The sequence below is a fragment of the Oncorhynchus mykiss genome, chromosome 15 (assembly GCF_057628025.1).
Source record: "Oncorhynchus mykiss isolate SJ-2025 chromosome 15, ASM5762802v1, whole genome shotgun sequence".
NCBI lineage: Eukaryota > Metazoa > Chordata > Actinopteri > Salmoniformes > Salmonidae > Oncorhynchus > Oncorhynchus mykiss.
Genome location: NC_143036.1, coordinates 65,078,036 through 65,137,099, shown reverse-complemented (window position 1 = coordinate 65,137,099; position 59,064 = coordinate 65,078,036). Strand labels below are relative to the sequence as shown.

Sequence of the window (59,064 nt, the reverse complement as noted above, 5' to 3'; positions counted from 1 at the left end):
GACAGGTGAACATTACTCATCACCAGGTGCTTACAGCACAGGGTAGAACACTGTCTGGCCACTCACAGTAGACCGTATGTTTTGGATGTTGCGTCATCAATGTGTCACGGAAATATAACACTTTCTGCTTGTTCGCTAGTAGGAATACATTATTTGTGGTGTGATTCTCTAGTCTTAGTGGTTGCATGGTAATAACTGTTTTTGATCTGAAGTCATTATGAAGTATTTGTTTGTTGTGATGGGATTCCTCTCCTTCTGCAGTCAGTATGAGAGTCAATTGTGACTATGAATGTCTGCACTGCCTGGAGATCCACTCTCCACATGACAGGGAGGGTGGGTGGGGGGGGGATCTCTTCCTGTGAATATTTCATCTGCAGTGGGATAACAGACTGCTGTGCCAGGCTTCTCCTTCGCTGACCTTTACATATAACCAGCCACCAAGGTGAAGACTGCAGGGAAAGGGGTGGTAGTGCATGGCCTCCAAGAGTGCTGTATGGAATAATGGTGCAATATGTCTTATTTGGTGTTGGTGTGACAAGATAGGAGGATGACATGGGTGTGATGCAGTATGAACAGCGATTCACTGCATTATATCAGAATGTACAGCAGACACAAACAAAGGTACAGAAGAAGCACACACACAATTGTGTTCAATGCCAATGATTCATATCCTCTGTTCCTGTAGATATTGTACGTTTTGAAATTAGGTTGTGAAATACTGAGTGTGTTATCAGGAAGAAAACAAGCCACAGCTCAGTGGTAAAACCGGTCCTCAGTCCGAGGTGAAATAAACCACATCTCAGTGGTAAAACTAGTGAAATAAAATAATGAAAATGGTAATTAAAACAATAGAAATAGCACTATATACATCATAACTGTCACGTTCTGACCTTAGTTCCTTTGTTTTGTCTTTTGTTTTAGTATGGTCAGGGCGTGAGTTGGGTGAGTTGTCTATGTTCGTTTTTCTATGATTTTCTATTTCTGTGTTTGGCCTGGTATGGTTCTCAATCAGAGGCAGCTGTCAATCGTTGTCCCTGATTGAGAACCATATTTAGGTAGCCTGTTTTCGATTGTGTTTTGTGAGTGGTTGTTTTCAGTCTTTGTGTGTCTACACCAGACAGAACTGTTCCAGTTGTTTCTTTGTTGTTTTGTTATTCAGTGTTCAGTTTTCATTAAATAAGATGAACACTCACCACGCTGCGCTTTGGTCCTCACCTTCTTCTCACGACAGCCGTTACAGAACCACCCACCACCAAAGGACCAAGCAGGGTGGTAACGGACAGCAGCAGCGATCGCAGGACTCCTGGACATGGGAGGAGATTCTGGACGGCAAGGGACCCTGGGCACAGGCTGGAGAATATATCGCCGCCCCAAGGCTGAGCTGGAGGCAGCGAAAGCCGAGAGGTGGTGGTATGAGGAGGCTGCACGGCGGCGCGGTTGGAAGCCCGAGAGGCAGCCCCAAAAATGTATTGGGGGGCACACGGGGAGTGTGGCTAAGTCAGGTAGGAGACCTTAGCCAACTCCCTGTGCTTACCGTGGAGATGGAGGGACCAGGCAGGCACCATGTTATTCCGTGAGGCGCACGGTGTCCCCAGTGCGTGTGCATAGCCCGGTGCGGTACATTGCAGTGCCTCGTATCGGCCGGGCTAGAGTGGGCATCGAGCCAGGTGCCATAAAGCCGGCTCAGCGCATCTGGTCTCCTCGGGCCGGTGTACATGGCACCAGCCCTACGCATGGTGTTGCCGGTTCGCCAGCACAGCCCAGTGCAGCCAGGTAGGGTTGGGCAGGCTCGGTGCTCAAGTCCTCCAGTGCGCCTCCACGGTCCGGTCTATCCGGTGCCGCCTCCACGGTCTGGTCTATCCTGTGCCGCCTCCATGCACCAGCCCTCCGGTGGAAGCCCCCCGCACCAGGCTGTCTCTCCGTCTCCTCCCTACAGGTGCTCCCGCTTGTCCAGCGCTGCCAGAGTCTCCCGTCTGTCCCGAGCTGCCGGAGTCTCCCGTCTGTCCCGAGCTGCCGGAGTCTTCCGTCTGTTCCGAGCTGCCGGAGTTTCCCACCTGTACCGAGCTGCCAGAGTCTCCCGTCTGTCCCGAGCTGCCGGAGTCTCCCGCCTGTCCCGAGCTGCCGGAGTCTCCCGTCTGTCCCGAGCTGCCGGAGTCTCCCGCCTGTCCCGAGCTGCCAGAGTCTCCCGCCTGTCCCGAGCTGCCGGAGTCTCCCGCCTGTCCCGAGATGCCGGAGTCTCCCGCCTGTCCGGAGTTGCCGGAGTCTCCCGCCTGTCCGGAGCTGCCGGAGTCTCCCGTCTGTCCGGAGCTGCCGGAGTCTCCCGTCTGTCCGGAGCTGCCGGAGTCTCCCGTCTGTCCGGAGCTGCCGGAGTCTCCCGTCTGTCCGGAGCTGCCGGAGTCTCCGGTCAGCCAGGAGCTGCTGGAGCCGCCCTTCACTCCGGAGTTGCCGTCCGGTGCTGCTGGAATCTCCCGTCCATTCGGGACCCGTGGCTTGGGTCCTCAGTCCGAGGTCGGCGGCGAGTGTCGCCACGTTAAAAAGGCCACGGAGGCGGGTAGAGTGGCGGAGAAGGACTATGGTAAAGTGGGGTCCACGTCCCGCGCCAGAGCCGCCACCGCGGACAGACACCCACCCAGACACTCCCCTATAGGTTTAGGTTTCGCGGCCGGAGTCCGCACCTTTTGGGGGGGTTCCCACGACAGCCGTTACAATAACAACTATAGCAGTGATGAATTACCTGTCCTGTTACATTCAAATAGAATAGATTTTTTTTTTTTCGTGTAGACGTACTGATTGCAGGGGTTGGGCATTTAGGGTCAAAGTGTTGTGACATCTATTAGAATACGATATTACTCAGTAGGCGAGCTTTGTGAGTGATTAGATAATAGCTATATGACACTATTTGAATATGTTGTAGATTAGTGCTTATGGAACACCCAAACCCAGTCCACAAGTCAACAATGTCAACAGAGGAGGAATAATCTGCTTTAAAAGTGGAGAGAAATGAATATGACTCTTAGCTAATTGCTAGCAACACACAACCAATGCTAGGATTTGTTGGGAGAAAGACAGATTTACGAACTGCAGTGAATTCCTGTTTTCCGACTGCCCATTTCAACACGGTTAGTGCTATCTATAAAAAATAAAAATAAATTAAAAAATACAGTATACTTGGGCCGTCCCCGTCCTAAACCATAACCCCTAACCTTAATCATAACCCTTGCCAAACCCTAATCCTAACCTTTACCCTTACCTTAACCATTTTAAATGTCAATCTCAATAGGGTAGGGGTGTCCCAAGGATTCCAGATAGCAAGGACCCCTTTTACACTTCCAAATCCAGAACTGAGTCCGCATCTCATTTCCCAGCAGGCTGATGTTGATTTATGAATGGGGCATTACATAAGTAGCAAGGTACTCTGAACACTAGAGGGAGGGCTACAATTAATGTCATGGAGCCACTTATATTGTCATCTCTTCATCTTGCGAGTTCTATGGCTGGGCCGGCAGGCAGGCCTGCAGACAGTCCCCTTGAGAGCATTCCGTTCCGAGGTCAAATTGAGTCACAATGGTGGAAAATATTACTCTTAGATGGATGATGCTGTCCTTCAGGTGTATCATGTCTGTTCACTCAGGCTTTTAGCCACAGTGTACTATAATATAACCTGCTCAAGATTCCACTGTCCGTCTAAACCCCCTCTGCAGTCACATATGATGTGTCATTCTGCTTAGTGTTATTCATGGTAAAATTTGTCATAGATCGAAAATAATTTCTGTTTAGTTAAAAAAATGTAAAGCTATAAAGCCAGGTTAAAGCCATTGTGTCAGCACGGGGAGAGAAGTGCTGCCACTGACCAGATCTAGGCTTCCACTACAGAGGCTCATGAGACAGGGTAAAGTCAAAACAAAATAGCTTTAGTGCCTATGAAGTTTACAACCTAAAGAACCAATAATGAATAAAACGTAAATGTTCAGCAACACAAACATGCGAACAGAGCTACCTGCTCTCAGTCCTCTCCTCTCTAAACCAGTTTTTCCCGACTCGTCCTTTAGTACCCTCAACAGCTCACATTTTTTGTGAGCACACCTGATCAACTTGTCAGCTAATCATCATTCCCTCAATGAGCCCCCGCATAAATCTAACTAGCGTAATAAAAAAATCCCGTAAAATCTGTTAGTTTAAGAAAGATCTGGTTTTTTTGCATTGGATGAGTCTCTATTCGCCGATTTCGCACTTCCGCATCTGCGGTGAAAGGTGACAGAGCTAGAGTGGTGTTTGTCAGACCATGAGACATCCCGAAAATCGTTCTTCTCACAAAATCTTCTGTAGAGTCCAAACGGTTTGGCCTAGAAAATATTCTGATCTCACGAACACGTACTGTACATTTCGGTTGTTCTACTCTAGGACACCCACAGGCCTCTCAAGACTTGTCTGAAGGTCCCCGGTACCAGTTGAAAATATTGAAGTATATGTGGAGAATGTTTAGCGCCAAAAATAAGGGTTATCTCTCAGATATAGGACAGACACTTCAGAACAAACTTCCTTAGATTATTTTTTTTTTGGGGGGGGGGGGGGACTACCTGTTGTTCCATGTAGTGAATCTGTTATTCAATGCGTTTGAATGGGCTAATAGCAGTAAGGCCAAAACATTTTTTTCATCAAATATTATTTTTATACTTCAAGGAGTCTTAATTTAGCTATTTGATTTGGAATTTTATCTTTGGTATGACCTTCTTTAAAAAAATCCATATAGTTTAATAGACTACCCCAGCATGAGCGTTCCAGGCTGACTACATGTCTAAAGTTACCTGTTAAGTTTCTACCCCACAAGACACCACACCATAAAAGTTGCTTTTTCAGTTCAAGTCTACTACAGAAGCCCTACGTATAATAAAACACATATTAATCCACTGCCCATTCAAAGAATGAAGTGAACTGCCTTTGTCTACCTGGAGGAAGTCAGACTGTTCTCCACAATATCCTCTGTCCATGTATTTTGATTCAGAGAACTTTCCCACAATCTAGCAATTACACTGTCGCTCCCTGGCCTTGTTTACGTCTCAGCACACTGTTCTGCCCATGATTACAGCATGTCCATGTTTGTTCCAGCTCAAGGAGACAGTGCTATCATTGTGAGTGCAACACAACAGAGGACTAGGTTGTTTTCCGCAGTGGGAGGTAAAACAGGCCTATAAGTAACTGTAGTTGGTAATATAATACCATTACACATACATGCGCACACACACACACACACACACACACACACACACACACACACACACACACACACACACACACACACACACACACACAGAGACACACACAGAGAGGCAGTGAGGCACATAAACACACACATATGCACACATATAGCCACACAGAGAGACACACACATAATAGCGTAGCTTATAATGTCAGGTGGTCCGTCTCTAAGTGATGTTTTCCCTATCCTAATGAAAGGCCATGAGAGAGACCTGGCCGTGATAAACACCCATTGTTAGTCTTATGTCTTTAAGAGCAGGTTATTGTGATGATATAATGATTGTGAAAGCTGTGTTTACTTATGGCCTCATTCCCTGTCAAATAGTTGCTCTGTTTCCTTTACCTTGTGACATTCCCTAATCCTATCATTTTGTTTGTTTGCTTGTTTGACCCTTCAATTTATAGAGTTAGGGTCAGAGGGCAATGTACTATTGACCTTAGGGTCAGGGAAGAAAAAAATAGATATCAAATTAAGCCAACAGCCATTTGTTTGGTATGGTATAGAACATCTACCAGGTTTCCTGATGATCAGTTATGACAATTACTGTGAGTACATGTGTACAAATGTTTCATGTAATGCTTATAAAGGCTTTTTAACAGCCTTATATGGTAACCTAGAATGACACTGCATGATTTTGCTCTTTGTGGTTCTATTTTTGGGTCACTGATCATTCATTGGTAAATACTGATATGGAGGCAGAGGATTCTGTTTCACACAGATAGAGGGGAGTTCTATATTCAATAGTGACAACAGCAACATTAGAGCCATCATGGCCGTCGAAGCTGACGGTCAGAGTTCACTTCATCATCTGTTATTTGTCTCTCAATGAGGACACACTGTCAGAGTATGACATCAAGAAAAACTCGCATCAAGGGGATGGATATCTATTATTGCTCAGAAATAGCCTCACTATTGTTATTTTACTACAGCTCTTTAATAATTTGTTACTTTTATTTCTTATTCTTATTTTTTTTGTAGATATCTTTTTTAAACTGCATTGTTGGTTAAGGGCTTGTAAGTAAGCATTTCACTGTAAGGTTGTTGTATTCGGCGCTTGTGACAAATAAAATTGGATTTGATTTGATTTCTCTAGAGAGAAAAAAAACAACAGTCTCAACATTAAAACATGTAGAAATATTTTAAAGAATAGATATAACAATTATATTTTGATTACTGTTATTATTCTTCGTAGTAATAGTGGTATTATTTCACATTACACACACTTCAAATATCTAGATGTATGCATGATATATAGTTTCATTTTCAAGTTTTACATTTTTATTAGATGTATGTAGAGGATACACATGGTATACACTGTCCAATAAAATGCTTACTTGCAGTTCCCTTCTCGACAATCAACAACAATAATAAATAATAGAAGATAAGAATAGGAACATAAAGTAAATGAATACACATTTTAGCATAAGTATAATACAGGAAGACACAATTTATAGTCCAAAATGTACACCTTTATCAGAGAAGGGAGCATTGGGGGACAAGTGTTTAAATTTAGCAGTATTAGCAATAGTAAATAAGAGTCTGGTTGCAGCATTTGTGTGTGTGTGTGTGTGTGTGTGTGTGCGTGCGTGCGTGCGTGCGTGTGTGTGTGTGTGTGTGCGTGTGCTTGAGATGTGTGATATAGGATAAATTATGCTTAAAGGACCATTAGCTTTCGCTAACCCATCCAGGCAGTAGTAGTGACCTATACATTACACCCCATGCTGCTTAACAAGCCATATATAAATATCCTAATGTGACATTTTAGGGAAAGGTTTATGGGTCGTGGTGGGGGCTGTGCTATTGCTGCTCAAGAGCCTGCTGCTCTTAGAATTAACTGGCAATGGGCCATGCCCTCATGATTCTGGGAGATTCAAAGACCAAAGCACCTCCCCTTTAATACTGTCTAAAAGGGACTTACAGCAAGTGACTTGATCATCTCAAACTCTAATTGGCACAAAGGGCAATCCGAGCCGGCTGTGCTGAGAGAGTGGATCATTAGCAAACGAGGAAAGTGACAGAATAGATGAAGAACAGTCGGATTAGCCTAGCTGTGTGTGTTCTGTGTGTTTTGAGATTGCCTTGGCGATGGCAGAGAACAGATGTGTTAGACTGCGGCACTATCATTAGAGTGGTGACAGGAATAGGCAGAGGTTCAAATCTGGTACCTTCATACACATCTTTCTGTCATCCTTAAAGCATGTGAAATCAGATCCCCCTTCTCCCTCTCACTTGGACTGCAGCTAATATTATGGGCTGTTGATATCCTTTCTACTTTGGGCAAGATGATGCTGTAGATGACTGCTTTTGGGTTAGATGACGATATTGACTTTTTGTCTAAGTCTATTCTTTGGGAGTGTTGACCTAGAGACCCTGTATATTCTAAGACAATGACAGAGATATACAGTACTTTGTGTAAGAGAAGAGGGTAGAAAGAAGTTATTATTTTGGTAAAAGTGATTTTAGAGACCAATTCAAGTTATGGAAAGATGGTAGAGATCCATTGAGACAGGGAAGATAACATTGAGGCATATGTTATTTTGGTGTACCACAACACAGTCTGACATCTTTGCAATTCCGCTCATATTTTTACACATCAAAGGCTACCTCGTCGCTCGTCGCTCAGTGCAGGCGGAATCATTGCTCTATCTGACGTAAGACCCTAATAAGATTTTGACTAGTCATTTCAAACTGTAACAATCAATTATATTAAGACAAAGCAGACTATCTCACCCCATGACCTAATCAATGTTTATCTCTTTAAGTTCAATCCATCCTCTCTTAAAAACAATCACATCATGATACACTGGTTGTCAGTTCCAAAACTCTGATACTCTGTGAGGGACAATCTCTTTGATGAAGAGTGTGAGGTAGGATGCTTGTCCTGCTGGCATTCAGTTAGAAAAGTACATCGAGTTAACAGCTCTTTTGATTCAGTCGTTGAATTCCAATTTGGATGAGAAGACAGGTTTGACAGATGACTACACTGGCCTTACTGGTAGAGCAAAACCTTTAGAGGTGAAGGGTTAACACTTACAATCATATGTTTTTCTCGCTTGTGGTGCAGAGAGTTACAGCACCAACACACAGGTGTAATGAATGAACTCAGAGGTGTGTATATATACCATATATGTGTATGTTTGTGTGAATCTCACGTTGTCTTGACAAAGGTCTCTGACCGAAACATTGATAAAAGATTCTGCAGAGGAAAAACAGTGTTGTTCAGGAGACTTTGTATTTCAATACCAACTAAAGGATCCCTGTACCAGTAATGACAAATATAATATTCAGGTTCCGGTAGAGATGTTGTTGAATGTATGTACAATTTATCTACTGCTATGCAACACTAGTTTCAGTAAGTAACAAAACAAACTTGCATTTACAGTTGCTAAAACATTGGCTCGATAATAACTATTTTCTACTTTTACAACACCCTCAGCAAATGCTTGTCACATGCGTGGTAAAACAACAGCTGTAGACTAACAGTGAAATGCAGTGACTAAGATAGAGGAACTCCTATTCCACATGTCTTTGTATGTGTATACACTTAAAAAACAAGGGTTATATCGCTTGCTTCATCTATACCTTTTTCTATGAGGGTAAGGTAGACCTGTCTGACCTGTCTTCTATAACGTAAAAGCTATACAATAACATACAAAACTAGACCTTTTCAAGTGGGCCCACCTTCCTTTATAGGCTATAAACAGAACAAACCTAGACTAGATCTATACCCCCAACTTGCTTTCAGTCAATAGCATGAATAGTCGTCACAGAGTAGCTAAGGTAGGCTATAAAATTGACAGTGCTTTATTTGTGAAATAATTTTTCGGATGTGAATACAAGAAAAGTGGAAGGTCAGAAACCCTCTTTTCCACCACCCCCAATCCAAAGACAGACGTTTATATTGGAGGCTATTTTAAGGAGTATTTTAAAGATCTTGATTACTGACATTTCAGGGCAATACGTCACATTACATCTTATATTGAGAAAATACTCTGATGAAGTTATAGGCTTAAGGGTTAAAAATTGTAACCGTACTATTTTCTAGATTGCTTATCCATATGGGCTACTTTTTAAGGCTACTTTTTAAGAAAGCATAAAGTCAGATGGATTGAGCACTGCTCAGGTGTTCAATCACAGCTAGATTTGTCCTACTTTCTTTTATCCTATCCTCCAACAGTTATCAGACGTATGGTGCCGTGCGTAACAGCGCTCCGCTAGGTTGCCTTCTGTCTATTTACAGTCAGCGACTGCGCAAAGCCTACCTTGTAGGCTACTACCTAAGGTGGGAGGACTTCGGAGGAGGGTACAGTATCGACTTACTCTACTTAAATAAGAGATTGCAGATAGAAGTGGAGGTTATGGGGGACTGAACTGCATCCATTAACCCAACATCACGGAGGGAATTCCCTGACACGAACGCACTAAACGCAATTGGAGTGAATGGGAAAATACACCGTCAATGGGTAGATTGCCGGTATATCGCGTTATTGTACCTCAGTGATACACATATGCCGGTTTTCTCTTCGCCATCCAGAACCTTGGTTTGGTGACTCACTCTTCGTTCGTTCATTTTCTGGATTTCGTTGCCTGCCCGGTGAGGAGAGGAGTAACCTACATAATGAAGTTCAAGCCGAACCAGACCAGAACTTATGATGGCGAGGGCTTCAAGAAACGAGCGGCATGCTTGTGCTTCAAGAACGAACGTGAAGAAGAGGTATAACGTTAGATGGTTATATTTCTCATTGACATTTCAGGGGACCGATACTGTCCTGTCTTTAAACCAAACCACGGTTCTCGGCTATATCCTACACTTGTTAATATTGTATCTATATTTGCCAATTGTAATATACTTAAATAGGTTTTTATTGTGGTTTTACCACTTAATTACTCAGAAAATGTCGATGTGCGGGGGCTGTCTTGCCGTGTCTGAAATAAATGCTTCTGCGGGTTTTTCAAACCTAATGATTAGAGAAGTAGGCTTGATGGTAAACAACCCCCCCCCCCAAAAAAAAACAACCCAGGAGTGTTATAGTCTATTTATACGCTTTTTTAGCCTACGTTCCATGGCTTTTGGAATACATCCTCAGTGGTGTTGTGTGACTGCCCGCGGCTATCCAGTTTGGGCTAGTTTGAGAGAAATGCAAGGGGGTCGAGGCGCTCTGTTGCATGTTTCATTTGACGGGCGGGACATCAGTCCAGCCATTGCTACATTGCATGACGATACCACTGTACTAATGCATACGAGTTTAAATACTAGTAACAATATCACCACCATCATTTTACACCTTATAATCTCTGCTGCCTCATAGAAATGAAATGAAAATGCGTTATTGATGAAGTGGCCATTTTGTAAGACAGGTTTTCAAGTATCCTAGGCTGAAACCAAAGGTAGTCTACTGAAAAGTAGTCTCAATCAAGGCTTTGCTTTTATATTTCTGGTTTGAGAGAATATTCTTAACAAACTGCTGTAGACCTAGACATATTCCTCGTAATAGTTTCTGTTTTTTAACGGGCTTCACCATAGCCTACGTACCACCACGATGCAAGCGTTCACTGTCTATGGTTTGACAAAATGGACTATCTACCCAAGTCAATTTCCCCGAAATTATAACAACATATAGGACTCGTTCCACACATTTTTTTTTTAAACATTTGATTAAATCGGAAGCAATTATTTCCATGTAATTGGCTATATTGTTGTGCATGTGTCCTTTCAGTCAATATAGCATGTTCCAATGGTTTCTGCCTAGGTCTATTTAAATGTTTAAAGGCACAATTTATACATATATGACTTATATCTTCTACCGTAACAAGTTAAATTGGCCCACTTTATCATAACCAAAATCTATGGACCTATTCCATTGTGATGTGTTACTATTTTTATTTAAACTGCATTGTTGGGTAGGGCTTGTAAGCAAGCATTTCACGGTAAAGTCTACACCAGTTGTATTCTGCGCATGTGACAAATACAATTTGATTGATTTGATTTGTCACAGGAGACTTAGTAAGCAAATTATGTCATTTTTCAGTGCATGAACTAAAGTCGAAAAGACTATTAAGGCGGGTCATTATTGTAAAAGTGGCGATGCTTTTCATTTCTTACTGAGCCACACGCCTTGTTTATGAACAGCTCCTGCATTTGGATTTGTACTGTCTGATAGAAATCCAAATCTGTATCAGACAGTTCAAGACACTGCAACCTCTGACTTCCCTGCACCACTGTTATGCAATAAATAAGCTGCAGACTTTATCTGTCTGTCATTAAGAACTCTATCAGAGCACTCAAGTATTTGTACCACACACACACACACACACACACACACACACACACACACACACACACACACACACACACACACACACACACACACACACACAGAGAGGTGGCCTGAAGGAGTTCTCTCCCTCATGCATAGCCGGTTCTTTCAGGAACAAGGAATATATATCAGTTTGCTGTGTGTCAGTGTGTTCTGTGCCATAGGCACATTGCATTGTGGTAGGGCAGCTGGGTAGCTGGAAGGCTTTCTCACTGACTGCCCAATCTCAGTCTCAATGCTTCATACCAATCTCCCTTTTGATTTTTACTTGGGAAATGTTTATTAACATTAGTAATTATCTACACATACAGTCTTGTTGCTGATATTTCATTTGTGATGCTATAAAACAAGTCAACCTTTGTGTAATATCTTAGCTTGTTTTAATATTTAAGATACCTGTGGTGGAACAAATGGAGACCATCTTCAATCACCCGCTTGTGTCTCTGGTCAAGGATATTGTTAGGTCAAGAAATGCTTCGCCTGTGTCTGTTCAACTGTTACTGAGCTGTTGTAATGTATAGAGCCCATCCCCAGGAACATCTTTACAGAGTTTGCTCTGGGTCTGTCCAGCTACTCTGTCGTAATTGCATGAACTCGTTAAGCCTGAATAGGAGAAAAGCCTCTGTGGCTCCTGCGTGGCCAATACTGTCTATGCCAATGCCAACTCTTTGTGCCAATCCCATGTTGTTGAATCCCTGAATCCCACCCCCCACACACATGACATGTTAGACATGACCCCCCATTGAGAGGGCCTGAGTAGGTTAATAGGAACTCTGTGTGATGTCAGAGACTTTGTTTAAGGAATGGAAAAGGAGAAAGAGGACCCCCCCTGGGTCAGGTGTTCAGTGACAAGGTTTAAAGTCCATCAAGGGAAAACAGGAACATGACATCCCTCAGGGCCAGTGGGTGGGTCATTTGCCTCCAACAACAGTAGAGACTAGAAGAGCGTTCATGCCGGGGGTAGGAGCAATCTGTTATGGGTGCCTTCATACAGCAATAGGTGTCTCCCTGAGACTGTATTACAGTACATTGTGTGTTTTCAGTCCATTGTGTCACTACAAGACTAAGGGTTTGTTGACACTTGGTAAAGTTTAAGTACGGTTTATTGTTGGTCTGGATGGACTAAAGGGTAGCCTATTACTAGGCAAATGATGTTGCCCTACTTGTACATTGCTAGATAGAATTTAAAGCTGTATTGAATGTGTGTGGTCTTGAATTGGCATATATTTGGGGTTCGTTTTTTTATACCGACTAGGCTGAAAGTAGGAGTATTTGGTGTAAAACAAGGGGCAGCAAACTTCCGTATGTTAAATTCATAGGTCTATTTTGGTTATGACTAACCACTCTCCTATTGCATTAAAATACTCCTGTCTAAAACTTCAAACCTACGTAGGCTGGCATGTGGGAGACTGGTTTATTTGACAGCCACAGTGTTGCTCCTCCGAGAAAGTAGGTGTTTATTTCCTCCCTGAGATTCCTGGCCCGTTTAGCAGGCTTACAAAACACACTGGAATCTCGCTGGGAGACACTGCTCTATTCCCTTTGGTCTCCCCCCCTCCATCTGCACCTAACCTTTGACCTATCTAATATGTTGGTGTGGGGTTTTGCTCCTCACTGTGCCGAGTGTTCCTCAGTGCCATGATTTTTCTGTGGGACATACCTTGTTAGTCTAAGCTGTTGACATAAATGACATTAACAATGTTTTGAATATTGCATGAATTTGTATGAGGTGCTGACAAGCTTCATGTCTTTCCTGGAAAGAGTTACATTCGTAACATTTCATATCCAACCACATTTTGAGCAAGAAATAGAAAAAATAGGACTTAAAGTGAGGCAAAAATAACACTGGCAGGATGTATAACTAGCTTTGTTTTGTAAACTCCACAGCAGACACTGTCAAACACAGTGACATCCCTGAGCTCCCCCAAAAATATATTTGCAAAAGGCACACAACGGTGCCCCACCCCCATATATAAACACAGACAGTACCCCCCCAACACACACACAAACACTTGTGTACACACATGTACACTCACATTCTGAAGCGCTAGCAGTCTGTTATAAATAGGTTAGTAGGTTCATTCTATCTCCATGGTTTAAGGCTGGTGGTTTAAGGCTATAATGTAGGGTACTAAGCAGACAGTCTGGTCTACCCCGCTGCTTCAGTAGGATCCCCTATTCTGTATGTGGCGCCCGTAAATATAGCTAACCGTCCCACTCCCTGTCCACCCTCCATCCCCTCTTAGCCCGGGACGAGCCTGATGAGATGTCGGCTCAGTTAAGGCCCGGGAACATGACATGGTGACCCAGAGTGGAAGGGTGACATGTGCCGTATCCACTGGGTGGCCTCTCTTGGCCACTTGACTTGTTACTGCCTGGCTCCTGGCTCAGACAACAACGGGTCTGCTCCAGCAATCCCATTAGAGCAGCACAGAGGAGTGTCAAAGCCGAGCTGCTAGCTGATATGACATGGCTGTCAGGCTGACACACTGGTCCCGTATAGAGGGGTCTGGATGGGGAAAAGATGGAAGGTGAAAGCCACATTAGCTGCATTACTGTCGTATGTCGCATTCGACTGACTTGAGTTGGATGTTTCCTCAGCCTGGTGAAAGAGACAACTGAGCAACTATGAGCCCCATAGTTCATGAGTGTGTGTGTGTGTGTTTAGGTAATGTGTGTGTATTGCATCATGAAAATGCAGATACAGGCTCATTCAATCTGTTCGGATTGTTGTACACGGCAGACTGTCGTGTAATTTAAGCTCAGGCACCTGCTTCGATGCTCCCAAAAGGACCTGATCTGGGTCAATTGATTAGCAAAGGTGGAGCAGAGGGCCCTGTTGGGGAGCAGAGGGCCTTGTGGTGGAGCAGAGGGCCCTGTGGTGGAGCTGGACTCACAGAACTATTGTGTTTTCTGTTCCAGGTGTTGCTGGTGAGCAGCAGTCGGCACCCGGACCAGTGGATCGTCCCAGGTGGAGGGATGGAGCCTGAGGAGGAGCCCTGTGGCGCAGCGGTCAGAGAAGTGTTTGAAGAGGTGAGTTCACTCATCATCATCATATAAAGGAAAGATCCAACCATTTTGAATGTTATATTGTTTTTGTGCATCTCTGAGCGATGTTCTGTCAATTCCCGGGGTCATTTCACGTTTTCATATGATGCAAAACATTTTTCAGATACACATCAAAATGAAAGAATGACCTGGGAGTCGATAGAGCATCGCTCAGAGATGCACAAAAACAATATCACATTCAGAATGATTGGATCTTTACTTTAATCCAATCAATCATCACCATAATCATCAGTGATGATGAAATTGAAATGAATCACAAAGTGGGTGTGTAACTAATAGCTATATGCACGCACAAAAAACACATTGATCTGATGGTCATTCATTGATTTGTCTGTAAAGAACATGCCTTTTAGTGATGGGTGAGACTATTGTAATGTGTTAGTTGTAAACTCTGGCTTCAAGTCATGTAGTGATCATGTCATCTATATGAGTATCAAAAGTATTGCTGGCCCCTGATTGGTAATTTAAAGGCAACGTGCAGGCCCTACATTTTCTCATATACACTATGAGAGAGAGAGAGAGAGAGAGAGACACTATAATTCATCACTGCCTTCCTTGTGGCATGTGACTGACCTTGTCGATCTCCTGGGATATCTCACTGGCACTTCATAGCATGTCCTCTCCAAAGTGGCTTCACAGTTAAAAAGGGTTCCGTTCTGAGAGACTTGATGTATGCAATGATAGTGGGTGACGGGAACTCACTTATGACATGACACAATTGGGAGGTACATTTTGGTGGGTCCAAAGTGGGTTTGTAGAGAAAGGACTGAGGAGCTCGTGGTATTCCAAAGGTCCAGCTGGTGGGAAACCTTACGTACTTGGGTACGTCAGCAGGCTAAACTTGGCTCCCTGCTGGATTCCAGCACATTCACAGGTCCTAAAGCCTGTCCAGTGGGACGTGGGCAGATTCTTTGTGAAGCTTGATAAAGTGGCAGGAAGGGGAATAGGGGATGGGTCATGTGTTTTTTTGGAAACAATAACCTCTCTGATTTTGACCTCTAAATATACAGCAGGACTGGGTTTGTGTTGTGATATTCAGTGATGTTATATTGGTCAACGTGTTCTGATCTCTCTCACACACACACACACACACACACACACACACACACACACACACACACACACACACACACACACACACACACACACACACACACACACACTCTCTATCTTCACATCTCAACACACACTCTTCACATCTCAACACACTCCTAACTCCAGTCAAAGGTTTTCATTCTAAACCCCCACACAGTATTGTCAAGTATTGGGGTTTCTCTACTTTCCTTTTTAATCTAACACAAGTGTTTTGGTTTGTCAAATAGCCATAGGCCCAATACTTCATATCACAACCCCCTAATACCTCTCTCCTCTCTCCCACCAGGCAGGAGTGAAAGGCAAGTTGGGACGTCTCCTAGGTGTGTTTGAGGTAAGGTGTGACTCTGGGCTGACAGTAATTATAAGACAGTTACATTTTTACTCCCTGAATAACTGTCATTGCTCTCTTGTGTAAATTGTCACATGAATGGAATTCAAGAATAGAAAATTAGTGGATTTGGTTGATGCGTAGTCAAGGGTTGACAAACTACCCTAAAGCATGGGCACCCTCTGAAAGCAGCTGTTTTTTGCTTGAGGTGCCACAGGTAGAGATTCTTCCAACCTGAATTTTGAAATGTAGTTTTCTTTTGAACTTTACAGCAGAATCAAGACCGAAAGCACCGAACGTACGTTTACGTATTGACCGTGACGGAGACATTGGAAGCATGGGAGGACTCGGTCAACATAGGTGAGTTTATGGTCACATGACATCAGGACTAGAGGTCGACCGATTAATAGGCATGGCTGATTCATTAGGGCCGATTTCAAGTATTCATAACAATCGGTAATCTGTATTTTTGGACTCCGATTATGGCCGATTACATTGCACTCCACGAGGAAACTGCGTGACAGGCTGACCACCTGTTATGCGAGTGCAGCAAGGAGCCAAGGTAAGTTTCTAGCTAGCATTAAACTTATCTTATAAAAAAACAATCAATCTTCACATAGTTACTAGTTAACTACACATGGTTGATGATATTACTAGGTTAACTAGCTTGTCCTGCGTTGCGTATAATCATTTTTTATCGAATCACAGCCTACTTTGCCAAACGGGTGATGATTTAACAAAAGTGCATTTGTGAAAAAAGCACAATCGTTGCACGACTGTACCTAACCATAAACATCAATGACTTTCTTAAAATCAATACACAGAAGTATATATTTTTAAACCTGCATATTTAGTTGACATTTTTTCATGTTAGCAGGCAATATTAACTAGGGAAATTGTGTCACTTCTCTTGCGTTCGTTGCACACAGAGTCGGTATAAGCAACAGTTTGGGCCGGCTGGCTGGTTGCGAACTAATTTGCCATAATTTTACATAATTATGACATAAAATTGAAGGTTGTGCAATGTAACAGGAATATTTAGACTTAGGGTTGAATACAGAATGGTTCTGTATTTCACTGAAAGAATAAACGTTTTGTTTTCGAAATGATAGTTTCCGGATTTTACCATATTAATGACTTGAATTTCTGTGTTTATTATATTATAATTAAGTCTACGATTTGATTGAGCAGTCTGACTGAGCGGTGGTAGGCGGCAGCAGGCTTGTAAGCTTTCATTCAAACTTTACTGCGTTTTCCAGCTGCTTTTAGCAATGCTTGCTTCACAGCTCTGTTTATGATTTCAAGCCTATCAACTCCTGAGATTAGGCTGGCAATACTAAAGTGCCTATTAGAACATCCAATAGTCAAAGGTATATGAAATACAAATTGCATAGAGAGAAATAGTTGACACATCATAATTCCTATAATAACTACAACCCAAAACTTCTTTACTGGGAATATTGAAGAACTGGGAATATTGAACCACCAGCTTTCATATGTTCTCATGTTCTGAGCAAGGAACTTAAACGTTAGCTTTTTTTACATGGCACATATTGCACTTTTACTTTCTTCTCCAACACTGTGTTTTTGCATTATTTAAACCAAATTGAGCATGTTTCATTATTTATTTGAGACTAAATAGATTTTATTTATGTATTATATTAAGTTAAAATAAAAGTGTTCATTGTTCATTCAGTATTGTTGTCATTGTCATTATTACAAATATATATATAAAAATCGTCTGATTAATCGGTATCGGGTTTTTTGGTCCTCCAATAATCAGTATCAGCGTTGAAAAATCATAATCGGTCGACCTCTAATCAGGACTTCAGTGTCTAGTATAATAATCTGTTTTTCCAGGAAGGATATTGCCAGTTCCAACAGGCCTCACAGACTAAATAATGAAATCCCTCTCACTGACTAAAAGGCCTGGGATTGCAGAAAACAAGCAACAAACAAGTTCAATATTTTTCCAATAATATCCGGCTTCACCTAATCTAAAGTTTGGAGTCATAACACATCAATTCCAAAGTGGCTGATTAAGACTCAACTTATGCTGCTAACAGCTAAATCACACCAGCCTGCTGGCTTTGAAGAGGTGGACTAAAATAGCTGGTAAAAGGTAGAGTAAAATGTGAACGTGCGATTGGATTACCGAGCAGTTGAAATCCATTAATCATCCTTTAGACTTAATCAATCTTTTTCCTGGGTGGCTGGAGCTTTCAGTCCTTATAGATCTTACAGTAGGCAGAATATCAGCCTCAGTCTTTCTTTCGGTTTTGTTTACCGACTTAACTGCACCAATATTTGTTCCTTTGCACTAATAATCCTCATTCCTGTTAACACACAGGATTACCAAACATGGGCTACAACTTGTTCCTCAAAAAGAATGTTGTTAAAGCATGCCACTATGAATGACCTTTAAATGAGCTCATGTCTATGGCCTCATCTTCACGCAATAACAATGTAGCTGTTGTTAGAGATAATCAATGTATTCTGATAACATCTATTCTGTAAACATGTATTCAGGCGGGCTATTAGCAACCTTCACAAGACTTTAGGTAGGCTGAAATTAATAGGGGCATTTTGAATGTTTAGATGACAAACGTTGGGCATGTTTGCAGATTGGTAAGGGGATACCAGAATATTTTATTGACAGTGCCACATGGGGTTGATCCTGATCCCATTTCTTTGTGAGAAGATCCCCATCCCTCAAAGGGCAAATGTCACACTAAGTTCATGTGGAAAACCCCAGTAGTTCTGAATGCTGATTGGTTATTGGGAGTGTATTAAAGACCCCCCCCCCCCCCCCCCCCCAGTCTCTTGACACTCAGTCTCTGTCTCCCCCTGCAGGTCGTAAACGGGAGTGGTTCACAGTGGACGAAGCCATTAAAGTCCTGCAACACCACAAGCCGGACCACGCTGAGTATTTGAAGCGGCTTCATCTCAGCTGCTCTCCAACTAATGGGAACTCCCTGCTCCCCAGCCAGCCCCCTAATGACAACTTCCCCCGTTACGGCCCCCTCACCACAGGATCTGTTCTGGGCCCCTCGCGCAGATAGGACTGGCCCCTTCCCACGCCTATGAACTATCTTCTACCTGTACAGATACACTGAAAACTGACATTTTGCATGAATATACAAATCCTCAGAGTCACGGCTCACGCCACATGTATGTAGATTACTGTATACTTGGACAAACCAAAGCCATACTTGGAATTGTGTCTGGATGATTCAGTTAAGGAATGCCTTTCAGTAACTTCTTAAAGAATGTTCTATTGGGGTCAATTGTATTATTATTTTCTTCCATAATTAAGAAAATCACACAACATGGCTGCCACAGAAAAGGGGTCATTGGCTGACAATAGGATGGAAAATGGCAGTGTCATTGGACCTCGGGAGCTGGAGCAGTGTTGACAACAAAGAGATGCTACCTCAGTTGGACTAGCACTGGAAGGATGTCTTAGCACGGTGTCAGATTCCCTTTGGCTGGTGTTTAACCTGTACAAACTACAGCTCACAAATATGACTGTTTACCTACTTCAAGTAGTACCATACTGTGTGGGCAGAAGACAAGGGCTCACTATTGTCCCTCCCCCTTCACCTCAGTAATTGGTGCTCTTCTTCAAGTTTAGCTGTAAAAACAACACATTTTGAATTTCTTATATGGAGAATTTCACATTTAATTGCCTTTAATTGTGTTGCCTTGATTGTCATCAGTTTCTCCATCTATCATCATCATCATAAATAACAATAATTTGATATGCTAATTTAATTGTTAACCCCCGCCCCATATATGATCTGGTCAACCTTCAAAAGAGTCTCTTTACTAGTTAAAGGCAGGCCCTCTTTAATATAATAATATCTATATTTCATTACATTGCCAGAAATGATGTCTCCTCAGTGCTGAGATAATGTACCTTAATCCACAGTTGAGCATCTTGTCTGACCGTTGAATGAGGACTGAACCCCCCCACACAGGGGACCTGTAAATACTTTGCTGCAGAGAAGTGTAGAGTTGTGTGTCTGGTTAACAGAAATGCAACCATATTAACTTTTCTCCTCCATATTTGCAATTGTTTTTCTAATGATGTAAAAAAAAAAAGTGTTTCATGGAGAAAATGCTGTGCCATGTAGTGAAGGTGTGAGAGTAAACCTTTTCCTCCTTTCAGTTCCACCTAAAAACAGAGATGAGATGACATGGAACAACGAATAGGGAAGAAGTCTGAAAGAGAACGGGAATGGATGGAAATGAGTGCTTTCCGTGTTAGATTTATGGTGGAACGACACTGATGGTTAGGCTGAACATGGAAATGTTCTTACGATGGACATGGATGTGAGATATTGTAGTTGAGAAATTGTAGTGTTTTACTGGAGATTACACAAACATAAGTGGTTTCACTTTTTAATCTTATCACTCAACCACTATCTCACCCAGACTCCCATCATTCATTTTTATCACAAGAATACCCCTCTGAGGCAGACATGGTCAAATACATACCAGTATGTCAACTTTCAAATACTTGAGGTATTGCTGGGTGGGTGGAGTTTGTACTTTTGGGATTATTCCATTGGTTCCATTTTACTAGGTAAGCCAAATCAAGAGCACTGTATTTTACAAGTGTACTTGACCAGGGTCTGCCATTGTGGATAATGCTTGTTTTAATTTGAGCTCATGCTTTATCAAAGCAGTTTTGGGAGGCAGTGTTTAGGAGCAAGTAAATAACCCAAGAAAGTGTTAAAAGATGAGGGTGGGATCTAATTGTGAGTTTGATATGGACCCTTCTTAAAATCTGTTGCATGAAAAGCTTTCACCGGCCTGTTTGATTGGACAGTCATCTGGCTGGTCCAGTCCTTCTATAAAACCTGTCATTGGATAATGTCTGCCACTTGGTCAGACTACATGTGTTGTTTGTTGCATACATTGTGTCTGTGTGACAAATAAATATCGATCCTGTGCCAAATGACAAATGTTTGGTATAATTGGCCAGGCAGAATGATAAAGTCAAAATCTACTTACTCTAGCCATGTCTAATACATGATAATAATTAGTACATTTGCTAATGTTCTAAGGATTTCAAAACAACATGGTTATTCATGAAACTATCAACTTGAACCAGTTGTATTTTTTATGGATATAACAATTTATGGAGATTGGATTTATGCATACTGGTACACTACATTCAGGAAGGAAAGTAAGGACATGAATGCTATTTGTTCTGAATTTGACCTTCTTTTTTTAAAAAATTGCAGGGGAAAAGTGGAAAATGTACAGCAGCTGTAGTTTTATTTTGAATGAATTACCCCCATGGACCCTTATTACTGACACTAAACAGTCCCTGTATAATGAATGGGTGGGGGACTGCTGTGAATGTGTGCTGATCAACTTTGTTCCAGGCACTCTCTCACTAAGGTGTCTTGAAGAACTCACTTGTTTATCAATGCAAACAGAAGTTCCTTTATGATCATATGAACAGTGAAATTGGATAAAGTAGATTGAAGACTATTCTGTTTGGAATAATAATGAATTAAAAGGGAATTACTTGACTCCAGACTGTCTGTAATGTCTGTACTGTATCTACTCATTTTGTTCAGTGTTTTCCCAGTCTTTTGGTAGGTTGTTGGTGCATGGTTGTGTGAGGGAGGTGTTAGGTGGTGGGGTCAGGTGTTACTTTGTGTTTGTTTAAAAAGACAGTATAGAACAGGAAGTCCACAGTGATGCTGCATGGAAAGGGACTCAAGATGACTGCTCCAGGGCACTAAGGAGGGGTGCACGAGACATACTGGCCCACAATATTTTTAGGGTTGTTGAAAAAACGATAGGCTGCAGCCCAATGAACTGAAAATAAAGTTGGAAAAAAGTCAATCAAATTGTTATTCTAAAGCCCTTTTTACATCAGACATCACAAGGTGCTTTATAGTAAGGTGTCTGCTCATGCAACTACCATGTACACTGAACAAAAATATAAACACAACATGTAAAGTGTTGGTCCCATGTTTCATGAGCCAAAGAATATCCCTGTTAGTGACCATTTCTCCTTTGCCAAGATAATCCAACAACCTGACAGGTGTGGCATATCAGAAGCTGATTAAACAGCATGATCATTACACAGGTGCACCTTGTGCCGGGGACAATTAAAGGCCACTCTAAAATGTGCAGTTTTGTCACAACACAATGCCATAGATGTCTCAAGTTTTGAAGGAGTGTGCAATTGACATGCTGACTGCAGGAATGTCCACCAGAGCTGTTGCCAAAGAATTTAATACGCAAATCGGGGGCCTTCCGAGTGGCGCAATGGTATAAGACACTGCATCGCAGTGCTTGAGGCTTCACTACAGATCTGGGTTTGATCCCAGGCTGTGTCACAGCTGGCCATTACTGGGAGACCTATGAGGCTGTGAACAATTGGCTCAGCGTCGTCCGGTTTAGGAGAGGGTTTGGCAGGCCGAGATTTCCTTGTCCCGTTCCGCTCTAGTGACTCCTGTGGCGGGCCAGGCGCATGCACACTGACACGGTCGCCAGGTGTACGGTGTTTCCTCTTACACATTGGGGCTTCCGGGTTAAGAGGACATTGTGCCAAGAAGAAGCAGTGGGGCTTGGCTGGGTCATGTTTCAGAGGACACACGGCTCTCTACCGTACGGGAGTTGCAGCGATGGGACAAGACTGTAACTACCAATTGGATACCATGAAATTGGGGAGAAAAAAGGGGTAAAAAAAAGTATAAATACAGTTGAAGTCAATCAGGGGTACTAGGAGCCCTTGGGGTACTTGGCCTATCCACAGGGGGTACTTGAGAATACTCAGAGACCATAGGCCTACTGTTAAAATGCATGAGGGGGTATTTCAGGGGTACTTCGGGCACAGAAAAATTCAGTTGGTGGTATAGTGACCGAAAAAGTTTGGGAACCACTGATCTACAACAGGGATGGGCAATGTTGATGGGGGTGGGGCCCCCACAAAAAACGGAATTAATACATTTGGTAGTGGCTCGCTGGTTTGTTAACCTACAAGTGCAGTCAGTGCCGGCTCTAGCATTTTGGGTGTCTTATGTGAAGTTGCCCCTCCCCCCACCTTGCAAGCAAAACATTTTATCAGCCCCCCCTCTTGACAGCAAAGAGAAAATTGAAGTTTGAATTAATTTCCTGCAATTCTACACATTTTGCCATGGGCCAGAGAGAAGATTTTGCAATTGTATAACTAATTTCATGCAATTCTGCTCATTTTTTTCAATAGAGCAGCCTGGTCTCAGGCTATATGTAACATTGTAAATGTAAATCTGAGACAATCAAATTAGTATGATATGTTATATTTGGTATGGTATAATTACACAAGACAGGTTACTTAAGACAAAAATAAAAGGAGGGTGGTTGGTCGGGGTGGATGGGTGGGTGTATAACTTTAGCAACTTTTCAACTACTCTTCATGTTAGCTAACCCTTCCGCTAAGCCCTAGCCTAGCTAGCGTGAGCCACCTAGCTAACGACAATCACAACAAATTGGAATTCGTAACATATCATAAGTTTAGCAAATTAGTTTCATACGAATTGTCATTCGTAACACATATAAGAAATAGATGATGGGCATCCACAAAATAATACATACCATACTAAACATAAGATATCATACTAAATGGAATGTCTCTAATTTACATACAGAATAATACAAAATGCTCTGAGACCAGGTTGGGCAGAGAGAAACATTTACAGTTTTACAGACAATTTCCTGCAATGTTTTTACATTTTGCCATAGGGTGTAGACATGTTTGCAGTTTTTTATATGATATCTGATGATCAATGGGGGCCGGTCGATAATTCGAACATGATTAGATAGCTGGGCGCTAGACTAACAAACCAATCTAAAAAAGTTTTGCTGATATGAACTAAGTGAGTGACAGTCAGTAACTGACATAAGAGAAAAACTGCTGATGCACAACCACATTTCGAAATAGCATATTGTATTTTCTAATAGTCCAACTATCAACAGTAAATTGAAACCCTGACAGTTCATTAAAAAAAAGTGGTTGGGGGGAGACTTATCCGCGGACCTATAAAGGGGAGGGAGCCAGTTGCTCATCCCGGATCTACAAGGGTTGCTATTTGCCAGAGAATTGGCCTTGTAGCCTATCAACGATGATATTTTGGCATTCTCCCCAGCGTGTCCTCGCTTCCTTATTTGTAAAATGATATTACAGGTGTCGACTAATACAGACCACACCACAGTGACAATGAACTCAACTGTCTCACTTGCACTGGAACAGACTCACCCGGGTACTTCGCTGTATATGAACGGGTCGGGAAAGGACGATAGTGACACTTTTGATGAATCTGCGGGCTATTTTATGGAATTACACGTTTGGAGAGCTACGGAATCATGGAAGAGTCGCAGTTTAATAAGTCGGTTTTACCTGCACTAGACTCATTCACACTTGACGCAGATGACACGAGTTTGGTATTACCACCAGAGGATTATATATATACCCATTCTAACGACCGGAGTTTTCGTGTTCAGCAACAAGTGCAGCTCACACTTGCTCGTAAGGGCAAAAAGACAACGTCCAATGGTAAAATGGTAGTCTAAAATGTGTTTTTCATTGAGTCTGTACGAAGAAACGAGGTCTGCAAGATTAGCCAATTAAAATCGCAAAGGGAATCAGAAGTTGATGATTGGGGGGTAAAAATGTTTCGGCATAGTCTACCAGGAAATACAGGACGGGTCGAAACCAGATGCAACCGAATGGACATGCAGGCCTGGTCATTGGTGTCATTCTTAGTGACATTGTATTTGTCATGATGTTTGCAATCATGTCAGCAAACTATTATATTCAATCTCCTCTAGTCTACTGTATTTGCAGTCCTTCCCATTTACCTTTCCAATAGGAGAGTGCGTGCAGCCAGATGGTAATTAGGGAATTGGCGAGATGGCATGATCCTTCAGTACACATGTGGTGTATCTTTCAGGTAGTCTTCATCTATCCAGAAAGCCATCAATTATCACCGGTTCTTCGGTTTTTGTAGGATCTTTTTCCCTAAACCTTTTGTGTTGCTTTGAGTCATCAAGACTGTCCAATTATATGCAACAGCTTTACACAGATGTTTTAGCATTATTACCAGAATTGTCTTTATGGTTGATTCAGTTGTGAGCCTTCTGAAACGGGGCAACCTCTGCTTTTCACCTTTCCCTGTAGACACACTCATCTTTGGGCCAGATCGGAGGCAGGGACTTCAGCAGCCTGTCGTTTTTCAAGGAGAATATAAGAAGTCCACCTAAGATGGTGGATTTGACCCCAGTCACCAGCCCTGAGTTACCTCGCTCCCATCTGGCTTACGGGAAACTCAGTTTTGGAACCTGCACCCTCCCCGGCCCTAGCCAGCCGCCCATGATGGACTTCAGAGGAGCGGTCGTACGGGACAGACTTGATGCGACGTTATGTCCATTCGGAAGTGGCCCGTAGCACAAGGACGCACCCCATGGCTAACGGCGGCAACTACCACTGGGGCCAGTCCCTCAGACAGACTCGAGGGCCTCTCTGCAGACCACTCATTCCTGTGCAGCAGCCCTGCGATTCGCACTGACAACAGCCCCTACCTGATGGAGGTTCAAAGGGGGGGCGAGGAGACAAACAGGTCATTCAATGCTACCCAGAGAGCAGAGGGCCTGGCCTGGCTGGGCCAGGTGGGGAGGGAGAGCCAGAAGCATGTGGGAGCCAAATGGCCTCGCTGGTCAGCATGGGGGTGGACATGGGCCAGATGAGGGCGGCGGCGGAGCCAGAGATCCAGCAGACAGATGTGAATGAAGTCACTGCGCTGTAAGATGGCTTATGTGTTCTACACAAACCTGTAGTTGATTACATCTGGCAATTAATTTAGTTTTCAACAACTCAAATCAAATGTCATTTGTCACATGCACGTAGACTAACAGTGAAATGCTTACTTTCAGGCTCTTCCCAACAATGCAGAGAAAGAAAATAGAAAAATAATACAAAAGTAATAATAAATGCACAATGAGTAAAGATAACTTGGCAAAACACACGAGGTACCAGTACCGACTTGATTTGCAGCAGTACGAGGTAATTGAGGTAGATATGTACATACTGTGTAACTAGGAATAAAGTGACTAGGATAGATAATAAACAGCAGCAAAAAGGATCAAGGTAGCAGTCTAGGTAGCTATTTGGCTAACTATGTAACTAGCTATTTAGCAGTTTTATGGCTGTTCAGGGTCCTGTTGGTTCCAGACTTCGGTGGCTTATCTCGGCTGGCACTAAAGCTGTTATAAAAGAGTCTTCCAGAGAATTATCGGTGGGTCAGTTGCTTATCTGTCGTTTCAGATCAATGATTTACCTAGATTTTGTAATGGGTGTATATAAATGAATACAATGGAAAGTGTTGTGGGGATGAGAAATTGGATGAACCAGCCTTTGGGATTGATCAAGTGAGTGTGTCATTGACCGGGAGATTTCCTCTTCATTGCTCTCTCCCATACATAGGAAGCCAGAGAGCAAGGTGCCTGAGCTGACATTGGAGAGGGCAGTGAACCTGCTGGGCCAAGAGAATGAGGAGATACAGATCACTGCTGCCAGCTTTATTTAAAACCAATGTTTCAACAGCGCTGATGCTAAGAAGATGGTGAGCTGGGGCCCATCTCTACTACTGCGTCTGCTCAGGAGAAGTCGCAACATATTGACCCGGCGGCAGCTCACTGGTTAGTTTGAACACCTGCTGGTGTAGATCTGAAAGAAATCGTCGTAGAACTTTATTAATGACCAGGGCGCGTATTCACAAAGTGCCTCAGAGCAGGCGAGCTGATCTAGGATCAGTTTAGCTGTTTAAATCACAATGAATGGGGGGGGGGGGGGGCTGATCCTAGATCAGCACTCTTATTCTGAGATGCTTTGTGAATATGTGATGGACATTAACTTACATGGTAAAATGGTAATGACACAGTAGTAACCTAAGAATGAAACATGTTCCACAGGGCTGTTGTGGAACCTATCCTCCCATAACCTGCTGAAGGAGCATCTTTCCAAAGAGGCCCTGGAGATCCTGACCACTTCTGTGCTCGTGCCCTGCTCAGGCCTGTCTGAGGGGGAGAACCCAGACACCTTTTACAACGCCACTGGCTGCCTCCGGTAGGTCGTCTGGTCTGGACAAAGGCATTTATTGGCCATTTGTGTGTTTGACACTGACCTATGTAGTATCTGTGGTCAAGTATTTCTAGGGATCCGTCTTAGGGGGTAGACACTAGGCAGTGGGATACAGAAAGGGGTATAGTATTTATGTTTGGAATGATCATGAAATAATTTCTTGATTGATGGTCCTCTGTAGCTTAGTTGGTAGAGCGTGGTGTATTTCAAAGCCAGGACAGTGGGTTCGATTCCCGAGTCCATCCGTATGTAAAATGTATGCATGCATGACTAAGTCGCTTTGGTTAAAGCTTCTGCTAAATGGTATACAGTGCTTTCAGAAGGTATTCACATCTCTTGACTTTTTCCACATTTTGTTGTTACAGCGGGATTAAAATTGATGTCTTTTTTTTTTTATTCAACAATCTACACAATACTCTGTCAAAGTAGAAGATTAAAAAATATATATAATATTGCACTATAAAACACTAATTAATATATCTTGATTAGATAAGTATTCAACCCTCTGAGTCAATACATGTTAGAATCACCTTTGGCTGTGAGTATTTCTCTGTAAATCTCGTAAGAGCTTTGCACACCTGCATTGTACAATATTTGCCTACTTATTAATGGAAAAAAATTCTTCAAGCTCTGTCAAATTGGTTGTTGATGATTGCTAGACAGCCATTTTCTAGTCTCGCCATTGATTTTCAAGCTGATTTAAGTCAATACTGTAACTAGGCCACTCAAGAACCATCCAAAGTGTAATGAATAACTTCAACATGCTCAAAGTGATATTCAATGTCTTTTTTTACCCATCTACCAATAGGTGCTCTTCGCGAGGCATTGGCAACAAAAAACAACTTTCCTGGTCTTTTTCGTTCAATCTTTGAAATTCTCTGTTCAACTGCGGGACCATACAGATAATTGTATGTGTGGGGTACAGAGAAGGTGTAGTCATTAAAAAAATCATGTTAATCAATATTATTGCACACTGTGAGTCCATGCTACTTTATTATGTGACTTAAGCACATTTGTACTCTTTAACTTATTTAGGCTTGCCGTTAAAGGGTTGAATACTTATTGACTCAAGACATTTCAGCTTTTCATTTTGAATTCATTTATAAACATTGCTAAAAACATAATTCCACTTTAACATTACAGGGTATTGTGTGTAGATCAGTGACACAATCTCAATTGAATTCATTTTAAATGTAGTCTATCTCAACAAAATGTGGAAAGAGTCAAGGGGTGTGAATACTGAAGGCGCTGATTATTATACGGTGACCCAGGCGGTTCATGTGCAATCCATCTCTCACCACAGTGTTACATCTCACAAGGCTTTGTCAAGATCATTATATTCATCTCTGACAGCCTCCTCGCCATGAGTGAGAACTGTGAGGTTCCTCAAAGGGCCAGCGTCATCCTGTTACTCCTTTCTACCTGGCAAAACAGGCATGATAACTTCTGCCTTGGCAGCATCACCTCGATGGAGCAGCAATGCGCTGGAAACAATATCCTGCATACCGTGTGTTCCTGTTGAACCAACTGCCATTGATTTGGTTTGGCACAAATATACCACCTGACAAACACAACATGGTATAACAAGGAGTGTTTTGCTTTTGCCTAGCAACCGATACAACTGAAAACAGTCCGGGACTAAATTATTAATGGAGCCCTCTCCCTCTTAGTGGCTCTAGTAGAGTTGAAACCTCTGAATCCATATTGACTGGTGCTATCAAGCCCTGGCAACCATTGACTTGTGTAACGCTGAGGAATTCCTCCGTCTTTGGCATGATTTAAAACGAAAACACAACACTCCAACTCACAGCCATAACCTTGGGTCATCACTAATGTTACTGTATTTGGCTTGACGTTAACAAAAACACTGCAGAATTTTTAGGAATAAATAATGACCATTTGGTCACATGTATTGAGGCAACTGTCATGTTTTTTTTTTCTCTACGTGCTGACTTCATCTAAAAGGAAGTGGAACAGTTGACTCATTGACAAGTGGTTGAAATTAAAGTGAAAGATTAACTCATGTTACTCTTTTTCTTACATTTCCTTTGTGCTTGAAATACATGTTGCTATCTCTCAACGCATAGAGACATTGTATTACAATGACGTATTCTAATGGCTTTAACTGCAGACAACAGAGAACCTTTTTAAAGTACTCCAAATATCTATCCGTTACATAAACATTTGGCTCATCCGGCCAACAGCTAGGATAGATGTTTGGCCAATGTCTGGTATGTAAAAACATGTTTTTGTTGTTGCCTAGTGGCGATAATGACAACCTGTCATTGTTGTTGTCAGAAACATAAGCTCGGCTGGTCCAGAAGGGAGAAAAGCCATGCGGCAGTGTGAGAACCTTATTGACTCACTGGTATACTACATCCGCGGGACCATAGCTGACTACAAGCCTGATGACAAGGTACTGCATGTGAAGGACTAACATTTTACGAAGCTTTTGTGCAAAGTGTTCACTTGTTTATTTTCGTACAAGCATTACTGAACATTTGTAGGTGGAATAAATATTGACACAGGGAAATTAAATAAGACTGTTTTTGCCTAATATTTTATTAATTTATGTCTCTAGAACAACTTATTAATCTCTCCTTTAGTGTTAAATATTGAACATCATGAACCAGCTCTGTTCTCCAATTAAATATTTGTGCACCAGACATCTGCAGAATGTTTGATCTTAAAATCATAGTCCTCTGAACAGAACCACTTATTTCCTCCCACAGGCCACAGAGAACTGTGTGTGCATCCTACACAATCTCTCCTACCAGGTGGAGCTTCCACAGAAGTATGCCAGTCTCGACTCAACCTGGCTCCAAAGACCAAGACCCCCGGCTGTTTCGGCTCCCGCAGTGCCAAAATCATCCAGGTAGGCTCCCATGACTTCTATGTCGTGGCTGTTATCATCTCTGTGGCCCTTATGTACTTGACATGCACTGTTTCTATCTGGTTATAAATAAGTTATTACCACTAAAGAAAAAAAATGAGCAATTCCTATGTTATGGATAAGCCGCCTCGTTAATTAAGTTCAAAACGTATGCTTTTCCACTAACTCTTTAAGCCCGGTTTTCTTTGACAAATGTAATTGTTAAAAAGCCTTATACACGTTAATTGAAAATGAATGTGAAACCTGGTATCTGGGAGTTAACAGGAAGCCCTTTAATTCAACGTTTTCTGGTTGTTTTGGTCCTATAGCGTCTTGAACCAAAGCGCCCTCTGCTGGAGAAGGGTAGTCCCTCTGGGGTAGAGTGGCTGTGGAGTGCCATCACAGTGCGCATGTACCTGTCAATCATGGCACGCAGCATCTGTCCCTACACCCAGGAGGCTGCCATCGGAGCCCTACAGAACATCACAGCTGGGAACGGCCTGGTAAGGCTATATCACAGATCTTTGATCCTATTTCTATGGGCTATGTACACTTCTGGGAGTGTGGAATTGATTTGCCCATGGGTTTGATTTAGAATAACTATAATACAGCCACACATCTATTATATTGTAATGATTTGACTGTATAGTAAGTATTAAATTGATGTGACTACTATATTATGCATTACTATATTGACTGTCAGTTGGTGATGTTGGGCTCATGGCTCTGTTTGGGCAGGTATCCCAGGCCATCGCCCACACCATAGTACAGAGGGAGAATGGTCTACTCCAGGCCATGAAGATGCTCCAGGAAGGAGGGATGGTTGTGAAGAAGACTGCTGTGTCCCTGCGATGTAACATCTCACGCTACAGAGAGCTTCACGCTCACATTGGTGAGCTGTGAATTGACTCATCAATTGCACTGTTTTAGTCCTACTTAAGTCCCACAAAGTATTTGTCTTTGGACTTGTAAGTGTATGTAAAAGCACAGCAGCATAAACCTGCTGCTGTAGAAAATCAATCTCTCACGAAGCTTTCCACTCTCTCTGTAGTCAAACAGTTGTTGCCACAGCTGGTGGTCATGTTACCCAACTCCGACACGAGCACAGACCTGCCTACAGAGGTGACTGTATCCCTGTGCCACATCCTCATCAACCTGAGCCAGGACGAGACGCAGCACGTCAGGGCCATCGTCAACCACGGGGCGCTGCCCAAGATCATCAACATCTGCGCAGAGGACAACGGGTCAGTGGGTAGCTTCTGAAGACCATGGCTGCGTTCCAGGCTGACTACATTGCCTGGATTTAACATGTCAACTAACCACATGATATACTGTACATAGTAATCTGATGCCCGACTGTGCAGTCGATGTGGCACTGTTGCTTGATGCTATGCAAGGACTGCAGATGGCCTTAAAATGCACTGTATTATTCCTGAACATTATGAGTTGGATTGGAGGGAATTTATTTGAATCTGTTAAACCTCTTCTCCTTGCTTTATGCTGTTCATTTTATGTCCAATGACCGTAACCTTGTGTCCCTTTAGGTTTGGTCCCACCAGGGCTGGCCAGGCAGCCTGCATCCTACTACACAGCATGTGGAGCCACTCAGAGCTCCACAGGGCCTATAGGAAGATAAGGCCCATCCCTACACAGTATAACCTCAAAGGATAAGAAACATTTTGTGTGGTGACAATAGTTTTGAATTAATCTGTGTTGCTTTTCCTCTCATCATCTGCTAGGCTGGATATAGAAAAGCAGACTTCGTCAACAGCAGGACATCAAAGGCTGTACATTAAATATGGGACTAAGTGGACGATCACAAAGCATTGTGCTGATTGAGGCAATAGTGTAGTTTCTCTTCTGTGTGGACTTGGATGACTCAATTCACTGCTTTATAAAATACTTGTTTTGTGTGTTGACTTCTCCACTGTGTGTGAGTGTGTTCCAGTAACAACAATTGCTAAAAGCTCTTGGTAGCAGACCAAGTTGTCTACGATGGGGAAAAGCAATGATTTAAAAACTAAACTGATGGAGGATCAGCAATGACTTGAATTCCATTTGTAGGAAGGATCTTGAGGAAGAAAATTAATCCGCTTAGAAGTGGAAGACAAGACAAGATAAGGATAACATGATCTACTGTATGTTATGAATTAATATCATAACTTAAGTAACTAACTGAAGTTGTAAAATATAGTTTTGATGTTAACATAGTTGGGGTTGTAAACTATATTAAATTACTACTATTAGTGTTAAAAATGTGGGGGTCAATCAATCAAAAACAGAGCCACCAACGTCGCAGATAGACATGGTTTCTTATTCTACATGCCAAAGGGCATGTTTGTTCTACATAGCAGAGATCTATCTGAATGTAACAAAATGTTGCGTCCTGCTGAAGCACCCCTGGTGTGAGCTCTGTTTGTAATGCAAACAGTGACGAGTGCTGAAAAAAATGCCTAAACAAGCCACAAAATATTTTATCAATCTGAAGTTGATAGCTGTGCTTCAGTTTTCAAGTAAATATTTGTATATACATGTTTGTTAGCTTACACATTGCATTACTTGGGTACTTTTGTTACTACACTGTTTTAGTACTTTGCTTAAAATAAAATATAATTAGGGTTTAATCATGAAGGTTGGTTATTTTTGTGGTGGTAGTCTTGGCAGCAAAGACGCAACACTTTATACGGCAACCTCCCAGTCCCACCTTTCAACTGCATCGTTTTGGCGCGCTGGAACGTTGATCGGCTGCGCTTGTATGTCATCCCGGCAAACGTCACATCCATTTATGCCCATAGATGGCTTCTCATTTCTATTTTTGGCTCTTAGCCAGACTACTTATGTTTTCCATGATTGTCATTGAGTGGGATGGATGTAAGTGACAAATCAGTGCTTCGCGCTATACATACATGACAACGGCAAAACACACGAACTACTCTGGACAGACGGGTTGCCTGCCACAATGTTACCAATGGGCAGATTCGATTATGCTGAAACGCGGATCACCGGGCATGAACCAGTAACGTAATTGGGCGAAAGCGGGGAGGGAGGCGTTCCATTCTCGAATTGAATAGTAATCTCCACCACTCGGTCATTTTGTCAAGGCATCGTCCACAAACATAACAATCTTATCCATAAAATGTTAGAATTGCCTAACTAGTTTTCATTGGGATGGCATGCACATAACGCGTTTTTATCAAAAGTAATACATTTTACATGGGTAAACACATAATCCTTGTTAATTACTATACGTGCTTAATTAGGCCTACGTCACTTTTGTTTTGAGCCGATTTCGCCCTGACCTTTGATCGGGGCACCCGGTTCACACATGGGAGGCAGCCCGGTTCCAAATCGAATGCAATACATTTTCAGCCGAAGCTAAACACGCCTACACGGGCGCCCGGACAGGATGAATCGAACCCCCTTAATGTTCCGTCAAAGCGGACACAAATCTGGGTTTTCCGAGATTACCCACGACCCAACCCAAACAACAACCCAAACAGGAAGTGTAAACACTTCTCACGTAACAGCAGCGCATGTGATAGCCCTTCTCTTCGACTCCTCAGCATTCACCACTTGGGACTCAGTTGGTTGGTGTGTGCACCAGAATAGTCGAGACCATGGACTCGATCAGTTGTTCGATCTGCCTGGATCTACTGAAGGATCCAGTGACTATTCCCTGTGGACACAGCTACTGTAAAGGCTGTATCAAGGAATATTGGTCTCTTGATGACCAAAAGGGAATTCACAGCTGCCCCCAGTGCCGACAGACCTTCACCCCAAGACCTGCTCTGAATCGAAACATTCTGCTGGCTGAGTTGGTAGAGAAATTGAAGACCGATTTCAAAACGGTTCCCTCTGCTTCTTGTTTCCCTGGACCTGAAGATGTGAAGTATGATCGTGATGACTCAGCCGCAGCAGCAGAGATGACGGAGAAACAGGTAGGCCTATGGATCTGGAACATAATACTGCCATCTATAATGTTTTATATTTAGAGATCAGCTTCGTTATTGCTTACTGTTTTGCCAGAAACTGGAAGAGCAGGAAATTCCAGCCAACATCAAAGTTGAGTTGTTCCAGTGACATACACTCAGGGGTCAGTATCACATAATCCACAATTAGGTTGTTATTTGTAAATTCTCTATTCTGCTTTCAAATTGACTGGTGATAGAGTCAAAAACCAACTATGTTAGACAAAATAGGCTGTCACAACAAAATCACTTTAAAACAAACAAAGGATGGAGTAGATTACAGAAAACAGCATGATGGGCCAGACCGTATCCTCAAAAGTCAAAGGTCACTCATTTACATACACTGCAGAGGCATGAACTCTGAACTATCGTAACCTTTTTGTCTTGAAGGCACTCATTTATCAGTTAAGTTAGTCTAAGTGATTTGTTTAGCATAATAATTTTGTTGCCATATGACAAGTGTAGTTCCATAACTATTTCCCCACTCAAAAACATAACTTGGTCTATTATGAAAACTGTTTTAATTTTGGTAATCATTTGAAATGGTTATTCTCTACAGGGGCAGTTGAGGGAGAAACGGCAGCAGGTCGGGCTGAGAATCTGTGTGAGAGAGAAGGAGATGCAGGACATAAGACAGGCGGTGATGTCCCTTTCAGTGAGTATTTAATAACCATTTAGAGTATGTACATTTATTTGTCAGAAAGTTATGTACTATTTCTAAACTAAAACCAGGGAGGAGCCTAATACCACTGGGACACACTATAGGGACTGATTGTCTGGGGTCTAGGCATAGAGAATGATAGAGGCCTCTAGTGGCCAGAAGGCCAAATTAGTGTGGGCAGCGCCGTTAAGGGCTTCCACTAATTTAATGTAGTTAACTGGGTGGGACTTCTAACATCATTGGCTGATCCCTCCTGGTGACTTTGTTGGAGTCATGTCCAACTGTGTCATCAGGAGGGATTAGCCAATTGTGAGGAAGAAAATGTACTACTTCAAAATGGAGACTGACTCAATTGCACTGCCCATGCTGTCACAGACACTACAATGACACACATGCAAAGAGGAGTGCTCTATCTATCTCTATGGGTCTAGGTGAGAGCAGAGTGAATGTGCTGGTTAAAATGGCCCCCCCATCCTTCTCTCTTCTTCTCTCGTAACAGCTTTCTGCACAGGCAGCAGTGGAGTACTGTGAGCTGGTCTTTGCTGAGCTGATCCGCTCCATTGAGAGAAGGCGCTGTGAGGTGAAGGAGCTGATCAGCGCCCACCAGAGGGCGTCAGTAAGCCAGGCTGAAGGACTCCTGGAGCAACTGGAGCAGGAGATAGCTGAGCTGAAGAGGAGAGATAAGGATCTGGAGCAGCTCACACAAACAGAGGAGAACATTCATTTCATCAAGGTGACGTCTTTCTATCCACAGTGGCAGGGCGGTGTTCGGAGCTAGGCACGAAACTACCCGAGCTTGTTCAATAAGAATGTTTATTTTTGTGTCATAATATGTTCCCAATTAGTGCCCATCAAGCATGACCCAGGATTCCTTACTTCTACACAACATATAACCTCTGAGCTCCAGAATTCTTCATATTTTCTTATTGTCTATTTTTCCTCTCTCACTCTCTCTCTCCCGCTGTAGACTTTCCAGTCTCTTTGTGTGGCTCCTGCATCTGAGCTCTTACCCTATATCACTGCCAACCAGCACTTCTCCTTTGAGGAAGTGAAGAGCTCCATCTCTGGAATGATGGAGCGACTGGAGGATGTGTTGAAGGAGGAAATGGTCCAGATACCTGGAAAAGGTAAGTGTTACAGATATAGTGAAGATAAAATGTTTGGTTAACTTTCTGTTAAATGCTTCTTGATTATAAATGAATACATCCATTTGTCTGCCTATCCTGTATAGTAACGGCTGCCTCCGAAGTCTGTGTCCTCAGCCCTAGACCAGAATGTGAGTAATACACACACACAATCAATTAATATTTAATCTTGGTTTACTTTTGTATATATTTGTGTTGAATGTTTCTTAATTAAACATGAATTAATTAAGATACCTCCCTACTCTATATAGTAATGGCTGCCGCTGAAGTACATTTCCATCATGAGCCCAAGACCAGAGTGGAGTTCTTGGAGAGTAAGTAATACCGTCACACACACGCACACACACACACAGACCTTATCACGAATGCATATTTCACCTTCATTTAATTTTTTCACTTTCTTAGACTACTGCCATCTCACGTTGGATCCCAACTCAGCGTATCAACACCTGCGTCTGTCTGAGTGCAATAGAGAAGTGTCATGGAGTGACAAGGCTCTGTCTTATTCTGACCACCCAGACAGATTCACAGACCATTACCAGGTGTTGTGTAAAGAGGATCTGTCTGGAACCCGCTACTGTGAGGTGGATAGGAGGGGGGAGTGTGAGGTAGCCATCACATACAGAAGCATCAGCAGGAAGGGCGGATTGGAATGTTGCTTTGGTTCCAATGATCAGTCCTGGAGTTTGGTGTGTCGCAACTCGAGTTGTTCCTATTGGCACAATAAGAATAGGACTGATATCCCTGTCCCCTGCTCCACCAGAGTAGGAGTGTATCTGGACAGCAGGGCAGGGACTCTGGCCTTCTACAGCGTCTCGGATACAATGACCCTCCTCCACAGAGTCCAGACCACATTCACTGAGGACCTCTGTGCTGGGTTTTGGGTTGGTCCTGGTTGTGGATCATCTGTGGCTCTGTGTTGACTGAACTTCATAGAATCAAGTGTATTTCAAATCAAATTGTATTTGTCAAATGCGCCGAATACAACAGGTGTAGGTTTTACTGTGCTTACTTATGAGCCCTTTCCCAACAATACAGAGTTAAAAAGTAGGGGGGTAAATGAAGGAAACAGTAACACAAAATGACGAGGCTATATACAAGGAGTACCTGTACCGACTCAATGTGCAGGGGTATGAGGTAATATGTATATGTAGGTAGGAGTAAAAGTGACTAGGCAATCAGGATAGATAAACAGAGTAGCACCAGTGTATGCGAAGAGTGTGAAACTCTGCCTGTGTGTGTGTGAGTGTGTGGGTAGAGTCCAGTGAGTGTATAGAGCCAGTGGTCAATGAAAATATGAAGGAAATATAAGACGGATCACTTGGGAAAACTGGAGAAAGTTGATTTGCTTAAAATCGTGACATGGATGAAGGGAGTTGACACTTCATTTAGGAGTCCTGCTGCGAAGCCGCTCTTTATCTACAATGTTTGAGTCAAGCTTTACTATTGGGGAGGGCTGGGACCTATGTTTTAAAGATTACATTAATAAATTAAATACATTTTTGTTTATAGTATAATTTCTAACTTGATAAAATAAAGAACAAAACTACAGTTCCTGAGAGGGGGGGTTAGAGTTAGTATTGGGGAGTTGTTGTTTTGTTATGTGAGAAAAACCAGGAATTTGGATGATTGACAGTGATTGACAGTCCTAGATCCAGTGTTTCCCCTCGACCCTGTTCCATCCTCTGTGTTTTTGTCTTGGTTTGGTTCAATCAATTCATCAAATGTATTTATAAAGCCCTTTGTACATCAGCAGATGTCACAAAGTGCTGTACAGAATCCCAGCCTAAAACCCCTAACAACAAGCCATGCAGATGTAGAAGCACCTTGACCTTGTCCATTGACTGTCTTTTTAAATTACATGGAATGCTTTTTGATAAAGGACAGGTTATAGTTAGACTTTTTACTGAGAATAATACATTTGAACTTCTTACACCTCTTTGACCTGGAGGAAAATAAAATACATCCCAACTTGCAACCTGCCTATTAAAAAAAAATAAAGAAATACTATTTTATTTTATCCAATTGAATAATATTGACATTTGTGACTATTTAACCATGTACATTATATTTTATTTTTAAACAGGCAACCAATAGACACCAAAGCTGACAGTACAGAGGATCTTCTGTTAAGTAGACCTAATGAAACAGATGAAGATTAGAGTGGGTCTCTGTTTCTGCTGCTTGCCCAAGGTGGTTTCAGTCTCATGTCCGTAGTCCCTGGACAGTCATGTGCCTGTGCAGCAGTAGCTACCGCTTTGACTTTCATGCATCTAAGCAGTAATAACCATGTTGTGGCTGTGTAGTTTAGCTGCAGTGCGGTACTGCTGGAGGGGGGAGGCGCAGGGGGGCTGAGAGCCAAGGAACATCATGCCTCCTACACAGGGCTGAGACAACACACAAAGCAGCCATATGTTTACTGTACTCTGGGTAATGGTCATCCCACTCGGCACACACTGGTTGAATAAACATTGTTTCCACGTCATTTCAGTTAAATTAACATTGAATTGATATCTGTGCCCAGTGGGATGTTACTAACACTGACTTTGAATTGTCCCCTACTGAATCATCCTAAAGTTTTTCTATCCACAAAATTACCGGTTACATTGTTCAGTGTCAGCAGCAAGAAAAAATAGCATGTGTAATATCTACATACCCCTGCTGATCGAACAGGCCCTCCTCCCACTCCAGTCCCCTGGGAACGTAGGGTAGCAGGTCTTCTGGCCTGGACACCGGCTGCATGTGATGGTACACACATAGTTTGACTTTGAGAACCATACTATGATACACTTATCTCTCAAGTTCAAAGTGTCACGCATTCTAAATTCAATTAAGGAATCAGAAAAAAAAGTAATTCAATTCTGACTTTAACTATGGAGATCTGTACCGGTGTGCTTCCTTGCAGGGTTGCTCTGGGGCTGGGCCCGGAAGTCTAGCAGAGCACAGGGGGAGCAGGAAGGATGGGTTATGGATGAAGGGTTCTGGGTCCATGGACTGTGGCACACCCTAAACACATGCTTCTTCCTGTCGGAAAATCAAAGCACTAGCATTAAAGAAATCATATCACTTTATGTAATGCTTCAATCAATTCTTGTTCTAATGGTATGTCAACAGAGCATTAGTTGAATGTTGCATTTGAATACACAGATTACCTTTTAATCAGAAGAAAGGGTGTGTTGTCAGGGCAGTTGATCTCTGTAGCAGGGATGCTTGCCTCTTCACAGGACAAAGTGTCCTCTCTGCAGCTCTCCATTTTTTCATGATGCTCAGCCCAGGCCTTTTGTGGCTTTATCCCAGTACAGCGTGCAGGTGTGTACCATGCTATGGCCTAGCCACCCACCAGAGTATGCAGATCATTACATGTTATGTATACAGCACATTCAATGCTAACATACAAGAGACTTGTAGGAAATGTGTTGTTAGATTAATTATGTGAAAAAGGGCAAATAATGTAGTCCTGGATCAATTATATACTATCAGTCTATCAAACCATAGGGGCAGAACACTCAATCATCCTTCACCCCTCACAGTGTTCTCACTTGGCCATTGTCTTTGCATAGGACTGTGGTGCACTCTGGTCTCAACATGATGCGCTCCAACCCAACCCAAAGGAAGTCCCTTGGGCTCTGTGTCTTCCTTCCAGAGGCTTCAGACCAAACCTTACGGTACAGTACAAATCACGGTCAAAACTGAGTCGACTTCATAAACCTCTGTCAAAGCATAAACTACCTCCTAGAATGATTGATTAAGTTGTTCAATTGAAAATTAAATGAGGCTTTTTTTGTAAACAAAAGTCGATATTCTATGACAACCAAAACCAATGTTCACCAAAGGATTAATGTCTGTGTTTTCATCACGGGCTTACCGTAACAGAGCTAGCTGGCTGGAGGAGTGTTCTGGGAGGGAAGAGGAACTCTGCGATGGGACGTCCTGCTACGTTCTGCTGGAGACGGAACCCCCCGATGTCCTGCTCTCTCTGGGAGGAGTTCCCCAGCCTCACTAACAGACCCTGCAGCTGGACATCTGTGATCCGCACACTGCCTGAGGCACTATTGCATAGCACCGCAGTCATCATCCTCATAATCACCTCCACCCTCATCACCTCCATCCTCATCACCATCATCTCCATCACCTCCATCCTCATCACCTCCATCATCATCACCTCCATCATCATCATCTCCATCACCTCCATCATCATCACCTCCATCATCATCACTATCCTCTCCATCACCTCCATCATCATCACAATCCTCTCCATCACCATCATCTCCATCATCATCACCATCACCTCCATCATCATAAACATCATCATCATCATCATCATCATCACCTCCATCATCACCTCCATCATCATCTCCTCCATCATCATCATCACCTCCATCCTCATCACCTCCATCCTCATCACCTCCATCCTCATCACCACTGTTAGGTCCTTATTTTTCAGAGTAAATTACTCAGACACTATAGAAGCTTTAACCAAGTTTAATCATTCCCCTAAGGTTCTGCACAGCTGAAAACAGACAGACTTCACAGTTTATATGCATCCTACTTAAAACACTCCAATTTCTCTCCAATCCTTACATTTTATGGCACTACAGGAAGCTAATAAAGAGGGTAACAGGATTCCAAACATTTATTACTCTCTTAAGAGAATCTGTCCTCACCTCCTGACCTCAACCCCTCTTTCATCTAATACACAGATTCCATCTGTCTCCACTGTATCAACACATCACTCTCCTCTCCTCCATCAAACACATTCCAAAGCCTTCTTTCTTCTGAGAACCATTAAATTCTAACATAACCCAGTCTTTTTCATTTCCTATCATTAATTTAATATCTCAATGTTCAAAGTTTAGCACATCCCAACACCACCACCATCATCATCATCATTTCCATCACCATCACAATCATCACCATCTTAATCATCATCACAGTAAGCCAGCACCACAGTCACCTTGGCATGACTTGACACTTTCCTACTATTGTGTTCAAGGGTCATACCTGGAGTATTCATGCCTGTGTTGCTTGGCTGTGGACGGCCTCCTCTTCATTTCCTGTGTCCCGCAGGGAATGCTCTCCTCCACCAGGTCCTTTGTCAGGGAGTGCCAGATATCTGTGGTGCATCCGGCTCGACTGTCCTCAGCCGACTCAGAACGCCTGGCACGAGCAACCATTTTGTCCCTACCTGCGAAGGCATTTGAAGTTGATTGGAAATTACTTAACAGGTAAAAAATAATATGTTGGAAACTCATTATTAGGCTGGCTTTCACCTGGTGAAGAAGAGGAGAGTTTGGATTTGTTGTTTCATTTTTGTGGACCATCACTTTTTTAAACAATTGAACATTGGCATGGGTTGTCCATCTAACATAGTCCAGATTGGACACACCTCGAACTAAGATTCCGCCTCGATCACACCGACAGTGAAAATGCATTTTGGACCCAAAATATCAATGTTTTGTTCCCCGAGCCACTTAGTTATCACTTTTGCCTTATGGCAAGGTGCTCCATCATGCTGGAAAAGGCATTGTTCGTCACCAAACTGTTCCTGGATGGTTGGGAGAAGTTGCTCTCGGAGGATGTGTTGGTACCATTCTTTATTCATGGCTGTGTTCTTAGGCAAAATTTTGAGTGAGCCCACTCCCTTGGCTGAGAAGCAACCCCACACATGAATGGTCTCAGGATGCTTTACTGTTGGCATGACACAGGACTGATGGTAGCACTCACCTTGTCTTCTCCGGACAAGCTTTTTTCCGGATGCCCCAAACAATCGGAAAGGGGATTCATCAGAGAAAATTACTTTACCCCAGTCCTCAGCAATCCAATCTCTGTACATTTTGCAGAATATCAGTCTGTCCCTGATGTTCTTCCTGGAGAGAAGTGGCTTCTTTGCTGCCCTTCTTGACACCAGGGCATCCTCCAAAAGTCTTCACCTCACTGTGCGTGCAGATGCACTCACACCTGCCTGCTGCCATTCCTGAGCAAGCTCTGTACTGGTGGTGCCCCGATCCCGCAGCTGAATCAACTTTAGGAGACAGTCCTGGCACTTGCTGGACTTTCTTGGGCACCCTGAAGCCTTCTTCACAACTATTGAACCGCTCTCCTTGAAGTTCATGGTGATCCGATAAATGGTTGATTTAGGTGCAATCTTACTGGCAGCAATATCCTTGCCTGTGAAGCCCTTTGTGCAAAGCAATGATGACGGCACGTGTTTCCTTGCAGGGAACCATGATTGACAGAGGAAGAACAATGATTCCAAGCACCACCCTCCTTTTGAAGCTTCCAGTCTGTTATTCGAACTCAATCAGCATGACAGAGATCTCCAGCCTTGTCCTTGTCAACACTCACACCTGTGTTAATGAGAGAATCACTGGCATGATGTCAGCTGGTTCTTTTGTGGCAGGGCTGAAATGCAGTGGAAATGCAGTTCATTTGCATGGCAAAGAGGGACTTTGCAATTAATCTGACCACTCTTCATAACATTCTGGAGTATATGCAAATTGCCATCATACAAACTGAGGCAGCAGACTTTGTGAAAATGAATGTGTCATTCTCAAAACTTTTGGCCACGACTGTATGTGTAGAAGGCTTGGCATAAATGGCAGCAGAAGGTGAATGTTGAACTTTTGTTGCACACATATCAAGATGATGCTGTGTGCCATTTTGCGCAAAAACACTGTTGGTGTGATCGAGGCGTTACTGGTGAGCAGCTGTCTCTACTAGGTATACAGACACCACCCCAGCAGATGCTGATTTACACGTCTTTCACACACACTCGGTTTAGGTTTTGGAAGCAGAAGAACAATGTATAGAAACTAAACAATTTGTTTGTTAAATATGACAGTACTTGACTTGTTGCCTGAATGTTTTAGTCTGCGTTCTCAATACTTATATTCAAATGCAAAAATACATACTGTTATCTGCTCCCTGATGCGGTTTTCTGGGGCCGATGTCTGCAGCTGTAGCAGGTCTCTTCACATGGGCCTGTCTTTGGGGATGGACCAGGTGGAAAACTTGAAACTTTGTGCACACACAAATGCACATACATTTTTATATGTTATGTGGCCAGTCTTTCCTACCTGGGGACCAATGCTGAAGTCCCATGGGTATCCCAGGGCACCTTCCACATTGCCTGTGTGGAAGAGATTATATTCCATATATACACTGAATTAGGTCTGGTACAGTTTAAAAAAAAATCCTTGATAAGACAAACACTTCTCTCAAAAACTGTATGTCAATTTGATTTAATGTGTATCAGTAAGGCCTAGTTCAGAAAGGAAACACCATGTGTACGTTTAACCTTAATCATATATTAGAAAAGAGTACAATGCATTGGCATTAGGCTCTGCTCCTTCAGGGTAGCTCACTGCCAGAGTGAAGCGTCATATAAAGGTGATCAAATAACTACAGGTAGTGAGCACGATATGCTATACCAAATCCCCTGAATGAAGAAACACAGAACCCTGGCATATCAGAAAACAGCAAGCATAGTTACAGCAGCAACAGCAATACAGCAAGAGATACCAACACGTGTGTGCGACATCCGGCATCGAGGTAGCATGTGTAGAACTGGTCAATTTACATGGATGTAAGTGCGGATCCAATTGATGCAATATTCTCTGATGCATCAGCTGCTGCGCGATGTTTTAATATTAAAGAAGTCTCAAGGTATTGCTCACCTGAGGTAGAGTACCTTATGATAATCTGTAGACCACACTATCTACCAAGAGAGTTTATTTTTATTTTACCTAACTAGGCAAGTCAGTTAAGAACAAATTCTTATTTTCAATGACGGCCTAGGAACGACAGAACGACACCTTGTCAGCTCGGGGATTCGAACTTGCAACCTTTCGGTTACTAGTCCAACGCTCTAACCACTAGGCTACCCTGCCTTCCCGAGTTCTCATCTATATTTTTTATTAGCCGTCTATTTACCACCACAGACCGATGCTGGCACTAAGACCACTCTCAACCAACTCTGTAAGGCCATAAGCAAACCAGAAAATGCTCACCCAGAAGCGGCGCTCCTAGTGGCCTGGGACTTTAATGCAGGCAAACTTAAATCAGTTTTACAAAAATTTTACCAGCATGTCACATGTGCAACCAGAGGAAAAAAAATCTAGACCACCTTTACTCCACACACAGTGTCATGAAGTCGGTCCCTCTCCATGTTCGGGCAACGTTCAGCGGTCGATGTCACCGGTCTTGTGCAAATGAACTCAAGTTTACGGACAATGTCAAATGTGATATAGCGAAGCACCTGAGTGATTGGGTGCGCAATTACGCAGGTAGTTTCCCAAAACGGATGACACAAACAACTGGATTCGTTATCCCTTTCATGCCCTGCCTCCAGTCCTCTTACTGATATCTGAACAAGAATGCCTCATCGCAATTGCAACAAGCGGTTCTGTGAAAATGTAATTTAAATCAGAAGCCACTGTCAGATTTCTGGATTAGGCTGCGCTCAGAGTATCCTGCCTTGGCAAATCACGCTGTTAAGACACTGATGCCCTTTGCAACCACGTACCTATGCGAGAGTGGATTCTCGGCCCTCACTAAATACAGACACAGACTGTGTGTGGAAAATTATTTAAGACTGAGACTCTCTCTAATACAACCCAACATTGCTGCATCCTTTCAAGCACACCCTTGTCATTAACCTGTGGTGAGTTATTCACAATTTTTGATGAACAAATAAGGTTTTATATGTAAGATGGTTAAATAAAGAGCAAAATTATTGATTATTATTATGTTATTATTTGTGCCCTGGTCCTATAAGAGATCTGTCACTTCCCACGAGCCGGGTTGTGACAAAAACGCACACTCATTCTTATGTTTCATAAATGTATCGTATAGTGTGTGTGTGTGGCAGGCTTACAATGATGGCAAAAAACAACATTTCAGAGTGCGTTGACCCTGGTGCTAGAGGGGGTACGCAGCTGGAAGCTGAATGTTTTGAAGGGGTACAGGACTAAAAAAAAGTTTGTGAGAAAGTGAGAATGCTGTTCATTGACTACAGCTCAGCGTTCAACACAATAGTGCTCACGAAGCTCATCACTAAGCTAAGGATCCTGGGACTAAACACCTCCCTCTGCAACTGGTTCCTGGACTTCCTGACGGGCCGCCCCCAGGTGGTGAGGGTAGGCAACAACACGTCTGCCACGCTGATCCTCAACACTGGGGCCGCTCAGTGGTGCGTACTTAGTCCCTTCCTGTCCTCCCTGTTCACCCACGACTGCGTGGCCAAACACGTCTCCAACACCATAATTATGTATGCTGACAACACAACAGTGGTAGGCCTGATCACCGACAACGATGAGACAGCCAATAAAGAGGAGGTCAGAGAACTGGCAGTGTGGTGACAGGACAACAACCTCTCCCTCAAAGTGAGCAAGACAAATGAGCTAATCGTGGACTACAGGAAAAGGCGGGCCGAACAGGTCCCCATTAACATCGACGGGGCTGTAGTGTCCACATCACCCATTAACTATCATGGTCCACTATCCACTATCATGGTCCCCCTCAGGAGACTGAAAAGATTTTGCATGGGTCCCCAGATTCTCAAAAGGTTTTACAGCTGCGCTAGCGAGAGCATCCTGACCGGTTGCATCCCCGCCTGGTATGGCAACAGCTCGGCATCTAACCGTAAGGTGCTACAGAGTGTAGTGCTTATGGCCCAGTACATCACTGGGGCCAAGCTTCCTGCCATCCAATACCTATATAATAGGCAGTGTCAGAGGAAAGCCCATAAAATTGTCAGAGACTCCAGTCACCCAAGTTATAGACTGTTTTCTCTGCTACTGCACGGCAAGCGGCACCGGAGAGCCAAGTCTAGGACCAAAAGGTTCCTTAACAGCTTCTACCCCCAAGCCATAAGACTGCTGAACAATTAATCAAATGGCCACCGGACTATTACATTGACCCCCCCCCCCCCCCGTTTTGTACACTGCTGCTACTCGCTGTTTATTATCTACATGTACAAATTACCTCAACTAACCTGTACCCCCGCACACTGACTTTGTACCGGTACCCCCTGCATATAGCCTCGTTATTGTTATGTTATTGTGCTACTTTTTACAATAGTTTTTATTTTTTACTTTAGTTTATTTGGAAAGTATTTTCTTAACTCTTCTTGAACTGCCCTGCTGGTTAACGGCTTGTAAGTAAGCATTTCACGGTAAGGTCGGCACTTGTTGTATTCAAAGTTAAATTTGATGCCAACACACTCTGGTTTCCCTTCTGAACTGGCTTCGCTTTATTTATTTGTTAAAATGTCACTTCAAAAGACCAAGCTGGAGCATCAACAGAAACAGTCATACAGCTTGCTTTTAGTTTGGAAATCTGGACATAGAAATGTAATATGCAGAACAGACACAATGATCTGACTGTCTTTTTCTACCAAGTCAGGCATTCCTATATCTTTCCTACAGAGGGCAATGTTGCAACAATAATTAACACTACCACGTAACATCAGCATCTGTGCCTTGATCCATTTTACAAAGCAAAACAACATACAACAATTTTTCTAAAAACACTATGGTGGGCTATACACTATATCACCACCTATCATTCTTCCAATCAAGTAAGGTGTTTTTGTTTTCTCATTCCTCAGAAAGTGATACATTACTGAGGCTACAGACATCTTTTCCTGGAGGTAAATGTGTAATCCCTGTAATCATTCCACAGAGCTCTAAATGGATCAATCTGTATCGAGTGATGTAATCTAATACAATTAGCCGACAATGTTACCTCACCAACTGCATGAGCACACTCAGGACCTTTAAGTTTATTCAGTTGTCACGTAGAGTTGCTGAAGCCAGTTAACGTCAGTCACATCCCCAATGAAATGCTCTTGCAGATGCTTTCCTAGTAGCCACATACCTATAACACCAAACCTTTGATAACATGCACAAGTTATACTTTAAAGTCAACTCTCATTTGTATGTCAAACCTTTTGTTTTGTTACTGATACCACAATGAATGTGTTCATTTGAGGCTCCAATCTGGATGTTCTAAGAACTTTGGGAATGTGAAGAGCAGTCTTTGTTTACAGTGTTTGGAGCTTATGTTTGACTAGCAAATGTTGTGCAGTAGCCTACTGTGTCTATATCCATTACATGACTGAAAGCATTCCATTGAACGTGTGCTTGACTTGACTATGCGAGAAGTGATGTAAACACAACCATTATGTTGAGGCATTACTTCACATCTCTAAGGTCAACCACCGGTCATATCTGACACTCCCTCAAGATGTCTACATTAAATAAGTGCCAGATGTTTTCAATCAAGTATCTAGTTTGCTTGGGTGGAGCACTGTCTTTGTAGCAGTGGCGTAAAATACTTAAGTAATGATCATTTAAAGTACTACTTCAGGAGTTTTTGTGGGTATCTGTACTTTACTATTTATACTTTTACTGTACTACATTCCTAAAGAAAATAATATACTTTTTACTCCATACATTTCCCCTGACACCCAAAATTACTTGTTACATTTTGAATGCATGAAAAATGGCCCACTTCACGCACTTGTCAAGATAACATCCCTGGTCACCCCTACTGCCTCTGATCTGGCAGACTCACTAAACACACATGCTTTGTTAGTAAATTATATTTGAGTGTTGGAGTGTGCCCCTGGCTATCTGTAAATTAAAAATTAAAAAACAAGAAATTATGTCTTCTGTTTTGCTTAATATAAGTAATTTGAAATGATTTGTATTTCTTACTTTTGATACTTAAGTATATTTTCACAATTACACTTACTTTTGATACTTAAGTATATTTAAAACCAAATACTTTTAGATTTTTACTCAAGTGGGGCGGCAGGTAGTAGGGCGGCAGGTAGCCTAGTGGTTAGAGTGTTTGACTAGTAACCAAAAGGTTGCAAGATTGAATCCCCAAGCTGACAAGGTAAACATCTGTTGTTCTTCCCCTGAACAAGGCAGTCATTGGAAATAAGAATTTGTTCTTAACTGACTTGCCTAGTTAAATAAAGGTAGATATTTTTATTAAGTAGTATTTTACTGGATAATTTTCTATTAAGGTATTTTTACTTTTACTCAAATATGACAGTTGGGTACTTTTTCCACCTCTGCTTTGTAGTTGTCATTCAACTCTCAGACATAGATGGAGAAAAAAACAACTGTATTTTCGGGATCTTTTGAAAGGCAACCCGCGATGAAAGCCAAGGCATGCAGAGTCAATTTGCAGAGTCTTGTCTCTTTTCCTAATCCCCCACACTGAATCTCACTGCTTGTGGTGTTCTGCATAGAGGGAATTATCATCCACTGAATTACGTTCACACAGAGAAGGACTCTGGAAGATAATGAAGTCATTGAGGCCTGTACTATGCAGCACTCACCCCAGCATTGTGGAGAGTTGTTCCATATATCAGCTTCATGAGGTGGAGCCCATATAACACGCCAAAATATCCCTCTGATCTCTTGAGAATGTATGGAATGTAGTAACACCTTCTATGATGTAACAAACACTGTGAGGCCGTGCCATGGCAACCACTAAGTATGCAAATGTTTTTGGTCTTTGTCGAGAACCTTTTTGAGAGGGGGTTTGAAAGTGTTTTTAAACACCATATCATCTTGTTGAGGTTACCGTTTCTTCCTGGCGGGTTTGACCACAGATTGAAACTTTTGGGGAGGAAATCGCAGCGGGGGTTTGAGAGAGAGAGAGGAGATCTTATCGATTATACTATGAATCAGTGTGTCCTCCCCACATCCCTCCTTTTCAGTCCAGCTCTTTCCCGAGCAGTGACACACACACACACACACACACACACACACACACGCACACACACACAGACGCACACACACACAGAGAACGATCTTGAAACTATTGTACAAAGCAAGCTATGCTATAGAGAATAGTTGATAAAATAACGTTTGACTTACACACGCTATGTTGTTTGTGTGAGTAGAGTAGGTCAGTAACTTACACAGACTCTTCCGTCTCTCATCTGGCTCTCCTCCAAAATGGGAGTCACAAACGCAGGACATTTCAGTCACAAATCAAGTTAAAGGACAAGCTTAAAGTAATTTCATATACCATACAAAATTCTCAGGCAGTCTCACTTTAATATTTTATTTGTATTTGTTTATCACTTGTGGTGTATCGTGTATATAAAACACAAAAATATTTTAACATGTGCATGGATTTTTGGCACTGTGGATTTTCTTTAGTATTCCTCTATGTCTGTATCTGGCTTTAGTGAACTGTTATATACCACATCTGTCCTTATGTCAACCAACAGTAGATACTAAATAAATCAAATGAAATACTAAATCCACCCACCGTATTAACGTCCAACAATACTGTAATAGCAAACAGATGGCATTGCATATTGCCTTTGGGATCTTCCACAATTGCAAACACGATAAAACATCATCCAATCTCGTAATCCAAATCCGAGCCTAGTTTCTGAATGAAAGAGCTGATCATGGACTTTGTACCATAATGACATCATAGCCAATGCACTTACCCCTGCAGATCGACTCCGTAATGGTACCTTGTATATATAGACAAGTTATCGTTACTCATTGTGTATTTATTATTACCTTTACTATTACGTGTTATTACATTTCTATTATTTTGCTATTTTCTTTCTCTCTGCATTGTTGGGAAGGAACTGCAAGTAAGCATTTCACTGTTAGTCTATAACTGTTTTTTGCGAAGTATGTGACAAATAAAATTTGATTTGATTGGAAGACTGGTGTAATTTAAAATAACCAGGTAATTGAGCGGAGCTATTTAAGTCCGTTATTTTGTAACATTGACTATATCCTGAAAGCTGTAGACAAACATCTGTCAAAGATCCTAGAGGCTTCATCTGGTTAGGCAGGCAAGGTCAAAACATGGAGCCTTTTAATTCCTGTAGGTTCAGGTCAAATGAGGTGAGGTGAGGTCAAATCAAATCCCTTCTACCCTATTGGAACATAACACAGGTCATTGGGAATACCTGAACAACCTTGATGGGGTGTCCTTAATAAACATCTTGCATGATACAATATGTAATGACTTAGAAAAACAGATTGGTACAATCTAAGGCCAAGTGGCAAACAATAATGCAAGCACTAGAGATGGGGGTGTGAGCATGTGGGTCTGTTAGCGTATGTGCTACTGGTGTTGAAGTCAGGTGCAGGAGAGCAGAGAGTTGTGATCAGGCGCACACTTTATTCGGCAGAAGCAAACAACAGACGGACGCAACAGTGTCCAACAAACCTCCAGCCAAAGGCAAGAGTGCAAAGCGCGACAGTCACAAATAAGCAAAAATGTTTAACAATTAAACATACTCCGGGTTGAACCATAGTACCCGGGGAAAAACCAGTTAGGCGCATCAATACAAAACACGTAACAAAACAATCCCACACAAAGACATGGGGGGAACAGAGGAATATATATATGCAGTTGATTAGGGAATGTAAACCAGGTGTGCGGGGAACAAGACAAAACACATGGAACAATGAAAAGTGGAGCGCGATGGCTAGAAGGCCGGTGACATCGACCGCCGAACGCCGCCCGAACAAGGAGGGGTGCCGACTCCGGCGGAAGTTGTGACAGTACCCCCCTTGACGTGCGGCTCCAGCAGCGTGCTGACACTGGCCTCGGGGACAACCCGGAGGGCGAGGCGCCGGATGATCCGGCCGGAGACGGTGGAACTCTCGCAGTATTTCAGGGTCCAACACGTCCGCCACCGGAACCCAGCACCTCTCCTCTCTACCGTACCCCTCCCACTCCACGAGGTACTGAAGGCCCCCCGCCAGACGCCTCGAATCCAGGATGGAACGGACGGAGTACGCCGGGGCCCCCTCGATATCCAGAGGAGGCGGGAGGACCCCCCGCACCTCAGACTCCTGCAGCGGACCAACCACCACCGGCCTGAGGAGAGACACATGGAACGAGGGGTTAATGCGGTAGGCGGGGGGGTTGTAACCTGTAACACACCTCGTTCACTCTCTTCAGGACTTTGAATGGCCCCACAAACTGCGGACCCAGCTTCTGGCAGGGCAGGCGGAGGGGTACGTTTCGGGTCGAGAGCCAGACCTGGTGCGAACACCGGGGCCTCACTGCGGTGACGGTCCGCTCTGTTTTTTTGGCGGTGGTGAACATGTGTGGCTTCCCATGTCTCCTCTGCGCGCCGGAAACAGTCGTCCACCGCAGGAGCCTCGGTCTGACTCTGATGCCATGGCGTCAGAACCGGCTGGTACCGCAATACGCACTGAAAGGGGGAGAGGTTAGTCGAGGAGTGGCGGAGCGAGTTCTGCGCCATCTCAGCCCAGGGCACGAACGCCGCCCACTCCCCCGGCCAGTCCTGGCAATAAGACCACAGAAACCTGCCCACATCCTTGTTCACTCTCTCCACCTGCCTATTACTCTCGGGGTGAAAACCTGAGGTGAGGCTGATCGAGACCCCCAGACGTTCCATGAACGCCCTCCAGACTCTCGAAGTGAACTGGGTACCTCGATCAGACACTATATCCTCAGGCACCACGTAGTGCCGGAAGACGTGTGTAAACAAGGCCTCCGCAGTCTGTAGGGCCGTAGGGAGACCGGGCAGAGGGAGGAGACGACAGGACTTAGAGAAACGATCCACAAAAACCAGGATCGTGGTTTCCCTGTGAGCGGGGAAGATCGGTTAGAAAATCCATTGACAGGTGTGACCAAGGCCATTGTGGAACGGGTAAGGGATGTAGCTTACCTCTGGGCAGGTATCTAGGAGCCTTACACTGGGCGCACACTGAGCAGGAGGAAACATAAACCCTCACGTCCTTTGCCAAGGTGGGCCACCAGTACTTCCCAGTCAGACAGCGCACCGTCCGTCCGATCCCCGGATGACCAGAGGAGGGTGACATGTGGGCCCAATACATCAACTAGTCACGGACAGCAGACGGAGGGTACAGACGCCCGACGGGACACTGGAGGGGAGCAGGCTCTGTATGCAACACATGCTCAATGTCCGCGTCCAGCTCCCACACGACCGGCGCTACCAGGCAGGAGTCCGGGAGTATGGGAGTCTGATCCATGGGCCGCTCCTCTGTGTCATACAGCCGGGATAGTGCGTCTGCCTTAACATTTTGGGAACCTGCTCTGTAGGACAGGGTAAACACAAAACGGGTAAAAAAACATGGCCCACCTTGCCTGACGAGGATTCAGTCTCCTTGCTGCCCAGATGTACTCCAGCTTGCGGTGGTCAGTCCAGATGAGGAAAGGGTGTTTAGCCCCCTCAAGCCAATGTCTCCACGCCTTCAAAACCTTGACGACAGCCAACAGCTCCCGGTCACCCACATCATAGTTCCGCTCCGCCGGGCTGAGCTTCTTTGAGAAGAAGGCAAAGGGGCGGAGCTTCGGTGGCGTGCCCGAGCGCTGAGAGAGCACGGTTCCTATCCCAGCCTCGGACACGTCCACCTCCACTCTGAACGCTAAAAAGGGATCCGGATGGGCCAGCATGGGAGCTGAGGTAAACAGAGCCCTTAGGTGACCAGAAGTCCTGTCCGCCTCAACCAACCACTGCAAACGTACAGGACCCCCTTCAGCAGTGAGGTAATTGGAGCAGCCACCTGACCAAAACCCCGGTAGTAATTGGCAAACCTTAAAAACCTCCGGTCACTCTCCATCTCCACCTCTGAAGTGGAAATGCGATAGCCTAGGAAGGAGACGGCCTGTTGGAAGAACAGGAATTTCTCAGCCTTGACGTACAGGTCATGCTCCAACAGTCGTCCAAGTACCCTGCGCACCAAGGACACATGCTCGGCACGTGTAGCGGAGTATATCAGAATGTTATCGATATCCACCACTCCACCCTACCCTTGCAGGTCCCTGAAAATCTTGTCTCGTCATAATGCCCTGAGGTGGTACTGAACGCTGTCTTCCGCTCGTCCCCCTCCCGGATACTCACCAGGTTGTAAGCGCTCCTGAGATCCAGTTTAGTGAAGAAGCGCGCCCTGTGCATTGACTCAATTGCCGTGGCGATGAGAGGTAGCGGGTAACTGTACCTCACCGTGATTTGATTGAGACCTTGATAGTCAATGCACGGGCGCAGACCTCCCTCCTTCTTCTTCACAAAAAAGAAACTTGAGTAGGCGGGTGAAATGGAGGGCCGAATGTACCCCTGATGCAGGGATTCAGAGACATATGTCTCCATAGCCGCTGTCTCCGCTTGTGACAGGGGATACACGTGACTCCTGGGAAGTGCAGCGTCTACTAGGAGATTTATCGCACAATCCCCCTGTCGATGGGGTGGTAATTGAGTCGCCTTCTTTTTGGAGAAGGCGAGAGCCAAATCGGCATATTCTGGGGGGATGCGCACGGTGGAGACCTGGCCTGGACTTTCCACAGTGGTAGCACCAACAGAAACCCCTACACACCTCCCAGATCACTCTCGCGACCACCCCGTTAGAGCCCTCTGTTGTCATGAAATGGTGGGGTCATGACTAGCCAACCAGGGAAGGCCTGGTACCACGAGAAACGCAGGAGAGTCAATGAGGAAGAGACTGATTCTCTCGTCGTGACTCCCCTGCGTCACCATGGCCAGGGAGATGGTGGCTTCTCTAATTAACCCGGACCCTAATGGTCGACTATCCAGAGCATGTACCAGGAATGGTCTAACCACAGGAACAATGGGAATCCCTAAACTAAGGGCGAACGCTCTGTCGATAAAATTCCCAGCCGCACCTGAATCGACGAGCGCCTTATGCTGGGAATGCAGGGAAAACTCAGGAAAACAAACATGCACAAACAGGTGGTCAACAGAGGGCTCTGGATGAGAGTGGTGCAGCCTCACCCGGGGTGATGCCAGAGAGCCCTGCCTGCTGCCTCGACTCCCAGAGGGAACAACCCGGCACCGACCGGCAGTGTGCCCTCTGCGGCCACAGATGGTGCACGTGAAGGCCCCTCCTCCAGTCTCCCTAAGCGCAGCCCCTCCCAGCTCCGTGGGCACCGGAGCCGGAGAGACTCCCCGTCTCTGGGAATGCGGGGAAAACCAGGTGTGCGGGGAACAAGACAAAACAAATGGAACAATGAAAAATGGAGCGGTGATGGCTAGAATGCCGGTGACGTCGACCGCCGAACGCCGCCCGAACAAGGAGGGGAGCCGACTTCGGCGGAAGTCGTGACAGGGTTTGGGCAGATGAGATGTAGTCATTGTTTGTGTGTGTCTGTAAGTTGTTGTTCATAAAAAAATGTTTTATGTAGATGTAAAAAAAATAGTAAATATTATTCCCCCAATTTCTTATATTATATATATATTTATATATATATGTATCGTCCTGTGTAATATATTGATTCCCTCCAAGTGCTCTTAATCACCACATCATACTCCCACACCCTCTCTTTTTCTGCTTACGCATGTATAGGGAGTGGGCTGGATAAGCGGAAATGAGGGTAGCGAGAGAAGTGATTAAGGATTCTGCCTGATCATCACCACACGCAGTGCTCATGATTAATGCTCATACTACTCTAGAATGAGAATTGCTTTCTACATCCCTCAATCTAGTTACCAGTCTCAGAGTTTACAGTGGAAATACACTCACTTTCAAATCTAATACTGCCATGTTGTGCTGATCATCTTTTAACAGGCTTTAGGATCAGTGATATAGCCAGGATTAAATATATATCCCAGTAATAAAACAACCACTCTACAGGGTCAGTTAAGGGCACGTTGCTATAGCTACAACTGTGGTTGCTGGATTGATGGATTCCTAATGTGCAAGTTAAGGGCACATTGCTATAGCTACAACTGTGGTTGCTGGATTGCTGGATTCCTAATGTGCAAGCCAAAAGGTCCCTCTTTGCGGATGCAATCCAGCTGTTTCCTAGTGTTCCTTACGAACACTCTTAAGAAACTGCCATGATGCTTCAGAGGAAATCACTTCAGTGTCATTGCTTGTCATTTCATGTACTGTCAGGTATATTGTCATTCTTATGACAATGTTACAACAATGTTTAGTGTCTACTTACAGTAGGGTTAGCCTCTCGCAAAGGTACATGAAGAGAAAGGAAAGTTCAGGGCATCGGTCAGGCTGCTGGATCAGGCTAACTTAGCCTCTAAACAGAACACTAAACACAATACTACAGTACACAGCATAAAGTCATGTTCTGGTATCACCCTGGCCCTACCTTAAGAGCAAATGTACTGTATAACGTAATGAGTAGAAGAGCCCTCCTGCTCTGACCAAGACTCTAATAACCACTCTGGAGTGGAGGACAAGATAGATGGATATTTTCCTCCTCCCCTGATACACCACATTTCACTGGTCATGCTACAGATTGCTCCTAATCAAACTGAAATTAATACTGAAAATAGACCAAAATTATCCACCATGTAAACATTGAAGTCTATATAAAGAACATAATTTCGGTCCACAGTAATTCAGAGATGAAATTTTCTAAACTGTTTATGTTTATGTGCATACATGTCCATCTCCCTTTATATGAACAGTGTGACTGAACCTAACCTTTCTCTCTCTTAGAAAGGCTCGACAAAAAGAGTCAAGTTTCTGTAAGGCGATTGAAAATGTCAAACTCACCAGCATGTGTGACATATTTTCAGGCACTTTGTGATGTAACGTTAATGTGCGCCTTGTTTTCTGGACCTCTCTCTCTGTTTCCATGCTGCAGGAGTTTCTTTGTCAAGGGCTTGTTTGTCGTTGCCATGGGGCAGCTTGAAGTCCATAAGACCAGGCAACAATAGAGGGTTTAAGATATGATTTACAGCAGCACTACATACTGTATGCTGACCCACACCCCTACTGCCATTGGTGACATATTTTACCTGCCATCTTGTGATAGTCAACCATCTGATCCTATGGATGAAACCTAAATGTTACATTTAATACAATGAGTGAAATCCAATGTTGATGTGTCTATTATTCGAGATAAAACAATTAAAGGGACATTACATCCCAAAATCACATTCATTTCGTGAAATCTATTCAGACCTCGAAAGTGGTCCTCTGTTGAGATAAGTCCATGTCTTGGGTCATCTGTTGTAGTCATACACTGAGTGTACAAAACATTAAGAACACCTTCCTAATATTGAGTTGCACCCCTCCCCCCTTTTGCCCTCAGAACAGCCTCAATTCATGGGGGCATGGACTCTACAAGGTGCTGAAAGCGTTCCACAGGGATGCTGGCCTATGTTGACTCCAATGCTTCCCACAGTTGTATCAAGTTGGCTGGATGTCCTTTGGGTGGTGGACCATTCTTGATACACACGGGAAATTTTTGAGCATGAAAAACCCAGCAGCGTTGCAGTTCTTGACACAAACCTCTGTGCCTGGCACCTACTACCATACCCTGTTCAAAGACACTTAACAACTTTTGAATGGCAGACATACACAATCCATGTCTCAAGGCTTAAACATCCTTCTTGAACCTGTCTCCTCCACTTCATCTACACTGATTGAAGTGGATTTAACAAGTGACATCAATAAGGGATCATAACTTTCACCTGAATTAACCTGGTCAGTCTATGTCATGGAAAGAGCAAGTGTTCCTAATGTTTGTATACTCATTGTATGCATGTGACTGTAGGTGTGTGAGTACCAATAAAAATAATTATTAGAACAAAACAGGAAACATTTTGACCCCAACAAACTGTCCAAACATTAAGAGATCTAAAGGCTATCATAATGTGAAGTAAGTAGCCTTATGCGAGCCAGACCAGCTCATATGGCAGGAGCCTATCTCCTGTTTCTATATCATGAGGCAGCTTTATGTAGAAGCACACCCCCTGGACAGGACACTAGTCAATCGCAGGGCCTTACCATGAATCTATCTCCTTAATACCAAGCAGAGACACATCAGGTCCCATTTTTTGTCTTTGGTATGACTCAGCCAGGCATCACTCACAACCTTCCAATCTGAGGGCAGATGCTCTAACCACAAGGCCACTGAGTCATAATTGCAAGACCACTCCAAATTCCAAAAGTACTGACCTCAAGGTCTCTAGTTTACGGTGTGATTGTTTCAGCCCAGCTAAGAGAACACAGTCTGCCCTCACCATAACTCTCCTCAGGTCCAGCTCTTTTAGAAGGGAGTCTGCTGATTGGAGTATGAAGGCCAGTGATTCACAGCTCTCAACTGAAAGACTAAGTCTAAACAATCTATAGAAGCAAAGAAAATATAATTCCTACAGTGTCATATATTTGTCCCCAATGCTGTTGTGTCTCGTACCATATTGATGTATGAAAGTGTCAAAGTGAATCAAAAAAAATAACACACCAAAGCCCCTAAGGTCTACAATTGTATGATTATTTATAGTTATGTGGTATGTGTGAGTTTGGCATTTTGTTATTATTGTGCTTACATTGCCTTTCTGCGTTTCCTCACAGCAGGGATCAGTCTCTCACTCCCCCAACCAGATATGTTATATTTTCTCATGTCAAACTCATCCAGCATGCCCTTTGACATCAGCATAGCATTGGGCAGTGCTGAGCAGTGTGTACCAGAAATGTATTTTCTTGCTTGCTCGCTAGCCTAACTTCCTTTCATGGGCAATGTTAGCTAGTTAACATTGGCCTTCTACATCTAGCTACATATTGAACTTCCATCCTCTCAGTCCAGGGACACAATGTATGAATTAATGGTTGGATCAGAATCACTGTTATAATCATTGGCCGGTAAAACCACAAGTCCAAATCCCTATCTCCATCCATGGCTAATTTAGAAAAGGGCCAAATTTAGTTAGCTAGCTAGCCACCGAAGGACAACAACACAACGAAGTGCAACAATTCAAGTTGTTTCTGTCAATTACATATTTCTCTCGATGTGATGTGATAGGAGTGAAGCCAAATCAAAACTGGCTTCCCTTGTCACTTTTTTTGGTGGTCCAGGACCATTAACAGTTTAGCTCAACACTGATTGGCTATTCGTTTTTTTTTTCTATCAAGGGAGGCCGTGCGCTCGCTGGCGGAAAAGGCTATGGGCGGAAACAATGTCATACTCTTTCTGACCAGACAGCATCAGATAGAATGCCTACACATACAGAGACAAAGGGGCGCTGTGTCGCTCGCTCTGATGCTTTCTCTCATGAGATACATTCAGCCTCTTGCGAATTGTAGGAAAATGATGAAACAGAGAGACAAAAGAGACGAAAGAGAAAAAAATACATACATACAATATATACATTTTTTTCTTGGTAAATGTTTTGGGGAAGCCTGGCTTCCCTTGGCATCCAATAATACACACCACTGCAACCGTTTGTGGTTGGATTCCAGTGAGATGCCAAGAAGGAAGCGGAGGAACAGGTCCAGATATCCATTATCACTTTTCAAGGTTATATCCACTATCATCTTCAGCAACTCATGAACAAACAGAGCTCTGTAGACACATTTTCCTCAAGGGTGCTTGAGGAAAAACTTAAGCACCCTAGTGTTCATCTCACACAGGACACATATAGAGAAGCAATGAACTCCTGAAAGCTCAGATGAACATAGCAGTACACCTTCCTCTGATGAAACAAAAAGTAGTCTTGAAGAGTTCTGTGCAAAACCCAGAGTATCCTGAAGCAGCATTGACATCATGCCCTATTCTTCCAGGTCTTTTTTATAGAACAGGATATTGCCATTCACCAGCTGTTCAAATGCCATCTGGGCCAGTTTAACAGTTATTTCTTTGTTTGGTTCTTTGTTTGTTTTTATGTCTAGATCATTTACGTACTGATTTTCAGGTTTGTCTGAATGAGCAGGAGGTGATGTACATCTCAGTCAGAGTTATAATCTCTCCACTCTCATGTCCAACATTTGCTCTAGAACCATGGAATAAATAGGACTGGCATGTGACACATGATGTGGAGGTTATTTTCCTGAAGTATTCTTCTTTCTGTTTGTCAGTGAACTCTCGTACTTCCGTCACCTTGTTGATATACTGGCGGGGGATCTGATTGGTTGCTGCTGGCCGTGAGGTTATCCAGATGAGAGTTTTGGGAAGCAGATTCCCCTTGAGGAGGTTTGTAAGCAACACAGCCACTGATTATTTCTCAGTAAAATAAATCACTCAAATTCTTGTTCTGATGAAAATGTAAAGGAAGTCCGCTTTCACCCAAACCATCAAAGATGAACATGATATTATAGTCATGGAATTTCGGTGCTGTAACGGCTGTCGTGAGTTGAAGAAGGTGAGGACGAAGGTGCAGCGTGGTAAGTGTTCATTGTAAATGTAATTAAATAAACTGAACACTGAATGACAAAAACAACGACGAGCTGAA

The 59,064-nt window shown here is 43.4% G+C and overlaps 4 protein-coding genes across 7 annotated transcripts; 3 read left to right on the top strand and 1 right to left on the bottom strand.

Annotated features, from left to right (window-relative positions):
* The first annotated feature begins 9,439 nt into the window (after window positions 1-9,439).
* On the top strand, window positions 9,440-21,612 carry LOC110490535 (diphosphoinositol polyphosphate phosphohydrolase 3-beta). Its single transcript, XM_036944906.2, has 5 exons — window positions 9,440-9,971; window positions 14,497-14,607; window positions 16,025-16,069; window positions 16,339-16,426; window positions 18,920-21,612. Exons 1-5 carry the CDS (start codon window positions 9,876-9,878, stop codon window positions 19,126-19,128), a joined length of 549 nt encoding a protein of 182 aa, XP_036800801.1. The 5' UTR covers window positions 9,440-9,875; the 3' UTR covers window positions 19,129-21,612.
* A 4,037-nt stretch (window positions 21,613-25,649) lies between these two features.
* On the top strand, window positions 25,650-32,705 carry LOC110490526 (plakophilin-2). Its single transcript, XM_090200815.1, is given in 10 exon segments — window positions 25,650-25,871; window positions 26,553-26,767; window positions 27,041-27,194; window positions 29,508-29,625; window positions 29,942-30,005; window positions 30,008-30,084; window positions 30,411-30,584; window positions 30,820-30,973; window positions 31,133-31,325; window positions 31,626-32,705. Coding segments are annotated over 10 exon segments (1,374 nt in total). The 5' UTR covers window positions 25,650-25,773; the 3' UTR covers window positions 31,753-32,705.
* Window positions 32,706-32,898: 193 nt separating this feature from the next.
* LOC110490528 (tripartite motif-containing protein 16-like protein) lies at window positions 32,899-37,885 on the top strand. Its single transcript, XM_021563964.3, has 7 exons — window positions 32,899-34,019; window positions 34,609-34,704; window positions 35,210-35,443; window positions 35,678-35,837; window positions 35,942-35,986; window positions 36,107-36,169; window positions 36,261-37,885. Exons 1-7 carry the CDS (start codon window positions 33,699-33,701, stop codon window positions 36,776-36,778), a joined length of 1,437 nt encoding a protein of 478 aa, XP_021419639.3. The 5' UTR covers window positions 32,899-33,698; the 3' UTR covers window positions 36,779-37,885.
* An 11-nt stretch (window positions 37,886-37,896) lies between these two features.
* LOC110490530 (uncharacterized) lies at window positions 37,897-55,509 on the bottom strand. 4 transcript variants are annotated; one of them, XM_021563967.3, is made up of 10 exons: window positions 55,385-55,509; window positions 42,932-42,984; window positions 42,767-42,840; window positions 40,857-41,040; window positions 39,721-39,904; window positions 39,395-39,514; window positions 39,008-39,183; window positions 38,743-38,879; window positions 38,512-38,591; window positions 37,897-38,242 (listed from the first exon to the last, which is right to left on the bottom strand). In XM_021563967.3, exons 1-10 carry the CDS (start codon window positions 55,466-55,468, stop codon window positions 38,129-38,131), a joined length of 1,206 nt encoding a protein of 401 aa, XP_021419642.3. In that variant the 5' UTR covers window positions 55,469-55,509; the 3' UTR covers window positions 37,897-38,128. The 4 variants fall into 4 exon arrangements, with proteins under 4 accessions (XP_021419642.3, XP_090056939.1, XP_090056937.1 ...); XM_090200813.1 differs by lacking the exon at window positions 55,385-55,509 and adding an exon at window positions 48,755-48,838; XM_090200811.1 differs by lacking the exon at window positions 55,385-55,509 and adding an exon at window positions 48,211-48,519.
* Between the last annotated feature and the right edge of the window lie 3,555 nt (window positions 55,510-59,064).

Coding starts and splice junctions, on each gene's coding strand:
- LOC110490535 (XM_036944906.2), top strand. CDS start 9,876: ATGAAGTTCAAGCCGAACCAGACCAGAACTTATGATGGCGAGGGCTTC. Junction 14,608..16,024: donor TCAGAGAAGTGTTTGAAGAG/GTGAGTTCACTC, acceptor CTCTCCCACCAG/GCAGGAGTGAAAGGCAAGTT. Junction 16,070..16,338: donor GTCTCCTAGGTGTGTTTGAG/GTAAGGTGTGAC, acceptor TGAACTTTACAG/CAGAATCAAGACCGAAAGCA.
- LOC110490528 (XM_021563964.3), top strand. CDS start 33,699: ATGGACTCGATCAGTTGTTCGATCTGCCTGGATCTACTGAAGGATCCA. Junction 34,020..34,608: donor CAGAGATGACGGAGAAACAG/GTAGGCCTATGG, acceptor TATTCTCTACAG/GGGCAGTTGAGGGAGAAACG. Junction 35,987..36,106: donor CCTCAGCCCTAGACCAGAAT/GTGAGTAATACA, acceptor TACTCTATATAG/TAATGGCTGCCGCTGAAGTA.
- LOC110490530 (XM_090200811.1), bottom strand. CDS start 48,444: ATGATATGGTGTTTAAAAACACTTTCAAACCCCCTCTCAAAAAGGTTC. Junction 41,041..42,766: donor GCATCAGGGAGCAGATAACA/GTATGTATTTTT, acceptor ATGCCTTCGCAG/GTAGGGACAAAATGGTTGCT. Junction 38,880..39,007: donor CCCTTTCTTCTGATTAAAAG/GTAATCTGTGTA, acceptor ATTTTCCGACAG/GAAGAAGCATGTGTTTAGGG.